The sequence below is a fragment of the Ranitomeya imitator genome, chromosome 2, assembly GCF_032444005.1.
Source record: "Ranitomeya imitator isolate aRanImi1 chromosome 2, aRanImi1.pri, whole genome shotgun sequence".
Taxonomy (NCBI): Eukaryota; Metazoa; Chordata; class Amphibia; order Anura; family Dendrobatidae; genus Ranitomeya; species Ranitomeya imitator.
Genome location: NC_091283.1, coordinates 255,898,885 through 255,970,973, shown reverse-complemented (window position 1 = coordinate 255,970,973; position 72,089 = coordinate 255,898,885). Strand labels below are relative to the sequence as shown.

The following is a 72,089-nucleotide window of genomic DNA, read 5'->3' as shown; positions in this document are numbered from 1 at the left end:
GGCATCCATGAAGGAGGATCTGACAGAGGCAATACTTTTTCTGAGGACAAATTTATAGATTTCTTCTTATTAACTGCATAACAGTGTTTATTGCATATTTACTTACAAGAGTTTAGAAAAGTTATTTGTTATATTCTAATTGTATTCTAATAAATATAGTTTTTGCTCTAAGTGGTCTGATTACTTATACAGGTCCTTCTCAAAAAATTAGCATATAGTGTTAAATTTCATTATTTACCATAATGTAATGATTACAATTAAACTTTCATATATTATAGATTCATTATCCACCAACTGAAATTTGTCACGTCTTTTATTGTTTTAATACTGATGATTTTGGCATACAACTCCTGATAACCCAAAAAACCTGTCTCAATAAATTAGCATATCAAGAAAAGGTTCTCTAAACGACCTATTACCCTAATCTTCTGAATCAACTAATTAACTCTAAACACATGCAAAAGATACCTGAGGCTTTTATAAACTCCCTGCCTGGTTCATTACTCAAAACCCCCATCATGGGTAAGACTAGCGACCTGACAGATGTCAAGAAGGCCATTATTGACACCCTCAAGCAAGAGGGTAAGACCCAGAAAGAAATTTCTCAACAAATAGGCTGTTCCCAGAGTGCTGTATCAAGGCACCTCAATGGTAAGTCTGTTGGAAGGAAACAATGTGGCAGAAAACGCTGTACAACGAGAAGAGGAGACCGGACCCTGAGGAAGATTGTGGAGAAGGACCGATTCCAGACCTTGGGGAACCTGAGGAAGCAGTGGACTGAGTCTGGTGTGGAAACATCCAGAGCCACCGTGCACAGGCGTGTGCAGGAAATGGGCTACAGGTGCCGAAATGGGCTACAGAGAAGCAGCACTTGACTGTTGCTAAGTGGTCCCAAGTACTTTTTTCTGATGAAAGCAAATTTTGCATGTCATTCGGAAATCAAGGTGCCAGAGTCTGGAGGAAGACTGGGGAGAAGGAAATGCCAAAATGCCTGAAGTCCAGTGTCAAGTACCCACAGTCAGTGATGGTGTGGGGTGCCATGTCAGCTGCTGGTGTTGGTCCACTGTGTTTCATCAAGGGCAGGGTCAATGCAGCTAGCTATCAGGAGATTTTGGAGCACTTCATGCTTCCATCGGCTGAAATGCTTTATGGAGATGAAGATTTCATTTTTCAGCACGACCTGGCACCTGCTCACAGTGCCAAAACCACTGGTAAATGGTTTACTGACCATGGTATTACTGTGCTCAATTGGCCTGCCAACTCTCCTGACCTGAACCCCATAGAGAATCTGTGGGATATTGTGAAGAGAAAGTTGAGAGACGCAAGACCCAACACTCTGGATGAGCTTAAGGCCGCTATTGAAGCATCCTGGGCCTCCATAACATCTCAGCAGTGTCACAGGCTGATTGCCTCCATGCCACGCCGCATTGAAGCAGTCATTTCTGCCAAAGGATTCCCGACCAAGTATTGAGTGCATAACTGAACATTATTATTTGATGTTTTTTTTGTTTGTTATTAAAAAACACTTTTATTTGATTGGATGGGTGAAATATGCTAATTTATTGAGACAGGTTTTTTGGGTTATCAGGAGTTGTATGCCAAAATCATTAGTATTAAAACAATAAAAGACGTGACAAATTTCAGTTGGTGGATAATGAATCTATAATATATGAAAGTTTAATTGTAATCATTACATTATGGTAAATAATGAAATTTAACACTATATGCTAATTTTTTGAGAAGGACCTGTATGATGGTGAGAAACTGAATAAGCACGATGTTAATATTTGACAACAGTAAATTTATTGTTACGAATTGGCCATTTATGAAGGAGCCAGAGTCGAGTCGGAAGCTGATAAAATCCAGGAGTCAGAGTCACAACTGTGGCTTACCGACTCCACAGCCCTGGATTTGAGATAACAATGGTTTTTTACACCAATCGAGATATTGTGAAAGTGGTTCTGTAATTGAGTTTAACCCTGACACAATAGGTCGTCCCGGGGGTTGAGAAATTGACTTATGAATTTTCGGTATAGTATACCAATGTGGAATACACGGGAACTTGGGAAACAATTTTTCTCCTTCTTAACAAAAATCAATAATGACAATATATGCTTCCAACAGCAATTAGATGACTTAAAAACACGTTTTGAGACAAGAGGTTATCCCCCCAAGTTTGCTCAATGAGTCTGGACATCGGGTTAAAAAGAAAATGCAATTAGATCTTTTAAAGAAAAAATCACGTCCTTTTTGTACACGCCTTGGTTCCCTCGAGCAGAAAAAATTCTCTAACTTTTGTTTTGAACACACGTCTTTAGATCAGGCTATTCATGCGTCAATTCGGAAGCTCTGGCATGTTTTGGCCACAGATCAAGCGTTAAATAAAGGCGGTGAAATTATTCCCAGGTTCTCTTATAGAAGGACAAATAATTTAACAGATATGTTGGTAAAACATCGGGTCTCAGAATACCAAATTCAATTAGCTAGAGGGTATAAACTAATCATAAACCTACCCTATAAAAACCAATTTTTATTATTATTCAACAATAAAACCAATAGATAGGTTATACAAAAACCAAAAAACACCGTGAAATAACAAACAATCCCAACCAAGGGATATTAGGGGAATCCCTAGTGCCGTACCTAAGCTGTCACCTTCCTATCAGCGGGGGTTGGCACCCTATGGGAAGCGTTTTGGCGCCCCCGCTCAACGACGGCTACCCCTAGAGGCCCTACAAATACCATGAGCCGTAACCCTCCCCAGATAGGGAATAAAGGGCACCTCTAGGACTAAACAGAGATCACTCCTAACAGAACTAGGGAAAACCCTAATCCCCCAATGTAAATACCCATTAAAAACAGAATGATGAACACAATCGGCGTATGGTGGTATTATTATGCATCTGGATGTCACTTAATGATCCCAATAAGGTAACCAGAGAAGAAAACAAAATCACACCAATGGTTAACCCTTTAGGTTGACAAGTACCACAAAATCATAAATAGTATTAGTGACACAGGTTTGCTGCAGTCCAAACCCTGCCCTAATGGCCCTTCAACAAAAAGAGCACAGATTCAAAAATGAATATAAGTTGGTACTCATCCATGTGTAACCACCCGCCACTTCCGCCTCAACGCGTTTCGCCCCTCTGGCTCATCAGGAGGCTCGATAAACAGAAAGTGTTCCGATTTTGATATGATCGGGTCTCCTATTCTAATACAAATTGGTTGACTAATAATAACCCAAAAGGGAATTTTAAATGTGGGTCTTGTAAATTTTGTCAATTCATTACAGGTTGGCCCCATACATCATAGAATAAGAGACCTTATTACATGTAAACCTGTTATGATTTGGTGATTCAGAACCACAATGGGCCTAGTGGTTAAGAGCACACAAAGTGACCTGACAGTTACCAATAACAATGAACGAGCTCTGAGACGTGGGAACTCTGCTGACCGCAATCCCTAATCCTATCAAACCACACTAGAGGTAGCCGTGGAGCGCTCCTGACCAGTCCTAGGCGCCTCGGGCACAGCCTGAGAAACTAGCTAGCCCTAAGACAGAAAAACAAGCCTACCTTGCCTCAGAGAAATTCCCCAAAGGAAAAGGCAGCCCCCCACATATAATGACTGTGAGTTGAGATGAAAATACAAACACAGAGATGAAATAGATTTTAGCAAAGTGAGGCCGAACTTACTGAACAGACCGAAGATAGGAAAGATAGCTTTGTGGTCAACACAAAACCCTACAAACAACCACGCAGAGGGCGCAAAAAGACCCTCCGTACCGACTAATGGTACGGAGGCGCTCCCTCTGCGTCCCAGAGCTTTCAGCAAGCGAGAAAAACCAATATAGCAAACTGGACAGAAAATATAGCAAACAAAATAACACAAGCAAAACTTAGCTTATGCAGGAAAGACAGGCCACAGGAACGATCCAGGAGAGAGCAAGACCAATACTAGAACATTGACTGGAGGCCAGGATCAAAGCACTAGGTGGAGTTAAATAGAGCAGCACCTAACGACTTAACCTCGTCACCTGAGGAAGGAAACTCAGAAGCCGCAGTACCACTCACATCCACCAAAGGAAGCTCATAGACAGAACCAGCCGAAGTACCACTCATGACCACAGGAGGGAGCTTGACCACAGAATTCACAACATAAACCCAAGTATGTTTTCTATATCATTTTCTGTCCGTGCTCCTTTTTCTATATAGGTAAGAGTATAAAATCAGTTTATGTAAGATTCCGCGAACATTTTAACTCAGTCTCAACTGGCAAAGGTTCTCCCAGATTTATTAAACATATCCAAGACAAACATGATTCCAATCCACGTTGCCTGCACTTTGCAGGCTTGGAAGTGGTTAAATTACCACCATGCGGGGGAGATCACAATAAAATCCTTTTAAGACATGAGGCTAAATGGATTATCAGAGCAAATGCGCAAGGCCCGTTGGGATTAAACGAAAGGTTGGATTATTCATGCTTTTTATAAATCTCTTCAATTAGCGCTAAACAAGTTTTTCAGTCAGCGAATTTTTGTATTATGTTTTAATATTATGTCACTATGCATATGTAGTTCTAATCAGAACTATTTTTAATTTCAAGCACGTATTAACTCTTCATGTTATGCAAACTTTGTCACTAGTGATTCTTAATGATATGCAAATGTCGTCACATGATTGCTCAAAGGAAATTACATACTATTCATTGTATCTAGACCCGTGGAAGCGTGAACAACGCGAAACGGCCGTCGTCATGTCTCTTGCCTGCATAACCTGCACTTGTCCTGCCCGCACCACTTTGTCCATGTAACTCGTTGAGAAATAAAGGACTAAGGATTTTTATCACAAACATCTGAAGTTTTGCTGCTATTTTTCTTCTCCATGGGACTTTTTTTATGTGGTTTCTTCAGTAAGCACCTTCAACAGTGTGTCCACCCTGCGATACCTGTGAGTAAAGTGCGCTTCTCAGAGCCATTCGTATTTTCTTGTTTTTGGGCTAACATAGAAATGACAGAAAAATGACTGGCACATCCAAACTAGTGAATAGGTGCATACCAGGAGCAGCTACCTCCATATACAATATACAAAAAAAGGTTGCATTCTATCGTGCCAAAGCATGTCTAATATAAAATACATGAAATATGAATAGCATATTCATAGTGTAAGATTGCTCTCACTAAGTGTATTGGGGGACACTCGCTTGGCATGGGATTAACGTAGTCAGGCACGATTTTTGACTTAAACACAGTCTATATGGTTTATTAACCCCTTCATGACTGGGGGATTTTTCGTTTTTCCGTGTTCGTTTTTCGCTCCCCTCCTTCCCAGAGCCATAACTTTTTTATTTTTCTGTCAATTTGGCCATGTGAGGGCTTATTTTTTGCGGGAGGAGTTGTACTTTTGAACGACATCATTGGTTTTAGCATGTCGTGTACTAGAAAACGGGAAAAAAATTCCAAGTGCGGTGAAATTGCAAAAAAAGTGCAATCCCACATTGGTTTTTTGTTTGGCTTTTTTGCTAGGTTCACTAAATGCTAAAACTGACCTGCCATTATGATTCTCCAGGTCATTACGAGTTCATAGACACCAAACATGACTAGGTTATTTTTTATCTAAGTGGTGAAAAAAAATTCCAAACTTTGCTAAAAAAAAAAAAAATTGCGCCATTTTCCGATACTCGTAGCGTCTCCATTTTTCATCATCTGGGGTCGGTTGAGGGCTTATTTTTTGCGTGCCGAGATGACGTTTTTAATGATAGCATTTCGGTGCAGATACGTTCTTTTGATCGCCCGTTATTGCATTTTAATGCAATGTCGCGGCGACCAAAAAAACGTAATTCTGGCGTTTCGAATTTTTTTCCCGCTACGCTGTTTAGCGATCAGGTTAATACTTTTTTTTAATTGATAGATCGGGCGATTCTGAGCGCGGCGATACCAAATATGCGTAGATTTGATATTTTTTTTATTGATTTATTTTGATTGGGGCGAAAGGGGGGTGATTTAAACTTTTATGTTTTTTTTATTTTTTTCACTTTTTTTAAACTTTTTTTTTTAACTTTTGCCATGCTTCAATAGCCTCCATGAGAGGCTAGAAGCAGGCATAGCACGATCGGCTCTGCTACATAGCAGCGATCTGCTGATCGCTGCTATGTAGCAGAATTGCACGTGTGCTGTGAGCGCCGACCACAGGGTGGCGCTCACAGCGACGGGCAATCAGTAACCATAGAGGTCTCAAGGACCTCTATGGTTACCATTCACAAGCATCGCCGACCCCCGATCATGTGACGGGGGTCGGCGATGACGTCATTTCCGGCCTTCCGGCCGCCCGGCCGGAAGCGGTAGTTAAATGCCGCTGTCTGCGTTTGACAGCGGCATTTAACTAGTTAATAGGTGCGGGCAGATCGCGATTCTGCCCGCGCCTATTACGGGCACATGTCAGCTGTTCAAAACAGCTGACATGTCCCGGCTTTGGTGCGGGCTCACCGCGGAGCCCTGCATCAAAGCAGGGGAGCCGGCATCGGACGGTATAGTACGTCCGATGCCGGTAAGGGGTTAAAGTGTCATAAACCGGGTTGTGCACAGTTCACATTATACATTTCATCAAATACAATAGGTACCAACTGGTGATATTAACTTGCAGCTTTATCTTAACACTTCATTTATGGCTTTGTCTCCCAGACACTAAACATGCTAGACCTCTCACTTCGCCCAGTTACCATGGGTGTCCGTACGCCGTACACTTCACCAATGTCCCAAGTCACATACAGCGCATATGACAATGGGTCGCGGTCTCTAAACATGCCGAACCTCACTCCGTTCAGTCAAGGTGGGAGACCACACAGGTCATAGAACATTACAAGCACCAACAGTCTGTATAGGTACCTGACGTGAGCTCCTGCTCCACCTGCTGACTCGTCAGTCCACTCCTCCAGGAAAGCTGCCTCACAGGGATCACCAACTTGCCTGGGCGGCATATCTTAGTCAGTCCAGATCCACCGAAGGACGGTAGCTTCCCCCACATAGACCATCCAGAATCAGTCTTTCTGTGCGCTATTCAGGGATACAGTCCTACTCCCAGGACCTCCCAACACACCAGCATGAGCTCTTCAGGATTCCTACTCCCAGGTCTTCCAACATAGGTTGCCCAGTGTGCTATTCAGGATTCCTACTCCCAGGAAATCCAACACACTGGCATCTCCTCCTCACATGAACCGCACATGTGACCTCTCCAGGTGCTATTCAGGACCTCGTCCAACACCCCAGGCATATGACCTGTCCAGGTACTATTCAGGACCTCGTCCAACACCCCAGGCATATAACCTGTCCAGGTGCTATTCAGGACGTCAGACCCATACCCCAGGCCACTAGCAAGTCCAAAGCCCCACCATGTGCTCTTCAGGACTCCTACTCCCAGGAAATCCAACACAGGTTGTTCAGTGTGGTATTCAGGACTCCTACTCCCAGGAAATCCAACCCACTGGCATGTGCTATTCAGACTCCTACTCCCAGGAAATCCAACACATTAGCATGTGCTCTTCAGGATTGCTACTCCCAGTGAAATCCAACAAATACTTCCAGGACCTTCACCACTCAGGTCTAAACACTGGAACCACACAGGAACATGTGACCCACACCCTGGTCACATTATATACCCTTAACCACTCCCCTTGGTGGGAGTGTGGAAGTGTGGCTAGTTTGTCCCGCCCATCTCACACAACTAGCCTAGTAAGTCTCCCTTACAACTACACCATACATAAAATACACTCTTGAGGGACTACAGGTTCCAGAACTACAACATTGTATCAGACTTACCACGCAGACTCCCTCTGCGACACATATCGGCCACTCACAACACAGCCAGTCACTGTTTCACCATGATTATCACAATAGATATGCCACCATGCACATCCCAAGGAGCACTCACAGCGCCCCCTAACTGTCACAGGTGTCACTGCATTACAATAGCCATTTTGCTATTCATATTTCATGTATTTCATATTAGACAATGCTTTGGGACGAAGCATTGCATGCTCAGTCCCACATAACAGATCCCTGCACACGGAAGCATACAGATCTGTGTTGTCCTGGATCCGTGCTCCATGGTAATTGCAGACGTGTAGCCATGGATCCATGCGTGTTCCTGTGCCTGCGTGTTTTTCAGACAACACAAAACTGCAACAAACGGTGACAACTGGATGCACACGCAAGTCCCATCTGTCACCACTGAAAATCAATGGAGACAAAAACAGATCCGTGTGCAGCCATTGTCACACACATTGTGAAATATGCAAGTGTGAAACCAGCGTAACTCTATATGATTGGAGCTGTACTAGATCTCTCCACAGGTTTTACCTAAAATCACTTTATAGTACCCTACCCTCAGCAGCAACAACTGACGCCGTCCATCCTCCTCCCTGTATGCTCCTGTCCTGGATCCTCCTCAGTCCTAGTACTATGTTACCAACCTGCTGAGTCCTCCTCCTTTACACACTATATATGTATAGGCCATGGATGAGGCCAGTGTATATTTATTTGGGACTAAGGTAACTCACATCCTGACTCCAGCACTGAAGGATGGTGTTACACTAATGCTTGCAGTCTGGGGGCACTTAAGGGTTAAAAATAGGAAGCCCTTGTTTCTCTTTTCCCATCCACCCAGTCCTGTGCTTGTCTGCACCATTTCTCCAGTACTCACCTGCATTTACTAACAGTCCACAGCTACCTCTCTCCTCACAGCTCCTCCCATTCTCACTTCACTATGCTGAATCTGATAAGCACCAGACCCCAGAGGCCACTCACACCTCAGATTGGCTCCTTTCATTCACAGCAGGGAGCCGGCTCCTTATATGGGATTGTTCAAGAACGACACATCACTAGTGGAGCTGGAGCCGCTGACCGCACAGTGCGGTCAGGACACGGCAGAGATCTGTGTTATCACGGCTGAGCCTGGACTGTATGGCCACTGCCTGCCCTGACCGCAGCCAGCCTGTGTAATGGCTAGTTTCACATTTGCGTTAGAATCAGCAGCGTTTAATCCGCAACCTCAAATGCATGGAAAACTGCATGAAACCGCGTACAAACGCAGCGGTTTTTAGACGCATAAGGTAACGTATGCGGTTAAAAAACACAGCATTTTCACGGTTCTTCATGTTTTCTGTGTGCATGGTGGAAAATTTAACAGGAGAAAAATCTAGATAAACAGACACCGCCATTGGGACTACAGTGGGCATGTATTATGGGATATCTTTATATAGACCCGTGGACTGCTGAAATCTTAACAGTTTACTACTGTATCCTGCGTCATGATGGATCTTCACATGGAGAGCTTTTATTTCAACCTGGTTTTAAGTATCAAGCTGTTTCTTGCCTGTGCATTTGCTTGGGAGCAACAAAGAAATAGAGAACGACACGGCGTAGGCGTATTTGGAGACACCCCATTATTGAACTCCGGGAGAGCCGTGGGGCCTACCACACGCTATATGGCGAGCTTAATGCCAACCCGGAGAAAATACCAGGGTGTCACAAGACTCTTTCCGGGAATTGCTTGGTCGTGTCCAAGGAGCCATCCGGAGACAGGACATCCAGCTCCGTAGAGCGATTCCTGCAGAGGAACGTCTCCTGGTTACATTAAGGTACGTAATAATTCTAAACAAATGCCAGTCATAATTATTATTGGTCTGACATGTATTATTTGTATTTTCCTTCATGTCTTTAGCTAAACACCAGCATAAATAAAATTGATTGTAATTTTATTTTTTTCTTTTATTTCAGATTTCTGGCAACTGGAGAGAGCTCATCATCCCTCCACTTTCAGTACCAGCTTGGAATTTCCACCTTGTCTGGAATAGTTGCGTACACCTGCTGGGCTTTGTGGATTGTTCTCCGGGATAAATTTATATCCCTACCCACCGCAGACATGTGGATAGAAAAATTCTGGAGTGTGTGTGATTTCCCCAACTGTTTGGGAGCGGTGGATGGAAAGCACATACGCATTATCAAACCCGCCAGAACTGGATCAGAGTACTTCAACTACAAGAAATCGCCGTAGACATTGAAGCTTTTGGCCGTGGCAATGACTTCTAGACTTTCAAGAACTCTGACATGAGCCGACGTGTGTATGGCAAAAATTTTAATTTTCCCCTGCCACGACCTCTCCCCAACACTCAAGGCCCACCGATGCCATTTGTTATGGTTGGGAATGAGGCTTTTCAGATGTGTGAAAACCTACTGAAGCCATACTCCAGTCGGGACTTGAACCACACTAAAAGGATTTATAACTACAGACTGACCTGGGCCCAAAGAACAGTAGAGTGTGGGATTCTTGTCTCAAAATGGAGCATTCTTGGAACAGCCATTAATTTAAAAATGGAGACAGTCGATGAGGTGGTCAAAGCCTGTGTGGTTCTCCACAATCACATAATGGCTAAGGAGCGACCTAACATTGAACTGGATGAACTCATTGCCAGATTACCAGCATCACCTGCTGCGGTCAACTGTTGAAGCTGGCCACACGTGGGACCAATTTGCTGCCTATTTTGATTCTGATATTGGATGTGTGGCATGGCAAGATAGTATTGTGTAAAATGTGCTGTTGGGTTTAGGTCTGTACCAGTTATGTTTTAAATGTTGCTAATATTTTTGGTTAATAAATAACCCGTTTTGATCTCTTTACCGAGTCTTCTATGTATTTCCTCTAAAAACCACTTAGATTGCTAGTGGTAAGGTAGTTGACGTCATAACATCCTGATTCTGTTCTGCAGTATCTATTGGACGCAGGCTGAAGAGACGAATGAGGTATAATACAAAGCAGATCTATACTTACCAGATCAGGTGTCAGAAATAATGAATTCATGATGTGCAAAACCCAGCCTCATGAATTCACTATTTATGACACCTGTCCAGGTGAATATAGATATGCCTTGTATGACCTCCATCGTCTCTTCAGTTTGTGTGAAATATATTAGGTAGAATGAAGAGAAAATGGAGGTTATACAAGGCAGTTCTCTACTCACCTGGTCAGATGTCATAAATAATGAGTTTTTGACACATGACCTGTTGAGTATAGTTCTGCTTTGTATTATCACCATTGTCTCTTCAGTCTGTGACACAGATTAAGCAGCCTGAAGAGATTATGGAGAAAATACAGGTAATATTATTTTTTGCCAACTCATAGCTCTATACCAAACACACAAAGCTGCAGTGTTGTACTTACTAACTACTGGAGCTATGAGGTGGCAAAAAAATAAAGTGTACGGCGCAGTTTGTTTATTCAGCGCACGGTGTGTGTTGCCGGCGGCGAAATACACAAATAACCAAACAGTATTGGGGGCAAGAAACATTTACATTTATTAAAATAAAAAATTAATTGCGCCGGCTTGGGATAGAGGGATGGAACTGGGGGGTGTTTAGCTGTGAGGTCTGGCTTACTGAAGACGACGCAAGGGTTGCAGGAGAAGGGGCAATTAAAGTAGTGGGGTCAGGGAGTTCAGGGATGGGGCTAGAGGAATGGGAAGGCAGAGACACACTGGCAGGGAGAGAAACCTGATATCATAGACACAGGCTGCCGTCACACTAGCAGTATTTGGTCAGTATTTTACATCAGTATTTGGAAGCCAAAACCAGGAGTGGGTGACAAATGCGGAAGTGGTGCATATGTTTCTATTATACTCTTCCTCTAATTGTTTCACTCCTGGTTTTGGCTTACAAATACTGATGTAAAATACTGACCAAATAATGCTAGAGTGACGGCAGCCACATTGAGAGGTGAGGGGGGAGGGATGGCGATAGTCCTGTTTCTTTTTTTTCCTTTTCCCTTTTTGGGATTGGTGCTGTGGTTGGGGGAGCCTCTGTGGGCTAATTTTTTGCAGCCCGGTCATGGTGGCCGACCTGTCAGGGTCCGTGTTCTGCATGGTGGTGGTGGTGAAGGCCATGCCAAGCTGCTGCATGGTGGTGAAAGCCATGCCAGGCTGCTGCTGCTGCGTGGTGGTGAAGGCCAGGCTGCTGCTGCATGGTTGTGGTGGTTAAGGCCATGCCAGGGTCCGACTGCTGCATGGTGGTGGTGCGGGAAGGCATTCCAGGGTCCGGGTGCTGCTATTGCTGCTGCTGCATGGTGGTGGCAGTGGAGGATGTCCAAGCAGGGGCAGCAGTTGGCATGGTGGTGGCGGTGGGCTGTCCAACAGCACTCTGCATGGTGGTGGTGCTGTAGTGGTGTCCGGCAGTGCTTGGAATGGTGGTGGCCGTGCAGTGGTATGCAGCAGAGCTCAGTATTGAGGTCAAACGTGCCGGTGTTGGCACAGGTGGAAATGCAACCACTGGATGCTGAATATACTGACTCTGCTGCATAACCTGCACGTAAGCAGCATTGCAGGCCTGCATAACACTAAGCTGAGATCAGGAGTAAGGTGTTCTGACATGCCCTTCTCTATTTGATTGAAAAAAATGATGTGCTGACCTCTGGAGGTCGGCTTTCACTTGGTCAAGGCTTCTGGTGACATCCTGGATAAGTGTATTTATATGGTTTATGGCACTATCCAGTCTGTCGCCTTGAGTCCATCATGAAAGACCGAGCTCCAGTGTAAAAACTCGGGCATGAGTGACCTGTCCGAGGCCCTCTGCTGCTGCCGGGAAATGCCCCCAAAAAAAGAGGCAGAGGCAGAAGACTGGGACAGGGGAACACCTGATGGACTAGCTTCCTGGTCTCCAGTCTGTGTGGAAGGCCCACTTGCTGCAGCGCTGCTGGATGCCTGGGACGGATCCGTGGCTGTTTGATGAAGGACCGCTCCAGAACCCGGGTCAAGAGTGCTGCTCCCATGTGCTGTGAAAATAAAAACCCAAAACTGTACCAAACATTTACAAAAGTAAAGCGCCAACTCCTGTGGAGTAGAAAAATACAGGTTAGGCAATACAACACAACCCAATACAGCGCAAAAAATACTTACTTTCTCTGGGCAAGGACCGATCTCAAAAATGCAAGGATGCAGTGGTATTTATATTTGCGGATCCTTGCCCAAGAACCACTAGGAACTCGGCTCTCTTAATGAAGGTCCTTGTTGAAGCGATCCTTCATCGAACGCGAACGTGTTTTCACTTTGAGCACTGTTGAAAAATATAAATAATGATTAGACAATGCACTTTTGACCATGATCACACAACTGTGTGTGATCCCGTCCAAGGTCACTGCTGCAGCACGCCGCATTGCAATACTTACAAAATGCCTTGCAGACCCGGGGCATTGTCCCAGCCATCCCACAGCGCTTTGGCCACCTCATTCCATAGCCGCCGGATCGTCACGTTGTCCGAGTGCTGTGGAACCCGGGTGTCCCAGAAAGGGACTCGCTCATGGACCAGGGAGATTAGGATGTCATTGTCTATGAGGTCCTCATCCTGTTCTGGAACCTAAAAAAATAAATAAATACATTAATGTTGGAGACATTATCATAAGGAAAAGAAAATATACAGATAAAAAACTGGCAAGAATATTCAAAGAAAAAAAAAGGAGTCAAGAAGAAAAAGGGAAAGAAAGAGGAAAGTAAAGAAATGAACAGTCAAAAATAGTAAAGTTAGGATACAATAAACAGAGTACAGTCAGCCAGGTATACTTACACTTTGCCGCCTTGCCACGTAACCGTGTCCACGCTGCTCCTGCTCAGCCTCTGCCGCAGTGTAAGAACTGCTCTAAAAAAATAAAAATGTTGTCACGTGTCACTTTCAGTTCCACCTTGTGCAGGCCCAAGCCGTTGCTACTCAGAAGAAGATGACATTCTGATGCATGCAGCAAGAAAAATAAGATAGAAATTAGGACATATAGAGACAGAAAAAAGAAAATACAGACATTGGCTTTGATACCCACATTGTTCAGAGTGTGCTTTCCTGCATCTGCTCTTGTTCCCAGTCTGGTGAGTTGTGCACTGCAAATGTCCACTCCCTCCTTTTATCAACTTTGTATGTGGGGGGTGGTGTTGTGAATTCTGTGGCTGAATTCACTCCTGTGGTCACAAGTGGTACTGCAGCTTCTGAGCTTCCTCCCTCAGGTGTTCTGGTGAGCTCGTTAACTGCTTCATTACTTAACTCCGCCTGATGCTGCTATCCTTGCTCCTTGTCAATGTTTCAGTGTTGGATCTGAGCTTCTCCTGATTGTTCCTGTGACCTGCTGCTCTGTATAGCTAAGTGCTTTTTGCTTTTTTGTTGCTTTTTTTCTGTCCAGCTTGTCTTTTGTTTTGCTGGAAGCTCTGAGACGCAAAGGGTGTACCGCCGTGCCGTTAGTTCGGCACGGTGGGTTTTTTTTGCCCCCTTTGCGTGGTTTTGCTTTAGGGTTTTTTGTAAACTGCAAAGTTCGCTTTACTGTCCTCGCTCTGTCCTAGAATATCGGGCCCCACTTTGCTGAATCTATTTCATCCCTACGTTTTGTCTTTTCATCTTACTCACAGTCATTATATGTGGGGGGCTGCCTTTTCCTTTGGGGAATTTCTCTGGGGCAAGTCAGGCCTATTTTTCTATCTTCAGGCTAGCTAGTTTCTTAGGCTGTGGCGAGTTGCCTAGGTAGTTGTTAGGCGCAATCCACAGCCGCTTTTAGTTGTGTTTAGGATAGGATCAGGTGTGCAGTCTACAGAGTTTCCACGTCTCAGAGCTCGTTCTTGTATTTTTGGGTATTTGTCAGATCACTGTGTGCGCTCTGATCGCTAAGCACACTGTGTTTCTGGATTGCCTTCATAACACCTGTCATTAGCAAACATAACAGTACAAGGAGCCAAACTAATGATTCTCAATAGAGGGAAAGAAAAAGTTCTGACATCACTTTTTTTTTTTTTTTTTTTTTTTCTGCTCTGTGTTCACTTTTTTTTTTCCCCCTAGACATTTGGGTGATTCTGGACACAGGTGTGGACATGGATATTCAGGGTCTGTGCTCTTCAATGGATAATCTCGTTATAAATGTACAAAAAATTCAAGATACTATTGATCAGAAATCTATGTTAGAACCAAGAATTCCTATTCCTGATTTGTTTTTTGGAGATAGAACTAAGTTTCTAAGTTTCAAAAATAATTGTAAGCTATTTCTGGCCTTGAAACCTCATTCTTCTGGTAATCCTATTCAACAGGTTTTGATTATTATTTCTTTTTTGCGCGGCGACCCTCAAGACTGGGCATTTTCTCTTGCGCCAGGAGACCCTGCATTGAGTAGTGTCGATGCGTTTTTCCTGGCGCTCGGATTGCTGTACGATGAGCCTAATTCAGTGGATCAGGCTGAGAAAAATTTGCTGGCTTTGTGCCAGGGTCAGGATGATATAGAAGTATATTGTCAGAAATTTAGGAAATGGTCAGTACTCACTCAGTGGAATGAATCTGCGCTGGCAGCTTTGTTCAGAAAGGGTCTCTCTGAGGCTCTTAAGGATGTCATGGTGGGATTTCCTATGCCTGCTGGTTTGAATGAGTCTTTGTCTTTGGCCATTCAGATCGGTCGACGCTTGCGCGAGCGTAAATCTGTGCACCATTTGGCGGTACTGCCTGAGGTTAAACCTGAGCCTATGCAGTGCGATAGGACTATGACTAGAGTTGAACGGCAGGAATACAGACGTCTGAATGGTCTGTGTTTCTACTGTGGTGATTCCACTCATGCTATTTCTGATTGTCCTAAGCGCACTAAGCGGTCCGCTAGGTCTGCCGTCATTGGTACTGTACAGTCCAAATTCCTTCTGTCCATTACCTTGATATGCTCTTTGTCGTCATTTTCTGTCATGGCGTTTGTGGATTCGGGCGCTGCCCTGAATCTGATGGATTTGGATTATGCTAAACGTTGTGGGTTTTTCTTGGAGCCTTTGCGGTGTCCTATTCCATTGAGAGGAATTGATGCTACACCTTTGGCCAAGAATAAACCTCAATACTGGGCCCAGCTGACCATGTGCATGGCTCCTGCACATCAGGAAGTTATTCGCTTTCTGGTGTTGCATAATCTGCATGATGTGGTCGTGTTGGGGTTGCCATGGCTACAAACCCATAATCCAGTATTGGATTGGAATTCCATGTCGGTATCCAGCTGGGGTTGTCAGGGGGTACATGGTGATGTTCCATTTTTGTCGATTTCGTCATCCACCCCTTCTGAGGTCCCAGAGTTCTTGTCTGATTATCAGGATGTATTTGAAGAGCCCAAGTCCGATGCTCTACCTCCGCATAGGGATTGTGATTGTGCTATCAATTTGATTCCTGGTAGTAAATTCCCTAAAGGTCGATTATTTAATTTATCCGTGCCCGAACACGCCGCTATGCGCAGTTATGTGAAGGAATCCCTGGAGAAGGGACATATTCGCCCATCGTCATCACCACTGGGAGCAGGGTTCTTCTTTGTAGCCAAGAAGGATGGTTCGCTGAGACCGTGTATTGATTACCGCCTTCTTAATAAGATCACTGTTAAATTTCAGTATCCCTTGCCATTGTTATCTGACTTGTTTGCTCGGATTAAGGGGGCTAGTTGGTTCACTAAGATAGATCTTCGTGGTGCGTATAATCTGGTGAGAATCAGGCAAGGAGATGAATGGAAAACTGCATTCAATACGCCCGAGGGTCATTTTGAGTATCTAGTGATGCCGTTCGGACTTGCCAATGCTCCATCTGTGTTTCAGTCTTTTATGCATGACATCTTCCGTGAGTATCTGGATAAATTCCTGATTGTTTACTTGGATGACATTTTGATCTTCTCAGATGATTGGGAGTCTCATGTGAAGCAGGTCAGAATGGTTTTTCAGGTCCTGCGTGCTAACTCTTTGTTTGTGAAGGGATCAAAGTGTCTCTTCGGTGTGCAGAAAGTTTCATTCTTGGGGTTCATCTTTACCCCTTCTACTATCGAGATGGATCCAGTTAAGGTCCAAGCCATCCAGGATTGGATTCAGCCGACATCTCTGAAAAGTCTGCAAAAGTTCCTGGGCTTTGCTAATTTTTATCGTCGCTTCATCTGTAATTTTTCTAGCATTGCCAAACCATTGACCGATTTGACCAAGAAGGGTGCTGATTTGGTTAATTGGTCTTCTGCTGCTGTGGAAGCTTTTCAGGAGTTGAAGCGTCGTTTTTGTTCTGCCCCTGTGTTGTGTCAGCCAGATGTTTCTCTTCCATTCCAGGTCGAGGTTGATGCTTCTGAGATTGGAGCAGGGGCGGTTTTGTCACAGAGAGGTTCTGATTGCTCAGTGATGAAACCATGTGCTTTCTTTTCCAGGAAGTTTTCGCCCGCTGAGCGTAATTATGATGTGGGCAATCGAGAGTTGCTGGCCATGAAGTGGGCATTCGAGGAGTGGCGTCATTGGCTTGAAGGAGCTAAGCATCGCGTGGTGGTATTGACTGATCATAAGAACTTGACTTATCTCGAGTCTGCCAAGCGCTTGAATCCTAGACAGGCCCGTTGGTCGTTATTTTTTGCCCGCTTCGACTTTGTGATTTCGTACCTTCCGGGCTCTAAAAATGTGAAGGCGGATGCTCTGTCTAGGAGTTTTGTGCCCGACTCTCCGGGTTTATCTGAACCAGCGGGTATCCTCAAGGAAGGAGTCATTGTGTCTTCCATCTCCGCTGATTTGCGGCGGGTGCTGCAAAAATTTCAGGCGAATAAACCTGATCGTTGTCCAGCAGAGAAACTGTTCGTCCCTGATAGGTGGACTAATAAACTTATCTCTGAACTTCATTGTTCGGTATTGGCTGGTCATCCTGGAATCTTTGGTACCAGAGAGTTAGTGGCTAGATCCTTCTGGTGGCCATCTCTGTCACGGGATGTACGTACTTTTGTGCAGTCCTGTGGGATTTGTGCTAGGGCTAAGCCCTGCTGTTCTCGTGCCAGTGGGTTGCTTTTGCCCTTGCCGGTCCCAAAGAGGCCTTGGACACATATTTCGATGGATTTCATTTCTGACCTTCCCGTTTCTCAAAAGATGTCAGTCATTTGGGTGGTCTGTGATCGCTTTTCTAAAATGGTCCATCTGGTGCCCTTGGCTAAATTGCCTTCCTCCTCTGATTTGGTACCTTTGTTCTTTCAGCATGTGGTTCGGTTGCATGGCATTCCTGAGAATATTGTTTCTGACAGAGGTTCCCAGTTTGTTTCAAGGTTTTGGCGAGCCTTTTGTGGTAGGATGGGCATTGACCTATCTTTTTCCTCGGCTTTCCATCCTCAGACTAATGGCCAGACCGAACGAACCAATCAGACCTTGGAAACATATCTGAGATGTTTTGTTTCTGCAGACCAGGATGATTGGGTGTCCTTTTTGCCGTTGGCTGAGTTCGCCCTTAATAATCGGGCCAGCTTGGCTACCTTGGTTTCTCCATTTTTTTGCAATTCTGGGTTCCATCCTCGTTTCTCTTCAGGACAGGTTGAGTCTTCGGACTGTCCTGGTGTGGATTCTGTGGTGGATAGGTTGCAGCAGATCTGGACTCAGGTAGTGGACAATTTGATCTTGTCCCAGGAGAAAGCTCAACTTTTCGCTAATCGCAGACGCCGTGTGGGTCCCCGACTTCGTGTTGGGGATCTGGTTTGGTTATCTTCTCGTCATATTCCTATGAAGGTTTCCTCTCCTAAATTTAAACCTCGTTTTATTGGTCCGTATTGGATTTCTGAGGTTCTCAATCCTGTGTCTTTTCGTTTGACCCTCCCAGACTCCTTTTCCATACATAATGTATTCCATAGGTCGTTGTTGCGGAGATACGTGGCACCTATGGTTCCATCTGTTGAGCCTCCTGCCCCGGTTTTGGTGGAGGGGGAATTGGAGTATATTGTGGAGAAGATTTTGGATTCTCGTGTTTCTAGACGGAAACTCCAGTATCTGGTTAAATGGAAGGGTTATGCTCAGGAAGATAATTCCTGGGTTTTTGCCTCTGATGTTCATGCTTCCGATCTTGTTCGTGCCTTTCATGCGGCTCATCCTGGTCGGCCTGGGGGCTCTGGTGAGGGTTCGGTGACCCCTCCTCAAGGGGGGGGTACTGTTGTGAATTCTGTGGCTGAATTCACTCCTGTGGTCACAAGTGGTACTGCAGCTTCTGAGCTTCCTCCCTCAGGTGTTCTGGTGAGCTCGTTAACTGCTTCATTACTTAACTCCGCCTGATGCTGCTATCCTTGCTCCTTGTCAATGTTTCAGTGTTGGATCTGAGCTTCTCCTGATTGTTCCTGTGACCTGCTGCTCTGTATAGCTAAGTGCTTTTTGCTTTTTTGTTGCTTTTTTTCTGTCCAGCTTGTCTTTTGTTTTGCTGGAAGCTCTGAGACGCAAAGGGTGTACCGCCGTGCCGTTAGTTCGGCACGGTGGGTTTTTTTTGCCCCCTTTGCGTGGTTTTGCTTTAGGGTTTTTTGTAAACTGCAAAGTTCGCTTTACTGTCCTCGCTCTGTCCTAGAATATCGGGCCCCACTTTGCTGAATCTATTTCATCCCTACGTTTTGTCTTTTCATCTTACTCACAGTCATTATATGTGGGGGGCTGCCTTTTCCTTTGGGGAATTTCTCTGGGGCAAGTCAGGCCTATTTTTCTATCTTCAGGCTAGCTAGTTTCTTAGGCTGTGGCGAGTTGCCTAGGTAGTTGTTAGGCGCAATCCACAGCCGCTTTTAGTTGTGTTTAGGATAGGATCAGGTGTGCAGTCTACAGAGTTTCCACGTCTCAGAGCTCGTTCTTGTATTTTTGGGTATTTGTCAGATCACTGTGTGCGCTCTGATCGCTAAGCACACTGTGTTTCTGGATTGCCTTCATAACACCTGTCATTAGCAAACATAACAGGGTGGCTAATCAGTGTCTAGACATGTTTTCCTGTGGTGGAACGCATGCGTTCACAAACTCAAACAAACGCATGTGCTTGAGAAAGCATGCGTTCTCATAGACTGTAATGTGTTTTTTTGCCGCATTCCTTCCGCTAACAATCGCATATGGTTCGAGGCGGCAAATTGACACCTCTGAAATTACTACATGTAGCGTTTACCGCGCCAAGCCGCAGACAACGAAATGACGCATGCGTCGTCAAACACGGCAAAACGCAACCAATCGCAGGCACCTGTTAAAGATAGGAATACACAACGCATGCGGAAAATTGCGGCACAAAGGCTGCGGACCACCGCAAATGTGAAACCAGCCATAGCTGCTTTTTTCTTGCCATAATACAAATTCTAACAGTCTATTCAGTAGGACTATCAGCTGTGTATCCACCAGACTTCTGCACAGCACAACTGATGGTCCCAACCCCATTTAAGGCAAGTGTAATGTGCTGCTTCAGTGCAGTATAGTGCAACCTCCACCAGGGGGTGCTGGTTAAGGAAAAGAGGTTGTACACACAGCGCAGTAAAACTGAACAACAACACAGGTGTCACAGGTAATGAAAGAGAAGTCAGGCAAGCCAAGGTCATACACAGAGAGATCAGCGCAGTACACAGGGGGAGTCAGAAGAATAGTCGGGGACAAACTAGTCTAACACCTGAACAGACATCAAAGCGTGTAGTCATCCCAGGACACCTCAGTGGACCATCGGCGGAACTCGGAGGTGTACCACTCGGCAGTGCGCTCCCCCTGAACCAGACCCATTATAGTGTCCTCTGCCAACCTGACATGGTCCGGTTCCTCATAGATAAGTGCTAGGGCCTCAAAGTACCTATCTACAGACATCCGTTCAGGAGCAGTGAGGGGCAGTGAGAAAGCCCAAGATTGGGGACCCTGCCTAAGTAAGAAGATAATAATCCCTACCCGCTGAGTCTCATTCCCAGACGATCGAGGTCTAAGGGAAAATAATAACTTACAGCTTTCCCTGAACATGCAAAATTTATCTTTTTCACCAGAAAAGGTGTCAGGAAGCTGAACCAAGGGATCGGCAGAAAGCAAAACAACATCTACAGACTCACCAGGTTGACTAACAGCAAGTGGGGTGGTTCCCTGCATCGTCTGAACAGTCTCCGTCAGTTCTTTTCGTAAGAGAGTATAAGACGTGACAAGGGCCCGATGTTCCACTGAAAAATCCCATACCATCTGTGTCAAACTGGACACTTGATCCGCCAGGTTGCAAAGCGGATCCATGACCAGAGAAAAAAATGACAAAATCCCCTTTAAATGTGTGGTCAGCTATAATGTAATGTGCTGCTGCAGTGCAGTATGGTGCAACCTCCACCAGGGGGTGCTGCTTAAGGAAAAGAGGTTGTACACACAGCATAGCAACACTGAACAACAACACAGGTGTCACAGGTAATGAAAGAGATGTCAGACAAGCCAAGGTCATACACAGAGAGATCAGCGCAGTACACAGGGGGAGTCAGAAGAATAGTCGGGGTCAAGCAAAAAGTCAGAGCCTACCGGGAACGTGGTAACGAATTTATGAGACGTAAGAAGAAGTCGGGGTACAAGCCAGAGGTCAGAACAAGTCATAAACGGGTACAGGCAGTCAGAGGCAAAAGGAACACTAGTACAAGTATACAGGTCAGGTGCTCAAACCGTGCAGCATGAACTATAGCTGACACTGGCCCACAGGCTGCAGAGGACTTAAATAGCTCAGCCAGCTTCAAAGTGAGGCAGAGGGGATTAACTCCCATATGACCAGTCCAGAGACAAGACAGCTGAACACAAACTCAGAACTGGATCATGACAGCAAGAAACACTTATTAAAACTGACAGGGCACACCTGTGGAGTGAAAACCATTCCCGGTGACTACCTCTTGAAGCTCATCAAGAGAATGCCAAGAATGTGCAAAGCAGTCATCAAAGCAAAAGGTGGCTACTTTGAATAACCTAGAATATAAGACATAATTTCAGTTGTTTCACACTTTTTTGCTAAGTATATAATTCCACATGTGTTAATTCATAATTTTGATGCCTTCAGTGTGAGTGTACAATTTTCATAGTCATGAAAATACAGGGAAATCTTTGCCTGAGAAGGTGTGTCCAAACTTTTGGTCTGTGGCTATTTGGTCATGGCCGGCCGGGCATGACCAATGACCGAAGCGGTGTTTAAATCCCGTGCCAATATCGCTGATTGGTCGCTGCCGGCCAGTAACGACCAATCAGCGAATCGTGGTTTAAATCCCATGTCAATTCGCAGCTGGACTGCATCTGACGTTGATTGGTCGCAGGATGTTGGTGGTTCAGGGCGCTGGATGTCGGGGGTTCGGGGTGCAGGATATAGTACAGCCACGTAGTATATAACACAGCCACATAGTATATAGCACAGCCAAGTAGTATATAGCAAAGCCACATTGTATACAGCACAGCCACGTAGTACATAGCACAGCCACGTAGTATATAGCACAGCCATGTAGTATATAGCAGCCACGTAGTATATAGCACAGCCACGTACTATATAACAGCCCACGTACTATATAACACAGACAGCCACATAGTATATAGCAGAGTGACGTAGTATATAGCACAGCCTTGTAGTATATAGCACAGCCACGTTGTATATAGCAGCCACATAGTATGTAGCAGCCACATAGTATGTAGCAGCCACATAGTATGTAGCACAGCCACGTGGTATATAGCAGCCACGTAGTATATAACACAGCCCATGCAGTAAATAAAACAGCCCACACAGTATATAACACAGCCCACATAGTATACAGCAGTGTGGGCACCATATCTCTGTTAAAAAAAGAATGAAAATAAAAAATAGTTATATACTCACCCTCCTGCGTCCACCGAAGTTGTCCCGATGCGTGCGAGGCTGCCGCAAGCTTCCGTTCCCAGTGATGCATTGCAAAATTACCCAGATGACTTAGCTGGGGAGTGCTAGAGTCCCTATAAACCGCCTCAGGTCACCAGCCATAGGGGTTATGTCCTATCCTGGGGACAGAGAGAGAGAGATAACATCTGTGAGGACCTTATGTGAAGCCATAGGCAGGAAGGGACTACACCACCATGGCACAGAGGAAGGCTTTTATTTCCACCTGGACAAGGTGACTCTAAACTTGCCTCCAAACCGACTGGACCCTGCCTGTCCTGTGATCTGGTGCTCTGGACTGTGGCTGCTGAATTCAACTGTAAACAAGGTAAAGAGACTGCAAATCTGTGTCCTCATTCTTTACTGCATCATTTACCATCTACACACTAGGAAGCTCTGGGGACATACTTCACCTGTGGGAAGGTATACCATCTAGCTGCCACAATATCACCCCAGAGGACCCCTTAAAGCAGCGTCGGTCACCCTGACCGAATACCACAGGTGGCGTCATGAACAAAAGACTTTATTCCCTTTAAAGACCTTTCCCCTTTTACATGAGCAACCCCCAGGGTCACGGATCGGGTAGCCACCGTGACATCCTCCTGTGAACACCGGACCGGGTACCTAGTACTCCACAGCCATGGCGGGGCGACTCAGAATCGTGATCCATAGCAAGTAATTCCATAGCATAATAGCAAATAATTCTACTGAATAGAGGCGATCTGATCATCGCCTCTATGTAGCAGAGCTTATCAGGCTAAGGCAGCTTGTAATCTCCCATGGAGACGATTGAAGCATGCAAAAAGTAAAAAAAAGTAATGTTTTTAACCCCTTTCTGCCAGCTGACGAAATAGTACGTCAGCTGGCAGATCCCCTGCTTTGAGGTGGGCTCCGGCGGTGAGCCCACCTCAAAGCCGCGACATGTCAGCTGTTTTGTACAGCTGACATGTGCGCGCAATGAGCGCGAGCGGAATCGCGATCCGCCCGCGCCCATTAACTAGTTAAATGCCGCCGTCAAGCGCTGACAGCGGCATTTAACTAGCGCTCCCGGCCGCGCGGCCGGAAGTGCTCGCACTGCGGACCCCCGTCACATGATCGGGGGTCAGCAATGCATCGCCATAACAACCAGAGGTCTCCTTGAGACCTCTATGGTTGTTGATGGCCGATTGCTTTGAGCGCCACTCTGTGGTCGGCGTTCAAAGCAACCCTGCATTTCTGCTACATAGAGGTGATCTGTACTTCACCTCTATGTAGCAGAGCCGATCGAGTTATGCATGCTTCTAGCCTCCTATGGAGGCTATTGAAGCATGCCAAAATTAAAAAAAAAAAAGTGATTAAAAATATAAAAAAAATAAAAAATATATAAAAGTTTAAATCACCCCCCTTTCGCCCCAATCAAAATAAAACAATTAAAAAAAAATCAAACATACACATATTTGGTATCGCCGCGTTCAGAATCGCCCGATCTATCAATAAAAACAAAGGATTAACCTGACCGCTAAATGACGTAGCGAGAAAAAAAATCAAAACGCCACAATTACGTTTTTTTGGTCACCGCGACATTGCATTAAAATGCAATAACGGGCGATCAAAAGAACGTATCTACACCAAAATGGTATAATTAAAAACGCCAGCTCGGCACGCAAAAAATAAGCCCTCACCTGACCCCAGATCACGAAAATTGGAGACGCTACGGGTATCGGAAAATCGCGCTTTTTTTTTTTTTTTTTTTTTTAGCAAAATTTTGAATTTTTTTTCACCACTTAGATAAAAAATAACCTAGACATGTTTGGTGTCTTTGAACTCGTAATGACCTGGAGAATCATAATGGCAGGTTAGTTTTAGCATTTAGTGAACCTAGCAAAAAAGCCAAACAAAAAAATCACACTTTGAATTTTTTTCCCGTTTTCTGTTACATGGCATGGTAAAATCAATGGTATCGTTCAAAAGTACATCTCGTCCCGCAAAAAATAAGCCCTCACATGGCCATATTGACGGAAAAACAAAAAAGTTATGGCTCTGGGAAGGAGGGGAGCAAAAAACGAAAATGAAAAAGCGGAAAAAGCTCCGGGGGTGAAGGGGTTAAAAATATATAAAAAAAAAATACCCCCCCTCGCCTCATTTAAAATAAAATACAACAAAAAATTAAACATACACATATTTGGTATCGCCGAGTTCAGAATCGCCCGATCAATAAAAAAAGGATTAACCTGATCGCTAAACAACGTAGCGATAAAGTCAAAACGCCAGAATTACGTTTTTTGGTCGCCGCGACATTGCATTAAAATGCAATAACGAGCGATCAAAACATCATATCTGCACCAAAATGGTATAACTAAAAACATCAGCTCGGCACACAAAAAATAAGCCCTCACCCAACCCAAGATCATGAAAAATGGAGACGCCAGAGGTCTTGGAAAATGGCACAATTGTTATTTTTATTAGCAAACTTTGGATTTTTTTTCACTACTTAACTAAAAAAGAACCTAGACATGTTTGGTGTCTATGAACTATGAATGAGTTTTAGCATTTGGTGAACATTGTAAAAAAAAAACAAAAAAACTTTGTGAGATTGCACTTTTTTTTGCAATTTCACCGCAGTTGGAATTTTTTCACCGTTTTCTAGTACACAACATGGTAAATCCAATGATGTTCAAAAGTACAACTTGTCCCGCAAAAAACAAGCCCTCACACGGCCATATTGACGGAAAAAAATAAAAGTTATGGCTCTGGGAAGAAGGAGCAAAACCTGAAACGCAAAAGCGAAAAAGGGCAGGGTCTTGAAGGGGTTAAAAAGAGAAAACAATAGTTTGACGATAAATGGCTTCACCCAACCACAATCCATGAGTGGAGAAAAATGTTTGGTGTTATCAATCATATTCTCTCAAAAAAAGCCAAGAAAGCAAAAATTCTGCCTGGGTATGTAAACTTTTGAGCAAAACTGTATGGTGCACTCAATCTCATGTCAACCTTGATAGTGACACTCTCTTAGGATACATTTTACTGTATGATTGCAGTCTTACACATAGCAACTAGGAGTTACAACATTTTACATTTTCCCGAATTTTTATATCTACACATGGCTTACACAAATTAAATTTTCTTGTCTTAACTATATACTATTTAATATTATAAGCTGTGTGTTTTTTTGCAATTATTTGTATGTATACATGATTACCACTTCGGTCTCTGCTAAAACCATCCCTTGTAATGCCTTTCCGACATAGTACGTACACCGATGTCTGACTCCCTCACTTTGATGTGGGCTCCGGCGCTGAGCCCACATCTTTTCTGTCACATGAAGCGATGGCGGGGGACCACCACGGTGCAGGAAGACTATACACAAGATGAGGTGCAAACAACAAAGGGTAGATTTATTGGAAGGCAAGGAATGAAGTGGATGAGGAAGATGCAAACAGGGGTATGCAATGGCAAAAGATAGTTTACAAGAGTTATATTCTTCAGCTTGTCCGTAAAATAGCTCAATATATGTTACACAAGTAAATGCAAACAAGAAACAAAGAATAATGCTACTCTACGTATAACCTCCCTGGCCTTTACTAAACAGGCCACACGGCTGCCGTGATCTCACTATTGAAGCATAAACTAGGCCTTGACATGTGCACAAAACAGGAACAAACTCACGGTGATGTTGGGGACTCAGATCCAGTCCCAGGGGGGGGGAAGGGGGGCAGCAGTCTAGTGCGGTGGTGCACACGGCTCTCTGCCAGCTCCGTGAAACGTGGTCTTCTCCTTGCTTCTGGGTCCTGGAGGTGCTCCTGGAAATTGTAAATCCCTTTCTCGGTATCTTTGTAGCTCCTTGAACTAACAGGACAGCCACTCTTGCTGCACCCGGAAAAGTCTGTCAAATCTCACAAGTCCACTCTGTTACAGGCTGTGGGTCCTCTCTTACAGCTATATCAGGACACAGTTCTCTCTTGCAGCTATCAGCACAAAGTTCTCTCTGCAGCAGCCTCAGCTCAGCTCACTCACATAGTCCAGGCTCCACCCCTGCCATCTGAACAGTCCAGTCCATTCATACAGTCTATTGCAGGGGAGCAGCAGAACATTCCATTACGCCAGACAAGGGGGTGCAGCCTCTTAAAGTAGCAGCATGTTCCTTACGGTTCATAAGAGCACCACCCTCATACATGCCTCCCTTCTTAATGATGGTTATCCTTGGCTATCACAGCATCAAGGTCAAAGTGTAATGAAGGAATGTGCAATGCGGAAACAGCACCTATAGAGGAGGCAACAAAGTTGTAAAAACAGACAGAGCACAGTGTTCTACATTTCGGACTGGTGGAACCCCTGCATTAGACCTCTGGGATCTCCGAAGCTCTTAGCTGTCAGGCAAGGCTTGACTATCTTCCAGAGTAACACTTGCTGCAGGAGTCATCATGGGATCTTGTCTGATCTCGTCCTTGCGTGGCAGTACTGGTACATCCATGGGATTACCATCTCTGTGCGGCTGAGGACCCCCTACGGTGTCAGGGACGGTCCACCATTCATCATCGATTTCACCATTAGGCATGACAGATTCAGGAAGTGGAGTAGCGCCTTCAGGCGGCAATGGTGTAGAACAGACCTCAGACCAGCAGGGCCGCAGCATATTTCTGTGAAGTACTCTAGGGGAGGACGCCCCACTCTCAATCTGCACCTTGTAGACAGGGCCGTTAGCATACACGTGCTCAATTACTCTGTAAGGCAGTCCTTCCCATCTCTCACTTAGTTTTTCCTTGGGACGTTTCTCTCTGACTAACACTCGGTCTCCGGGTTGGAGCGGTAACTCTTGAGTTTGCAGCCCGTATGTTTTTTCTTGCAGCTGCTGACCCGCCAACTGCCGTATTGTTTGTAATCGTTGTCAATGATCTTTCACCCATGAGGTGACAGTTCGCTCCATCAGCTCCTCTGGCTGTTCCAAATTCAGCTCAATGATCTCTCATCCAGCTCTTCCAAACAGCAGTAGATAGATGGTATAACCCGTGGTGGAGTGGACCCGATTGTTGTAGGTCCAGGCCAACTCTGGCAGGTAGTCTGGCCAACACGCCTTCTTAAACTCCTCCAACGTTTTGAACATTTGAAATAAGGTTCGGTTGAAGCATTCACATGCTGTTACCTTGAGGGTGGTAAGGGGTGGTCCGGGACAGCTCAATGCCATACATACGATACAGTTCTTCCATCACCTTGCCTTGGAAACATGCGCCTTGGTCGGAGTGGATGCGCTTTGGGCACCCTTACACCCGGATGAAGTCTTGACAGATGGCTTGCACTGCCGATTCCGCAGTCTGATCTCTAGTCGGGGTGACTATTGCGAACTTAGAGAAATGATCGGTCATCACCAAACAGTACTGTAGCCCCCGGGTCGAGTGTCCTACGAGGAGATAGTCGATCATCAAGACTTCTAGCGGTTCCTTAGTTTTTATGGTCTGGATGGGTGCCCTCTGTTCAGTACTCTTAATGAGGTCACATACTCGACATTCCTGGCAAACCTCTTCCACCACAGACTCCAACCGGGGGCAATACACATACCGCTGTAACCATTGGTAGGTCTTTGTGGGGCCAAAGTGAGCTCCAAATTCGTGGGCTTCTTTAGCTACTTCTTGAGCCATTCTTCCTGGGATGACCACCTGCCACCTTACTCCCATATCTTTTGGCTCTTGTCTCTTACGATATAGCACTGACTCTCGCACTTCCAGTATATCCCACTGGTGTAACACACTCTTCATTTCAGAGTCCAGATCATCTCTCTTGTTTGCCATGCTTCTGCTTCTGAGTTACCCACCATTTCATCTGTCTCAGCCCTTCGTCTTCATCCTGAACATGTCCCCATTCCTTATTGGTTTTCCCCAGGGACCGGGGTAATGCGCAGGCCTCCCTTCCTGACTGGGCCACAACCACTGGGGGCTTAAACTAATGAAAGTCTGGGGTTTCCTCCTCTTCGAGTTGCTCATCGAGATCCCCGCTGGAGTCTTCACAGTCACTCTTGACAGCCCATCAGCATTTGCGTTTTCGGTAGCAGAACGATAACAGATGGTAAAGTCAAATTGGCTAGGCGAGCCACCCACCGTTGTTCTAAGGCACCCAATTTAGCATTCTCAAGGTGGGCCAGGGGATTACTGTCTGTTCAAACTTGAATCTTGGTACCTGTCAGGAAGCCCTTCAAACTTCTCTGTCAGGGCCATGAGCTCAAACCGGAAGAAGCTGTAATTGTGAGGGTTTCTTTTGCTATCTCGCAGTGACCTGCTGGCATACGCGATGACTCTCTCATGTCCATCCCGTATCTGATAAAGTACTGCACCGAGTCCATGAAGGCTACCATCTGTGTACAACAGGAATGGTTGATCGAAATCTGCGTAGGCCAAAATCGGAGCTGAGGTAAGGTAATTCTTTATAGCCTGGAAGGCCTCGTCTTGTCTCTGGGCCCAAGGGATGTACTGGGTCTTCGGCACTCCAGCGGTCCCCCTCAGCAGCTCATTGAGAGGACCCGCCACCTTTGCGAAGCCTTTAACAAACTGGCGGTAGTACCCGGCGAGCCCCAGAAAGGACTGGAGTTCTCTCACTGTTCGAGGGACTGGCCAATTCTGGATAGCAGCCACTTTTTCTGGCGAGGGTAGAACTCCATCTTGTGACCCAGGTACTCGATCTCTCTCTTGAAGAGGTGGCACTTCTTTGGTTTCACCTTCAGGTTATGAGCCCACAGTCTTCTGAGTACCTGTCCAAGCCGGGCACGGTGTTCTTCGAATGAGGCTGAAAACACAATGATGTCATCCAGCTAGATCAGGGTAGCTTCAAAATTTACCGTAAGTCTCCAAAACACTTTTCCATCAGCCGTTGAAATGTGCCCGGAGCATTGGAGTCCGAAGGGCATCCGGTTAAACTCGAACATCCCCTTAGGGAGGTTTTCTCTTTGTCTTTCTCTGCCATGGCTACTTGCCAGTATCCGCTTGTTAGATCCAGGGTGGAGAAGTACTTCGCTTTCCCCAACACTGTCAAAGATTCCTCGATGCGGGGCAATGGATACGAGTCTCGAATAATGCAGGCATTGAGTTTCCTGTAATCTACACAGAACCGGATGGTCCCATCCTTTTTCTTGATGAGCACCTCCGGAGCTGCCCAAGGGCTCTGACTACTCTGCACCACTCCTGAATCCAGCATCTGTCTCAGTAATGTTTTCACCTCCTGATTCATCTTAGGCGGGATCTGCCGGTATCGTTCTCAAATCGTACGAGCTTCCCCGGTCGGTATCTCATGCGTGATGGCTTCAGTACAGCCGAAATCCTCAGAGTGACGGGCGAATGCGGCCTGATTTTCCCACAGCATAGTTTCTATTGCTTGCACACACTCAGGGCCCAAAGCCTTCACATCCACTTCCATTTGATCAAGGATGACCCATCCACTCCGGGGATGGCGTCTCTTCGGCCCCCGCAACAACTGCTAGGGTCCACCCCGCACCTTGTTTGGCGATAAAGACATCTCCTTTTGACTCACCACTTCACCCTTATGTACACCAGGGCCAGATCTGTCCCTCGTGGCAAGGTGACCTCCGCGGGGCCCACATTCAAAGCTCTTATGGGGACGTGTCATTGCTGGACCACAGCTATCGTATGAGCTATCATGACTTCTTAGTCCACTCCTCCGCCTACCACAGGCTGAACAATCACTTCCAACCCATCAAGGTTGCGATGAGTCCCCACTGAAAGGTTTACTATAGTTTCTCGCTCAGGAGGCAGAATTACAGGTTCTTTACCAGGAGCCCTAATAACCCCACCGTCTGATAAGATGGCACACTCTTCTGCGTCCCACAGACGCTGATCAGTCATTGAAGGGCTTCTTGAGTAGGCTTATGTGTAGTAGCCTTCTTCCAATATACAGGTCCACGTTTGGTAAACATAATCTGATTGAGTTCACATAGGATATTCATTCCCAGTACTACAGGCACATCTTCTTTGATAGGCTCAGGCACTAGCAGGTCCCCTTTTCTCCCAACTTCTTGCCCACAAATTTGAATATTCATCCACATGACCCCTGTGACCGGGATCGGTTGTTGGTTGGCAGCAAACAACCGGATCAATGTCTCTTTTTCTGGCTTGGCCAGGGCCTGGAAATGCTGCCTGAAATACGCTTCTGGCATCGTTGTCACTTGTGACCCGGTATCTATCAGGCAATCCACTAGAACTCCCTCGAATTCAGCACGTAGGATGGGACACACAGCAATCAAGTGTTCGTTATGATATGGCGTGGCCTCTCTCATCACCTTCCCCGCAGAGTCCCGCACTACTGCGGGGGTTGGTAGTTTAACGTCGGCTTCCACTGGCCTTGAGTATAGTACCAACACATTCCCAGCATTGGATGCCTCCTCCTCGCTGGGGGGCACCTCAAGCCTGTCCTCGTGCCTCCAATGCCTGATGGGAGGGGGCTTGCTTCCACTGATCCCGTATCGGTCAGGTGGAAGAATGATTGCATGAGTACGGTGGGTCAGACTGTTGTAGTTCCCCCACTCTTCGCTCCATCTGGGTCAGTTTCAAGGGACCGCTGCAAGTCTTGCACCACCTGGACCAGCACCTCCTGATGGTTTGGGTCCCCTTTGGTATTGGCGCCCTGGACACGCATCACCCCAGACGCGTAGCTCTCTTCTTTACTTCGGGCCACTGTTTCCACCAGGATTTGACGAAACGTAAGAGTCGGATCTGCCCGGACCCGTTCTGACCGTGCTCGCCTCAAGGATGTGCTGTGCAGTCCCAGAATGAATTGCTCCCGGAGTATCCGGTCTTTAGAGCTCATGCCGCCAAATCCATCAGCCTCCTTTCTATGCACCTCTGCTAACACTTCCTGCAGTGCTGTTGCATACTGAGAAATTCATTCTTCTTACCGCTTTAGCCTAGAGAAAAATTTGGCGCAAAGGTGTCCGGCGCTAGCAATCTCGCCATAGATCTCTTCCAGGAACTTCACTATCTCTTTCAGGGTACTGCGGGTGAGTTCTGGTTGTAGGCAGACATTTCTATGGGCTTCTCGATCTAGGGCAGTTAAAGCAATGTCCGCTTCAAGGTCTGGACTGATGTCATAAATCTTCAGGGTGTTTTGCAGCTGGGACACCCAGTCGGAAAGTGGCATATTATTGCCCTCAAACATTGGTAGCACACTAAATATGGTGCCCAAAGGGAGCTCGTCCTTGCAGGGGTTCCACCAATGCCCACAGCATCTCCATTAAAATTAGCTTTCCCGCCGTTGCTGTCTGCTGCCTCCATCTTGGTGACAGTACCCTGCTCGCAGCGCCACTTGAAGCGATGGCCGGGGGGCTACCACAGTGCAGGAAGACTACCGTACACAAGATGAGGTGCAAATAACAAAGGGTAGATTTATTGGAAGGCAAGGAATGAAGTGGATGAGGAAGATGCAAACAGGGGTATGCAATGGCAAAAGATAGTTTACAAGAGTTATATTCTTTAGCTTGTCCGTAAAATAGCACGGTGCTCCAACTGTTACAGACTCAATATACAGTTAGGGCCAGAAATATTTGGACAGTGACACAATTTTCGCGAGTTGGGCTCTGCATGCCACCACATTGGATTTGAAATGAAACCTCTACAACAGAATTCAAGTGCAGATTGTAACGTTTAATTTGAAGGGTTGAACAAAAATATCTGATAGAAAATGTAGGAATTGTACACATTTCTTTACAAACACTCCACATTTTAGGAGGTCAAAAGTAATTGGACAAATAAACATAACCCAAACAAAATATTTTTATTTTCAATATTTTGTTGCAAATCCTTTGGAGGCAATCACTGCCTTAAGTCTGGAACCCATGGACATCACCAAACGCTGGGTTTCCTCCTTCTTAATGCTTTGCCAGGCCTTTACAGCCGCAGCCTTCAGGTCTTGCTTGTTTGTGGGTCTTTCCGTCTTAAGTCTGGATTTGAGCAAGTGAAATGCATGCTCAATTGGGTTTAGATCTGGAGATTGACTTGGCCATTGCAGAATGTTCCACTTTTTGGCACTCATGAACTCCTGGGTAGCTTTGGATGTATGCTTGGGGTCATTGTCCATCTGTACTATGAAGCACCGTCCAATCAACTTTGCAGCAGTTGGCTCGATCTGGGCTGAAAGTATGTCCCGGTACACTTCAGAATTCATCCGGCTACTCTTGTCTGCTCTTTTGTCATCAATAAACACAAGTGACCCAGTGCCATTGAAAGCCATGCATGCCCATGCCATCACGTTGCCTCCACCATGTTTTACAGAGGATGTGGTGTGCCTTGGATCATGTGCCGTTCCCTTTCTTCTCCAAACTTTTTTCTTCCCATCATTCTGGTACAGGTTGATCTTTGTCTCATCTGTCCATAGAATACTTTTCCAGAACTGAGCTGGCTTCTTGAGGTGTTTTTCTGCAAATTTAACTCTGGCCTGTCTATTTTTGGTATTGATGAATGGTTTGCATCTAGATGTGAACCCTTTGTATTTACTGTCATGGAGTCTTCTCTTTACTGTTAACTTAGAGACAGATACACCTACTTCACTGAGAGTGTTCTGGACTTCAGTTGATGTTGTGAACGGGTTCTTCTTCACCAAATTAAGTATGCGGCGATCATCCACCACTGTTGTCATCCGTGGACGCCCAGGCCTTTTTGAGTTCCCAAGCTCACCAGTCAATTCCTTTTTTCTCAGAATGTACCCAACTGTTGATTTTGCTACTCCAAGCATGTCTGCTATCTCTCTGATGGATTTTTTCTTTTTTTTCAGCCTCAGGATGTTCTGCTTCACCTCAATTGAGAGTTCCTTTGACCGCATGTTGTCTGCTCACAGCAACAGCTTCCAAATGCAAAACCACACACCTGGAATCCACCCCTGACCTTTTAACTACTTCATTGATTACAGGTTAACGAGGGAGACGCCTTCAGAGTTAATTGCAGCCCTTAGAGTCCATTGTCCAATTACTTTTGGTCCCTTGAAAAAGAGGACGCTATGCATTACAGAGCTATGATTCCTAAACCCTTTCTCCGATTTGGATGTGGAAACTATCATATTGCAGCTAGGAGTGTGCACTTTCAGCCCATATTATATATATAATTGTATTTCTGAACATGTTTTTGTAAACAGCTAAAATAACAAAATTTGTGTCACTGTCTAAATATTTCTGGCCCTAACTGTATGTTACATAAGTAAATGCAAAAAAGAAACAAAGAATAATGCTAATCTATGTATAACCCCCCTGGCCTTTACTAAACAGGCCACACGGCTCCCGTGTACTGACTATTGAAATCTACACTAGGCCCTGACATGTGCATAAAGCAGGAACAAACTCACACTGATGTTCTGGACTCAGATCCAGTCCCGGGGGGGCCCCTAGCAGTCTAGTACAGTGGTGCGCACAGCTCTCTGCCAGCTCCGTGAAACGTGGTCTTCTCTTTGCTTCTGGGTCCTGGAGGTGCTCCTGGAAACTGTAAATCTCTTTCTCTGTATCTTCGTGGCTCCTTGAACTAACGCAGGACAGCCACTCTTGCTGCACCCGGAAAAGTCTGTCAAATCTCACAAGTCCACTCTGTTACAGGCTGTGGGTCCTCTCTTGCAGCTGTATCAGGACACAGTTATCCTCTCTTGCAGCTATGAGCACAAAGTTCTCTCTACAGCAGCCTCAGCTCACACACAGTTCAGGCTCCACCCCTGCCATCTGCAGAGTCCAGTGATTTCATACAGTCTATTGCAGGGGAGCAGCAGAACATTCCATCACGCCTGACAAGGGGGTGCAGTCTCTTAAAGTAACAGCGTGTTCCATACTGTTCATAACAGCACCACCCTCCTACACTCATATGCCCCTAACAGCAGCATTTGATGCTCGCTTCCAGCAATGGCGCTGGAAAGCATGCCCATTGGTGACCCCGTCACGTGATCGCGGGTCACCGATGGGTTGGCATGACAAACAGAGGTCTCCAGCAGCCCGGTGGTCGGTGCTCATAGCAAGTGATCAAGTCTGCTACATACAGGCGATTAGATCATCGCCTATCAGGTGCCAGAGCCAACTGGGTTATGACAGCTTCTAGTCTCCCATGGCATCTATTGAAGCATCCCTGTGGAGACATGGGGAGGGGGTGTTGGCAGGTGCCCCGATCCGCTAGCCTAGCCGAAACTGCATGGACCAGGGATCGCCCGCGACATGCCCGCTATCCTTTTAATATGGGCAAAATGCTACTCAGACAACACAGGGTGAAGGTAAAACAGTGCAGCAATGATTTATTGAACTACAAAACAGGCAGATAACACATGGTACTGTCCCAGCACAGTAACCAAGATGGGACACATTACAGAGTTTCACCCTTCTGCTGACTCGCTGGGATAATAGCAGCTGTGACCAGATTTTCCAGAGTCGCTACCCTACGTGTGGCACGCATACAGAGGAGGCAACGACTAGCGTAGGAAGATGACAGTCCATACAAGGCATGCTGATCCGTGGATCGCAACCTGGCTTCATCTTCCAGGGTCAGTTACTCCACCTGTGGCACGCACACAGAGAAAAGGTAACAACAAGTGTAGGAAGATGACAGTCTATTGAGTCCATACAAGGTACAATTCTAGTTGATCTGAGGATCAGAACCTGGCTTCTCCAAACGTATCCATGGTTCAGTGACGGTCAATGGAGCAGATCTGGATTCTTCCAACAGAGGCTGAAAACCTCTAGGTTGTTTTCTATAGAATGATAAATCTATGTCTCTCGTAATGGAGCCATGATGTAAAATGGCTGCTGTCCTGTCTCTGGTCCTTTTGAGATGTATGGATGTCTTGGCAGAATCTCTCTGGCTGTTTCTCTCTGTCTCTTTATACAGAGGCATGTAACCTATTTTTAGACTTAAGAAGTGTCCCTCATTCAGTATTTACATAAAGGGTAAGAATGGAGATGAGATCCAGCAGCATTACTTGATTTAAACTATTTGCATAATTTTTCCCTCTCTGCTTTAGAAGTAAAAAAACTGGCTCAATAACACAATGCATCATTAACATATCAGCAAACATCACTAGTGATCAAGGATAAGCCACAATAAAAGTCATTATTACAGGCCTACACAAACAAAAGTCTGTTTTCTTGACCAACCAGAAATCAACACTTAAATTTGAGAGCCAACATATAGATAACATTCTATTATTCTTCGTTTGCTAAAAATAGTCATCTGGTTAATTAAGATACAATGATGTTTGTCTTCACAATGTCAAAAGTAAAAAAAAAACGTTTTAAAATATGAAAAAAATAAAAAAAATATAACTTCAAATTACCCCCTTTCGCCCCATTCAAAATAAACCAATAAAAAAATCAAATATACACATATTTGGTATCGCCGTGTTCAGAATCGCTTGAACTATCAATATAAAAAAAAGAATTAACACGATTGCTAAATGGTATAACGAGAAAAAGTCAAAACATTCGAAAATGGCGCAATTCTTTTATACTTTACCTAAGGCCGGCGTCACACTCAGCGTATGAAAATACAGTCCGTATATTACGGCCGTAATACGCTGAGAAGTCCCCAAAATAGTGGTCCGTAGCTCCTCCGTAGGCAGGGTGTGTCAGCGTATTTTGCGCATGGCATCCTCCGTATGTAATCCGTATGGCATCCGTACTGCGTGTTTTTCTCGCAGGCTTGCAAAACCGATATACAAGGGATGCATGTGTTAAAAAAAAATATATATATATATATATATATATATATATATATATATATATATATATATATATATATACATATATATATATATATATATATATATATATATATATATATATATATATATACATATATATATATATATATATATATATATATATATATATATATATATATATATACAGTGGGGCAAAAAAGTATTTAGTCAGTCAGCAATAGTGCAAGTTCCACCACTTAAAAAGATGAGAGGCGTCTGTAATTTACATCATAGGTAGACCTCAACTATGGGAGACAAACTGAGAAAAAAAAATCCAGAAAATCACATTGTCTGTTTTTTTAACATTTTATTTGCATATTATGGTGGAAAATAAGTATTTGGTCAGAAACAAACAATCAAGATTTCTGGCTCTCACAGACCTGTAACTTCTTCTTTAAGAGTCTCCTCTTTCCTCCACTCATTACCTGTAGTAATGGCACCTGTTTAAACTTGTTATCAGTATAAAAAGACACCTGTGCACACCCTCAAACAGTCTGACTCCAAACTCCACTATGGTGAAGACCAAAGAGCTGTCAAATGACACCAGAAACAAAACTGTAGCCCTGCACCAGGCTGGGAAGACTGAATCTGCAATAGCCAACCAGCTTGGAGTGAAGAAATCGACAGTGGGAGCAATAATTAGAAAATGGAAGACATACAAGACCACTGATAATCTCCCTCGATCTGGGGCTCCACGCAAAATCCTACCCCGTGGGGTCAGAATGATCACAAGAACGGTGAGCAAAAATCCCAGAACCACGCGGGGGGACCTAGTGAATGAACTGCAGAGAGCTGGGACGAATGTAACAAGGCCTACCATAAGTAACACACTACACCACCATGGACTCAGATCCTGCAGTGCCAGACGTGTCCCACTGCTTAAGCCAGTACATGTCCGGGCCCGTCTGAAGTTTGCTAGAGAGCATTTGGATGATCCAGAGGAGTTTTGGGAGAATGTCCTATGGTCTGATGAAACCAAACTGGAACTGTTTGGTAGAAACACAACTTGTCGTGTTTGGAGGAAAAAGAATACTGAGTTGCATCCATCAAACACCATACCTACTGTAAAGCATGGTGGTGGAAACACCATGCTTTGGGGCTGTTTCTCTGCAAAGGGGCCAGGACGACTGATCCGGGTACATGAAAGAATGAATGGGGCCATGTATCGTGAGATTTTGAGTGCAAACCTCCTTCCATCAGCAAGGGCATTGAAGATGAAACGTGGCTGGGTCTTTCAACATGACAATGATTCAAAGTACACCGCCAGGGCAACGAAGGAGTGGCTTCGTAAGAAGCATTTCAAGGTCCTGGAGTGGCCTAGCCAGTCTCCAGATCTCAACCATATAGAAAACCTTTGGAGGGAGTTGAAAGTCCGTGTTGCCAAGCGAAAAGCCAAAAACATCACTGCTCTAGAGGAGATCTGCATGGAGGAATGGGCCAACATACCAACAACAGTGTGTGGCAACCTTGTGAAGACTTACAGAAAACGTTTGACCTCTGTCATTGCCAACAAAGGATATATTACAAAGTATTGAGATTAAATTTTGTTTCTGACCAAATACTTATTTTCCACCGTAATATGCAAATAAATTGTTAAAAAAACAGACAATGTGATTTTCTGGATTTTTTTTTCTCAGTTTGTCTCCCATAGTTGAGGTCTACCTATGATGTAAATTACAGACGCCTCTCATCTTTTTAAGTGGTGGAACTTGCACTATTGCTGACTGACTAAATACTTTTTTGCCCCACTGTATATATATACACTGTATGTATATATATATATATATATATATATATATATATATATATATATACAATATATATATATGCCAGTAGACACATATATGTATATATATTAATATTTCATACTTCATACAGCGCGAGATAGCAAAAGCCGCCAATTGAATTACCGGCTTTAAAGCTATCTCCTTCCTAAAACCCGACATGATATGAGACGTGGTTTACATACAGTAAACCATCTCATATCACCATTTTTTTTGCATATTCCACACTACTAATGTTAGTAGGGTGTATATGCAAAATTTGGCCGTTCTAGCTATTAAATTAAAGGGTTAAATGGCGGAAAAAATTGGCGTGGGCTCCCGCGCAATTTTCTCCGCCAGAGTAGTAAAGCCAGTGACTGAGGGCAGATATTAATAGCCTGGAGAGGGTCCATGGTTATTGCCCCCCCCCCCTGGCTAAAAACATCTGCCCCCAGCCACCCCAGAAAAGGCACATCTGGAAGATGCGCCTATTCTGGCACTTGGCCACTCTCTTCCCATTCCCGTGTAGCGGTGGGATATGGGGTAATGAAGGGTTAATGCCACCTTGCTATTGCCACCTTCCCAAAATGCACTGGGAAGTATCCGGAAAACACCACGGCAAAAACGCGTCAAAACCACGGCAAAAACGCGTCAAAACCGCTGCAAAATTGCGGCAAAAACGCATGCGGTTTTCTTGCGGATTTCTTGCAGAAAATGTCCGGAATTCTCAGGAATTTTCTGCGAGAAATCCTGAACGTGTGCACATAGCCTTACACTCACCTGATAGAGCGGCACCTCAGCAACATGTTCAATGCATAAATCAGCTGCTGCCGGACACGGGGCCAAAGACCGAGCAGAATAGCTGATCCGGGTATAATGTGTCTGTACCTGCACTGCTGATGAAGACTATCAGATATGGAGATTTCTTTAGAAACGTTTATTCAAATAGGTTTTCAAAGTCAACGCGTTTCACAATCACACAGGACAAAAAACCTGATAGCGGATGAACATGTCAAGCTTGGAACGTTTTATATGCAGTGTTTTTTAAATAAAAAAAAAATCCAAACAAAGTACGATATGTCAAAGTTCAGGAGGAAGTCTGACAAACAAAAATAAATGATGGTTTATGAAAAAAAAATACATTTACATACATTAATTATATTAAAAAGTGCTTATGAATGAAGTGAGGTCACCTAAAAGAATGAATAAACCTGTATGTGATGTGAATGAGAAAGTTCTCGCCAGTAAATAAATCATTTATAAATGGTGTTATTGAGTTGTGTCAGTAGTTTCCTATATGAGATGTGACCTGGTGTTCTGGAAGGTTCTGAAGTCACAGGTATAGTGGTGTAAAGCTGGGCACCACTAGTGAACTTGATGGATCAGCATTGGACTGAAGAAATAGGATTATTGGAAAAGAATCCACCGAAGCAGAAGACAAATCCGTAACCCAATGGTTAATGTATTTCCGGGTTTGCTCGGCGGGAGTTCGGGTCCCCGCGCTCCATGTTTGGCGCTCTTTAGAGAGCCAATAAACATGCAGGGATTGTCTGCCACGCACTGTAATGCCGTAGCCATGTTGGTTGTGGCATTACAGTGATTGGCTGGCCGCACAGCATCATCAGGTCTATAAGAGACCTGGCCCCGTCCTGCTCGTCACATTCAGCTCCGGAATCAGACAGTGTAGGGAGAGCTTCTGCCGAGATAGGGTCTGATGTGGGGGGTTTTCAGTTAGTGAGGGTCTACCATCATAGAATCTACAAATCCAACAGTCCTTCTAAGGACTAATTCCGGAGTATATAGATTGCAGTGCTAGGTAGGCAGGGAGTATATGTGGCTCTATACATATCAGTACAAGGCCTGCAGGCGCTGTATGTGGGTATATAGATATCACTGCATACATCAAGAGGGTCCATTCCATTACTGTCTGCTGCTGCCTATTACATATATACATAGCCCCAGGTGTCAGTGGCCAGGAATAATTTTTTTTGCATCTTAATCCTGATTATTTTATTCTAGATCCCCTTTTTTCTCCATTTGCTTGTTGACACTGCAGACTACAGCCGGATCCTTTTCATAGTTCAGCGTAAAAATTCAGCTATTTTACATGGATTTGCCCGCCCCAGCGATCACATCTGAGTGCACAGAAAATTCTGTCATTTTTTGTGGCACTGTAAAAAAATTTGAGTGTTTTATCCAATTTCTTGACACCATTTTGCTGCCCAAAAAATATTTAGCAACAGAGCAGAAATTGTTAACTGAGTTTTGTACGGCACATGGATCACATATCACTGCGCTCATGATTGTGCCATTTTAGGGCTCCATAGAATTGTCTTTGTTGTGCCATTTCCTACTTTTTGACACAGTTTTGCTGGCCGAAAAAAAAATAAAAATAAAACACAGGCCTGGTATTTTGCAGTGTGGTATCTCTGTCTCACGCCTCATCTATCTGTGGCTACAAATTGTGGCATTTGAGGCCTCCATTGAACTGTTTTCGCTGTGTGTTACTCTAGTTATTGACACCAGTTTGCTAAAAAAAATTTGTTACCTACAGGGCAGATATTTTATACTGTGGTTTTCCCGCACACAGATCACATATAAGTTCGCTCCAAATTCAGCCATTTGTAGTGAACATGGAAAATATTGTAGCCCATGTAAAATTGGCAAGGCGTGTTGCAAGGGATGGGGAAGTGATGCTGCATGCAGAGGTCGAGGCCGTGGGAAGCTGAAAGTGGCCACAACAAACACCCACATTAGCTGGCTCGACCTTCCTGTCCCAATTACTGGGGGACCGCAGCAGGACAGCAGGATTGAAGCCAGAGCAGTGTGAAAAGGTTGTTGGTTGGATGGTGGATAATAGAAAATAGCAAAAAATGGGAACCTAAAACATCACATTTAATAAGACTATTAAAATGACTGACACAACAACAATCAAACCTATATTTAGCAAAAGCTAACCAGATAGGAAGCTGATTATAAGTCCAGAGATCACTAGTTAATATACAAAAAAAGGTTGTACTCTATCGTGCCAAAGCATGTCGAATATGAAATACATGAAATATGAATAGCAAACTGGCTTTTTGAACATTAGGAAAAATATTTGTGAGACGCTTTGCACAGAATTTGGCCAAATAGTGTGAGCCCATCAACCATCGTCAAGGTGGTCTCATTAATCTGATGGGTCCCTGACCTCCCTGTCCATGTGCCAGTCATTTTTCTGTCATTTCTACAGTTCTGCAGCAGCTGATTTATGCATTGAACATGTTGCTGAGGTGCCGCTCTATCAGGTGAGTGTAATACTCCTCTATTATCATATCTTGTTATCAGATAAGACCCTATTTTTCGCTTGTTTGTTCCTCAGTATCTCGACTACAAGAAATCTCTGTAACGCTCTCAGGTTACTTGGTTAGAAGCAATCAAGGACTGCTTGGACCTTAACGGGGTCCATCTGAAACCCCAATGCAGAAGCCAAATGTCCTGAGAACTGGACCTGCTGTACCACAAATTGCCATTTCTCCATGTTAGCAAATAAATAGTTGTCACGTAGAACCTGGAGAACCTGTCTGACATGCTCACCATGCTCCTCCAGAGTACGTGAGGAACTCAATATATCATCCAGGAAAATTACCACAAATCCACCAATCAGTGAGAAAAATATAATTAATGACATTTTCAAAGACTGGAAGCATTGGTTACCCCGAATGGCAGCATCAAATGTTCAATCTGCCCCTCAGGTGTATTGTGTGCGGTCTTCCATCCGTCACCATGGCGATGCGTATAAGGTTATATGCTCCTCTCACGGTAAGTCTGTAAAACCATTTATCTCCAGGTAATTGGCTAAACAGATCAGGTGTAAGGGGTAAAGGATCGGGAAGGTGAGCTGTGATTTTATTACTCTCTCTGAAGTCCAAGCATGGACGCCGCCCTCCATCCTATTAACAAAACCCCACAGCGACTGGAGAGGGGCATGGCCGTATATGACCCTTAGCCGGACACTGGAAGGGGGTAAATAAGCGAGATTTCGGCATTTTAGCTCCTGGTGTGGAGGCGATAGCACAATCATATGCCGCCATATACTAGACGTCCGGTAACCGGTAATAATTCCCTCATGTGTGGGGTCTATTTGTCTCCAGAGAAATCACACGTTACATTCCACACATAACATTGTGTAGAAAAGGCGGCGCAAGGTAATTGTGCCAGTAGTGAGGGCGAATAATGGCGGAAATGTCACTGACTGAGAAGTCTCCATGTAGCGTCTTCACTGCGGATCACGTGACCCCTGACTCCTCCCCCTGTGACCTCATCACAGGTCCTGTGCGCACAGAGCAGCCATATATGTGGAGTGCGGCTCTGCAGGTGGAGGTATGTGGAGATTCCCCATTACTGAGCGCGGGGACATTAACCCCTTCTGCACTGAGACTCTTTATAAGAATCATAACGTTGTTGTTCTGTTTCATGTAATAGATACATACGAGCCAACTATGGAGGACAGGAAGTGAGGGAGCGGATTGTTCTCCTAGTACAGGGCCCCTTTCTTGGCCCCACACAGTGTAATGCCCCCATTATGCCCTGTAAGCAGGTTCTGCCCCACACCCAGCTGCCTCGGGCACTTTACCATGAGCTGGTACCTCAGATTCTTCCCCGCACCCCTTTCCTTTGCTTGGCGCCAAATCTGTTCTGCCTTTGGGGCTCCGGCCTTTATAATATCAGTAACTGCGTCATCAAGGTCTCCTGACCAGGTGCACCCTCTAGACTCTTCCCTCCGGAAACCCTCCCTCTTCCCATTGATGTCACATGGTCCCGTCTGGACGGCAGATAGCAGTCTGTACAAATGCAGCACAGCCCTGAGGAGTCTTTTTTATGACTCTCCTTTTTACACCCGTTATGTAATATATATGATGGCGCTCACACAGTATAATGTTTCCACAGTACTGGCATCTCTCGTAAAAAGGTATTTTCACACTACCGCCATACCCCCACACACAGTACAATGTTCTCATAGTACCGCCATACCCCCACACAGTATAATGTTCTCACAGTACTGGCATCTCTCATAAAAAGGTATTTTCACACTACCGCCATACCCCACACACAGTATAATGTTCTCATACTACCCCCATACCCCCCCACAGTATAATGTTCTCATAGTACCGCCATACCCCCACACAAAGTATAATGTTCCTACAGTACCGCCATCCCACACACAGTATAATGTTCTCATAGTACCGCCATCCCACACACAGTATAATGTTCTCATAGTACCGCCATACCCCCACACACAGTATAATGTTCCTACAGTACCGCCATACCCCCACACACAGTATAATGTTCTCATATTACCTCCATACCCCCACACAATATAATGTTCTCATAGTACCGCTATACCCCCACACACAGTATAATGTTCTCATAGTACCGCCATACCACCACACAGTATAATGTTCTCATAGTACCGCCATACCCCCACACACAGTATAATGTTCCTACAGTACCGCCATACCCCCACACACAGTATAATGTTCCTACAGTACCGCCATACCCCCCACACACAGTATAATGTTCCTACAGTACCGCCATACCCCCACACACAGTATAACCTTCTCACAGTACTGCCATCCCACCACACACAGTATAATGTTCCTACAGTACCGCCATACCCCCACACACAGTATAATGTTCTCATATTACCGCCATACCCCCACACACAGTATAATGTTCTCATAGTACCACCATACCCCCCCACACAGTATTATGTTCCTACAGTACCGCCATACCCCCACACACAGTGTAATATTCTCACAGTACCTCCATCCCACCACACACAGTATAATGTTCCTACCGTACCTCCATACCACCACACACAGCGTAATCTTCTCATAGTACCGCCATACCCCCACACACAGTATAATATTTCTACAGTACCACCATACCCCCACACACAGTATAATGTTCCTACAGTACCTCCATCCCACCGCACACAGTATATTCTTCTCATAGTACCGCCATACCCCCACACACAGTATAATGTTCTCATAGTACCGCCATACCCCCACACACAGTATAATATTCTCACAGTACCACCATACCCCCATACATAGTATAATGTTCCTACAGTACCTCCATCCCACCACACACAGTATAATCTTCTCATATTACCGCCATACCCCCACACACAGTATAATCTTCTCACATTACCACCATACCCCCACACATAGTATAATGTTCCTTCAGTACCTCCATCCCACCACACACAGTATAATATTCTCATAGTACCGCCATACTTCCACACACAGTATAATGTTCCTACAGTACCGCCATACCGCCACACACAGTATAATCTTCTCATAGCACCGCAATACCCCCACACAGTATAATGTTCCTACAGTACTGCCATACCCCCACACAGTATAATGTTCCTACAGTACCTCCATACCGCCACACACAGTATAATCTTCTCATAGTACCGCCATTCCCCCCCACACAGTATAATGTTCCTACAGTACCGCCATACCGCCACACACAGTATAATGTTCCTACAGTACTGCCATACCCCCACACAGTATAATGTTCCTACAGTACCTCCATACCGCCACACACAGTATAATCTTCTCATAGTACCGCCATTCCCCCCCACACAGTATAATGTTCCTACAGTACCGCCATACCCCCACACACAGTATAATGTTCCTACAGTACCGCCATACCCCCACACACGGTATAATGTTCCTTCAGTACCTCCATCCCACCACACACAATATAATGTTCTCATAGTACGGCCATACCCCCACACACAGTATAATGTTCCTACAGTACCTCATCCCACCACACACAGTATAATCTTCTCATAGTACCGCCATACCCCCACACACAGTATAATGTTCCTACAGTACCTCCATCCCACCACACAGTATAATGTTCCTACAGTACTGCTATACCCCCACACACAGTATAATGTTCTCATAGTACCACCATACCCCCACACACAGTATATTCTTCTCATAGTACCGCCATACCCCCACACAAAATATAATATTCTCACAGTACCACCATACCCCCACACATAGTATAATGTTCCTTCAGTACCTCCATCCCACCACACACAGTATAATCTTCTCATATTACCGCCATACCCCCTCACACAGTATAATGTTCCTACAGTACCTCCATCCCACCACACAGTATAATGTTCCTACAGTACCTCCATACCCCCCACACAGTATAATGTTCTCATAGTACCACCATACCCCCACACACAGTATAATATTCTCACATTACCACCATACCCCCACACATACTATAATGTTCCTTCAGTACCTCCATCCCACCACACACAGTATAATCTTCTCATAGTACCGCCATACCCCCTCACACAGTATAATGTTCCTACAGTACCTCCATCCCACCACACAGTATAATGTTCCTACAGTACTGCTATACCCCCACACACAGTATAATGTTCTCATAGTACCACCATACCTCCACACACAGTATAATCTTCTCATAGTACCACCATACCACCACACACATAGTATAATCTTCTCATAGCACCGCCATACCCCCACACACAGTATAATGTTCCTACAGAACCGCTATACCCCCACACACAGTATAATCTTCTCATAGTCGATTGCCCCCAGTGGGCCGTGGGTTACTCGGTACCGGGTCCGGTCGGCTCAAAGGGGGATGTCACGGTGGCGACCCGATCCGTGGCCCAGAGGTGTCCAATGAAAAGGGGAAAGGTTTTTAAAGGGGAAAAGAGTTTGTGATGCCACCTGTGGTATTCGGTCAGTGGGGACTGACGCTGTTTTAAGGGGTCTGCTGGGGTGATGTTATGGCAGCTAGATGGTATACCTTTCCACAGGTGAAGTATATCCCCAGGGCTTCCCGGTGAATGGATGATGGAATGGTGACAGGTGCAGTGAAGAACGAGGACACAGGTTTGCAGTCTCTTTACCTTGTTTACTGTTGGTTTCAGCAGCCACAGTCCAGAGCACCAGATCTCAGGGCAGGCAGAGTCCGGCCGGTTTGGAGGCAAGTTAGGAGTCCACTTGTCCAGGTGGAATTATAAGCCTTCAGCCGGCTTCACACTCGGCGTATAAAAATATGGTCCGTAATTTACGGCCGTAATACGCAGAAAAGTCCCCAGTGAGACACACATATTTATATAATAATATTTCATCCAGCAGAGATAGCTTAAAAGCCGGTAATTCAATTACCGGCTTTTGCTATCTCCTTCCTAAACCCGACATGATATGAGACATGGTTACATACAGTAAACTATCTCATATCCCCATTTTTTTTTGCATATTCCACACTACTACTACTACTGTTAGTAGTGTAACAGAAAAAGACCAAATTAAGAGATTTTTTATGAAAATTCTCTACCATGCTCGCAGCCCTGGTGGGGGAGCCTCTCAGAGAGAAACACAACTATAAATCGGACACTCGAAAGAGCTGAATTTACAAAGAAAGATTGGAGTTCATGTCCATAAATAATAACAAATTTTTATTGAATTTACAGCAATTATACCCTAAGTACAAAAACATATCACATACACAATCACATAAATATAAGAAACATCAGAAACAAAGAAGAGTGGTGGTAGCAAAAAGATGGAACACAACACACTGCGTGGAGAAACCTACTGCTCACAAATTTTTTTTCCTTTAAAGTGCATAGTGCAACTCATACCTGGTCCTAGGATCGAAGCACTGTAATGCTTCCATAAAGGGTCAACTCACGTACTACATAAGGTACGCCGGGCCCTGCGCACAGGCACCGGAGACCGACAGTCAAAGTACGTCGCTAAAAAAGTACGCCCATAATCCTTACCCAGATGACAGCAGTGAGGATGCTCCACGCAGTGGCCCCTACGCGCGTTTCGCGTCAGCTTCTTCAGGGGGCTGCTGCTACGTGTCTCATCAAGCTCACGTATACGTACAATCATAATGAAATTTCATTTTTAGACATCACATTAAGAGTCCAAGGGAATGGCGAAATATACACTGATATGTATCGAAAAGAGACCTCTGTAAATTCGCTCCTTCATTCCACCTCCTCCCATCCACCCTCCACGATAAGAGCCATCCCCATAGGACAGTTCCTTCGGGCTCGAAGGATCTGTACCTCTGATTCTGTGTTTGAGAGGCAGGCTGTGGACCTTGGGGAACTTTTCCATCAACGTGGGTACAGTAAACGGACCATCAAGAGGGGATATGTGAGAGCAAGACAATCATGTAGAAATGATCTGTTGGGTGACAGCAGTAAGGCTAAACGCAAAACTGGGGATAATCAACCCAGATTTATATCTACCTTCAACCATAGGTGGAATGAGATGAGATCTATTTTGAATAAACACTGGTCCGTCCTCAAAACTGACCCCCTGCTCAGGAATTGTCTATCCGAACAACCTTTAATGACATCACGCCGTAGTAACAACATCAAAGACATACTTGTACATAGTCACTACGTGGCAAGGACACATGACCCATTTAAAGCAGGAAAACCAAAAAATGGGTTCTTTCCATGTGGTGATTGTCTGGCTTGCAGGAATATGGTAAGATCTTCCACCTTTAACTCATCTGATGGCAAGCGTGAATTTAAGATAATGGACCATATCACATGTAGTACGACTTTTGTCGTCTATTTTGCTATCTGTACATGCAAGCTCATTTACATTGGTCTAACATCTAGGGAGCTGCGAATTCGTGTACGTGAACACGTACGAGATATCAAAGCAGCGAGTGAGGTGGAAGATGTGGAAAATTTAAAACCTATTCCTAAACATTTCCGGAAATGCCATAATTGTAACCCCAAAGATTTAAAAGTATGGGGAATCGAGAAGATTCATATGGGGATAAGGGGTGGTGACGCCAAACGAAAATTGGCTCAAAGGGAATGCCGCTGGATCACAGTGTTAAACACACTTGCTCCGGCGGGCCTCAATGAGCAATTGAGCTTTAGTTCCTTTTTGTAGAACATGTCTCCGGTTTTTAATTCGTCTATTGTTTTTGGTGTTGTTATGTGTTGTTTGTTTTTCTAATTTTTTTCTCTATTCATTATAGTGTGGCTCTAATTATACTTACCACTGAATTGGTTCTTCTGTTCTGGTGGGATGACGTTGTCCCGGTGGGGTGTGTCCTCTGTGATCCAGCGTTCTTGATGGCGTGAAGTGTGGCTCCGCTGATGTCTTTTATCTCGCGACAGCTATGGAAAAATGGAAATAGACAGATTTATCCCTGCTTTTCACACATGCATTTTATCTTTTGTTTTTTTCTTATTATATGTATTGATATATGTATATTTATGGATGTGATCACGTTGGGTGGTTTTTACACATACTGACTTTTTAGCCAGAATAAGGAAGTTGTAATTACAACACAATACGAGTATATGTTTGAGTAGATGTACTGATTTGATATTTAATATAGTTTTGATTGAATTATGTTGTGTATTTTTCAGTCTGTTGCACCTCCCTTGTTCCTTTCCCCCTCTCCCCTCCCCCCTCTCTCCCTTTATATTTATCCAGCATTTAGTGTCAGCATGAATTATGTGTTGCACATATATTTAGCTATTTTAAATGCGGTAGCCACTTAAGCCACAAGGCACATTATATATCTTATTATTTGGCACTTAATAGTATGTTAGTATATTTAGTGGATTCATCTCCCCTTCCCTTTTAAGTAGCTGTCGTTTCATTCTTGTTGAGCTGTAATGACACCGCCCCCTTCTCCGTTGTGTGACATGACTTGTGGTTTAGACGCTTACAGCCCATGGTGCGCATGTCTGCTGACGTCTGGATTACGGGACATTGTGGGCGGCGCCGGTTGATGACGCGTGCGGTTCAGTGATGCCATTTTCGGCGGAACTGACCGCAGCGCCATTTTGGAGGCTGCCCGGGATGTAATTCCCGCCCGGACGAGCGGCGACATGCGCCGAATCATGTGGGTGTGATTTTAATAATTAGAGCAGTCCTTTAAATACACACTTGAGACACGTAGCAGCAGCCCCCTGAAGAAGCTGACGCGAAACGCGCGTAGGGGCCACTGCGTGGAGCATCCTCACTGCTGTCATCTGGGTAAGGATTATGGGCGTACTTTTTTAGCGGCGTACTTTGACTGTCGGTCTCCGGTGCCTGTGCGCAGGGCCCGGCGTACCTTATGTAGTACGTGAGTTGACCCTTTATGGAAGCATTACAGTGCTTCGATCCTAGGACCAGGTATGAGTTGCACTATGCACTTTAAAGGAAAAAAAAATTTGGGAGCAGTAGGTTTCTCCACGCAGTGTGTTGTGTTCCATCTTTTTGCTACCACCACTCTTCTTTGTTTCTGATGTTTCTTATATTTATGTGATTGTGTATGTGATATGTTTTTGTACTTGGGGTATAATTGCTGTAAATTCAATAAAAATTTGTTATTATTTATGGACATGAACTCCAATCTTTCTTTGTAAATACTGTTAGTAGTGTGTATGTGCAAAATTTGGGCTGTCTAGCTATTAAATTAAAGGGTTAAATGGTGGAAAAAATTGGCGTGGGCTCCCATGCAATGTTCTCCGCCAGAGTATTAATGCCAGTGACTGAGGGCAGATATTAATAGCCTGGAGGGGGTCCATGGTTATTGACCCTCCCCCCCCCACCCCCCCGCCCGGCTAAAAACATCTCCCCCTGCCACCCCAGAAAAGGCACATCTGGAAGATGCGCCTATTCTGGCACTTGGCCACTCTCTTCCCATTCCCGTGTAGCAGTGGGATATTGGGTAATGAAGGGTTAATGTCACCTTGCTATTGTGAGGTGACATTAAGCCAGATTAATAATGGAGAGGCATCAATTATGACACCTATCCATTATTAATCCAATAGCATGAAATGGTTAAAAAACACACACAATATTGCAAAGTATTTTAATGAAATAAACACACAGGTTGTTGTAATATTTTATTCCACTCTCAATCCACCTGAAGACCCTAGACCTGTAACAAATTAAAAGTAATAAACCAACAATATTTCATACCTTCCGTCGATATGTCCCACGCTGTAAATCCATCTGAAGGGGTTAAATTATTTTACAGGCAGGAGCTCTGCTAATATATATATATACCTACTCTATGTGTACACATTTATTCTACCTATTCTATTGTAAGCTGTCAGTGTGATTTTACTGTACACCGGACTGAATTGCCGGCCTTTCTAACACCGCTGCGTATTTCTCGCAAGTCACACTGCTGGTCCGTGTGTATTCCGTGTATTCCGTATATTTCTGGCCCCTATAGACTTTTATTGGCGTATTTTTTGCGCAGTACGGTGACAAACGCAGCATGCTGCGATTTTCTACGGCCGTAGAAGACCGTATAATACGGATCAGTAAAATACAGCTGATAGGAGCTGGGGCATAGAGAAGCATTGTACCGTATGCAATCCGTATTTTCAGCACCTCTCTTACGTCCGTAAAACACGGTAGTGTGACGCCGGCCTTCCTTCGCGCTGTGGTGGTGTAGTCCCTTACTGCTTAAGCTCGAATAAGGTCCTCACAGATGTTATCTTTTTCTCTCTGTCTTCCGGATGGATAGGACAAACCCATATGACTGGTGGCTTGAGGCGTTTTACAGGGATTCTAGCATGCCCCAGCCCCTGAGGGGTGCCACCGTGCTTCCTGGGTATAAGGTCGGACAGGTAACTGGCAATTAGCTGTCTTGCCGATCTCTGTTGTAAGTCGTAGAGGTCCTTACAACCTCGGTGTTCCAGCTACCGGTCAGAAGGAGGCAGCTTGCTCCTGACTTGTCTCCCTCTGATATCCTCTCCTGTGCTTAGCTTTCCTGCACGCTCGCTACAATATATTCGGCTTTCTGAATGTCTCTTTCTGGGAGCTGCAGCTCTCAGGGCATGCACAGCTCCGTGTACCTTTACCACCGTCCACTGACAGGAACCCACACCTGCCAGGGATGGTTTCTTTAAGGGTCTGACCTTCTTTCCCTCCAAAACCACTATATATATATATATATATATATATATATATATATATATATATATAGGGTAGTCACCTAGTAATAGGCTTAGAGCTCCCCCTCGTGGCCCGGAGTGAGAAAATGTTGCATGTTTGTGGTACCTGGATGCAGTTATCCCTCCTTGCCTCCAAATGTAACATCACTCTCCCCGTGGGGGGAAGCGTCATTACTGTGACGACCAGGGCCCTGGGGCGCCACACTCCCAACCCCCCCCTCCCGTTAAATCTAGTACTCCCGGACTGGGAAAAGAAGAACAACAATATTTAATTAGCAAAAAGACATACAATTTTGAAAATGCTATAAGACGTATAAAACAAGTTAATATGAACTATCACTTCCCTTTATGGGAGGTAAGGACATTTAAACGTTGCATAAACTATGTACACTGTAGGCCTACTTTCAGAAACAGAAAACAGTACAATAACTAACCAACTATAAATGGCTATTATGAAGGTGATTACCCTCCAAGGGTATAATATCTCTTAAGTGCAAAACAATCATTTTCTTCATTCTCTTTTAAGTACCAAGTTTTATTCCAACCCCCACGGGTTCACTGTATTTTCATCATGTTATTCATAAGTGCATTGTTAGATATCTTCCTATCTATCTGCACACAACACTATCTGGATTCAAATTTTATTCTATTTCACTATATTAGTGGAGCGCCCCCAGGCGCAGGGCCGCGGGTTACTCGGTACCGGTCCTCTGCTGGCTCAGTTCTGGGGATGTCACGGTGGCTGGACCCGGTCCGTGACCCTGCTAAGGGGCGCCCAATGAAAGGTGATACGAGTCTGTCAAGGTTTTGTGACGCCACCTGTGGTATTCGGTCAGGGTGACCGACGCTGCTTAGGGTCCACTGGGGTGATGTGATGGCAGCTAGATGGTTTACCTTCCCACAGGTGAAGGGAGTCCCCAGGGCTTCCCAGTAGTGTAGGTGGTGATGATGTGAGGTGCAGACAATAACGAGGACACAGGGTTGCAGTTTCTTTACCTCTTTACTGATGACTTCAGGATCCTCAATCCAGAGCACTGTCAACAGGGCTGTCTGAGACCGGCCGGTCCGAAGGCACATCCAGAGTTCCCTTTACAGGTGGAAATCGTTGCCTACTACTAGCGCCTGTGTGTTGTAGTGCTTCCATGCTGAACATTCGGGATAGTCCTCACAACTTCTATTCTTGTTCATTCCAGTTCTTTCTAGTTCTTTCTATTCTCCGTCCCCCAGGTATGTTATGGCTAGGACGCACCCGTTTGACGGGTAGGCTCGGAGCTCTTCCGGGACCCTAGAGACGCCCCTCTCCACGCGTTGCCCCAGCCAACCTATAATTAACTGTCCTGCGGTATTTGAAGTAAGGCATAAAGTCAGTTACTCCCTCGGTGTTCGGGGCACCGGCTACGCGTCTCAGTAGGATGTTGCCGTTCTCCGGGCACGACTCCTACTTGCTCTCCTTTGTGCTTGATCTCGTTTCTCACTGTCCACAATATCCTTCGCTTCGTGTCCTTTCTGAGGATACCGCCGCAAGATAGTGCAGGCGCGGTTCCTTTTGTTCTGTTCTTGTCGCTAGGTATCTGCCAGGTTCCCACGCCTGGCAGGGACCCCCCTGAATCTTCCCCCTGCAACACCCCCTGCCATGGGATGTTGCCTGAACAAAACCCAGTCAGCTTCTGACTAACTTCCTATCCAACCCCTAGTTGTACCAGTGTGAGGAGTGGCCTAATAAATAAAACCTTTTGCTCCCCCTAGTGGCCGGAGTGTGAAGTGTAATGTGTGCTGGTGATACCTGGTCAGATGAACTCCTTTAGTGCCATCAGACGTACCATCACTTCCCTTAGTGGCAGAGCGACGTTACGGCAACGACCAGGTCTCTGGGGCGCTGCACTAGCTTACTAATACAGTGGGGCAAAAAAGTATTTAGTCAGTCAGCAATAGTGCAAGTTCCACCACTTAAAAAGATGAGAGGCGTCTGTAATTTACATCATAGGTAGACCTCAACTATGGGAGACAAACTGAGAAAAAAAAATCCAGAAAATCACATTGTCTGTTTTTTTAACATTTTATTTGCATATTATGGTGGAAAATAAGTATTTGGTCAGAAACAAACAATCAAGATTTCTGGCTCTCACAGACCTGTAACTTCTTCTTTAAGAGTCTCCTCTTTCCTCCACTCATTACCTGTAGTAATGGCACCTGTTTAAACTTGTTATCAGTATAAAAAGACACCTGTGCACAACCTCAAACAGTCTGACTCCAAACTCCACTATGGTGAAGACCAAAGAGCTGTCAAAGGACACCAGAAACAAAATTGTAGCCCTGCACCAGGCTTGGAGTGAAGAAATCAACAGTGGGAGCAATAATTAGAAAATGGAAGACATACAAGACCACTGATAATCTCCCTCGATCTGGGGCTCCACGCAAAATCCCACCCCGTGGGGTCAGAATGATCACAAGAACGGTGAGCAAAAATCCCAGAACCACGCGGGGGAACCTAGTGAATGAACTGCAGAGAGCTGGGACCAATGTAACAAGGCCTACCATAAGTAACACACTATGCCACCATGGACTCAGATCCTGCAGTGCCAGACGTGTCCCACTGCTTAAGCCAGTACATGTCCGGGCCCGTCTGAAGTTTGCTAGAGAGCATTTGGATGATCCAGAGGAGTTTTGGGAGAATGTCCTATGGTCTGATGAAACCAAACTGGAACTGTTTGGTAGAAACACAACTGGTCATGTTTGGAGGAAAAAGAATACTGAGTTGCATCCATCAAACACCATACCTACTGTAAAGCATGGTGGTGGAAACATCATGCTTTGGGGCTGTTTCTCTGCAAAGGGGCCAGGACGACTGATCCCGGTACATGAAAGAATGAATGGGGCCATGTATCGTGAGATTTTGAGTGCAAACCTCCTTCCATCAGCAAGGGCATTGAAGATGAAACGTGGCTGGGTCTTTCAACATGACAATGATCCAAAGCACACCGCCAGGGCAACGAAGGAGTGGCTTCGTAAGAAGCATTTCAAGGTCCTGGAGTGGCCTAGCCAGTCTCCAGATCTCAACCCTATAGAAAACCTTTGGAGGGAGTTGAAAGTCCGTGTTGCCAGGCGAAAAGCCAAAAACATCACTGCTCTAGAGGAGATCTGCATGGAGGAATGGGCCAACATACCAACAACAGTGTGTGGCAACCTTGTGAAGACTTACAGAAAACGTTTGACCTCTGTCATTGCCAACAAAGGATATATTACAAAGTATTGAGATGAAATTTTGTTTCTGACCAAATACTTATTTTCCACCATAATATGCAAATAAAATGATAAAAAACAGACAATGTGATTTTCTGGATTTTTTTTTCTCAGTTTGTCTCCCATAGTTGAGGTCTACCTATGATGTAAATTACAGACGCCTCTCATCTTTTTAAGTAGTGGAACTTGCACTATTGCTGACTGACTAAATACTTTTTTGCCCCACTGTATATATACTAACTGTTATATAACATTCGATTCTATCTAATTTCTTTAATACTGTTGGCTATATAAAATACAAACCTATCTAATTCTTCAAACATTATCACTCCGAGAAAGTGTAACAAGTCAACATTCTCTTTAAGGGTGTAAACAACATTCAAGTATTTCCTATTGAGGTAGTGCAAATATAGCAATAAACATTCAAGTCAGTTAATAACGTTGTAACAGCAGCTATGAAGCGAGGGACACGTTATGAACCCCCAACATTGGTCTTGTGCAGGCTACTTGGCGTGTATCCAGACCCAGAGTTCTGCCACACCAACGGGTTTTTCTTCAGGTCTCTGTAGACAATTATAAACTATAAGACGACACGGGAATAGTCCCTTTAAAAGCTTTGATGTAAAACCAGTAGGAAGCACCGTTAAGAAGGTGCAAACTATTTACAGTAAACGTTTTTGATCATGCACAGTTCATGATTCACAGTTCTTTAGTAGAAGGCAACATGTGCAAAACATAGGATCCCTTTAAACAGGGGACCCCTTTAAGAAATAACCCTGGTCGGGTTCAACAGACTTTAAGGTGCAACAAAGAGTTAATTTAACTATGTACAGCTATTTTCAATTTACTTTCTTTTCTTCATTAAAGCAGTAGCCAGGGTATCAGTCTTCGTCGATCACTTCCTGGCCCAGAGAGGCTTGTATCTGAATCTTCATCCGATGCTATATCAACATCATGGGTTTGTTCCTCATGTATAGTCAAATCATGAGCAGCTATCAAAGTCTGCGTGGCTTGAGTGCGCATAATAGCTGGTGTAGTTGCCACAGTGGTGGTGATTATGCACACAGTGGTAGTAGTGCTGGGCTGATGGGTTACTGGCAGCGCAGCTAAGGTAATAGAGGGGATAATTTCTCTGGCACTAGGTGGCACTGTTGCGGATACACATTTCTTAACGTTCATGGCATAACAGCCTTTTCCATTCCAGTGACGGGTGTAAGTCACATGATCCCCTCGGCATAGATCTCGATCTGGATGTCGGGTGACAGAGACCTTCGTCGGTAGCCCCGGCTCCTGAATGAAACCCCGACCCCTTTTCGGGTGGAAGGCCACTACCACACCCTGTTTCGATGGGCTCTTGTTTCATCGTTTGGGTTTATAGACAAGTGCTTTACGTTGGGCCTCACTCCCGCTCTCCTATTTCCATTTTAGCACCAGATGATGCTTATACTCTTCCCAGGTGAGGGCTTTGGTAGTCTCCTCCCATGATGGCACGCCCTTCTTCTCCGTCACTTCTCGTGGCACTGTAGTGGTGGCGGTTTTGGCGGCAATTTTTGGCGGCAAATCACAGCTCATTAGTCACACAGTCTTTCAGCACAAATCACGGTTAGGCACAGTCTTTTAGGCGCACATGACCTGATTTACAGGGTTTAGTCGATCTTGTTTGTGACACCAAGTTTGGAGCTCCCCGTACAGGGCAGTGGGGTACTCAGCACCGGGTCCGGTCAGCTCAAAGGGGATGTCACGGCGGCGACCTGGTCCGTGGCCCTGGGGTGTCCATGTAAAAGGGAAAGGTCTTTAAAGGGATAAACTTTATGTTCGTGACACCACCTGTGGTATTCAGTCAGTGGGCACCAACGCTGCTTTAAGGGGTCCTCTGGGGTGATGTTATGGCAGCTAGATGGTATACCTTCTCACAGGTGAAGTATATCCCCAGGGCTTCTTGGTGAATGGATGATGGAATGGTGAAAGGTGCAGTGAAGAACGAGGACACAGGTTTGCAGTCTCTTTACATTGTTTACTGTTGGTTTCAGCAGCCACAGTGCAGAGCACCAGATCACAGGGCAGGCAGAGTCCGGCCGGTTTGGAGGCAAGTTAGGAGTCCACTTGTCCAGGGGTAAATATAAGCCTTCCTTCGTGCTGTGGTGGTGTAGTCCCTTACTGCTTAAGCTCGAATAAGGTCCTCACAGATGTTATCTTTCTTGCTCTGTCCCATGATGGATAGGACAAACCCGTATGACTGGTGGCTTGTGGCGTTTTACAGGGACTCTAGCATGCCCCAGCCCCTGAAGGGTGCCATCGTGCCTCCTGGGTATAAGGTCAGACAGGTAACTTGCAATTAGCTGTCCTGGCTGTCTCTGATGTAAGTCATAGGGGTCCTTACAACCTCGTTGTTCTGGCTACCGGTCTTCTGTGCCTCAGACGGAGGCAGCTTGCTCCTGACTGGTATCCCTCTGATATCCTCTCCTGTGCTTAGCTTTCCTGCATGCTCGCTGCAATATATTCGGCTTTCTGAATGTCTTTTTCTAGGAGCTGCAGCTCTCAGGGCATGCACAGCTCCGTGTACCTTTTCCTCCGTCCACTGACAGGAACCCACACCTGCGAGGGATGGTTTCCCTAAGGGTCTGACCTCCTTTCCCTCCAAAACCACAATATATATATAGGGGAGTCACCTAGTAATAGGCTTAGAGCTCCCTCTTGTGGCCCGGAGTGTGAATATGTTGCTTGTTTATGGTACCTGGATGCAGTTATCCCTTGTTGCCTTCAAACGTAACAGCACTCTCCCCGTGGGGGGAAGCAACATATCTGTGACGACCAGGACCCTGGGGCGCCACATATATACACCGGGTCGGACTGGGGTGTCAGGGGCCCACAGTGGGAATGGACCCTAGGGGCCCAACCTACAGCTATATGCAAATATCTGTCAGTCATTATCCTGATTATAGTGGCCCATCGACTGTAAAACACAGGCGGCTCCTGCACATCGACTGTGCGCCCCCATAACTGTGATGTATAATTGCTGTAGTTTACATTAATGGGGTTCTTTGGTTAAAGGGAACCTGTCACCCCCCTCAGGGGTTTGTAACTAAAAGAGTCACCTCGTGCAGCAGTAATGCTGCATTCTGACAAGGTGGCTCTTTTAGTTATGCTCCCTGCACACACTGAAATAAACGCGTATAAAATGTGCCCCTCATACCGTGAAATTATCCGGGGGTGGGTCTTTCCCCTCTAATCCAGACGCAGCACAGCCATCACTCCGGGCCTGTGTGCGCCGCCTCCTCTTGCTTCATTAGCCTCCCCGGCGACTGCGCTGTAAGTTCGAAGGGCAGCGCAACTGCGCATGCCCGAAAAAAATACTTACAGCGCAGGCGCCGGGAACGCTAATGAAGCAAGAGGAGGCGGCGCCCGGAGTGACGGCTGGGAGACGTCTGGATTGGGGGGGAAAGACCCGCCCCCCCGGACGATTTCACGGTATGAGGGGCGTTTATTTCAATGTGCAGGGAGCATAACTAAAAGAGCCACCTTGTTAGAATGCAGCATTAGTGCTGCACAAGGTGGCTCCTTTAGTTACAAACGCATGAGGGGGGTGACAGGTTCCCTTTAAAACAAGTTATCACTGATCCATGGGCTCCACACGATAGGTGATCACTTACGTCCAACCATTAGAAACTGCACCGATCAGAAGAATGAGGAAGTTTTATCTTTGATAGGACTCTTATCCTCATTTTAAAATGGAGTGGGAGGTCTGATGTCATGATTCAGGTTGGGTTTTTTTTTCTTGCTATTCTCTCCCTGACCTGGTCGTGAGGGGGTTAACTTTCTCTGCCTTGTTTTGGGATCTGTTTGGCTAGTTCAGTTCCCCTGCTGCCTGCAGGCAGCGTCAGTTAGGGTATGTTTCCACGTTCAGGAAACTCTGCGTGTTTGACGCTACGTTGAGCCGCAGCGTCAAACACGCAGCGTCCAGATGTTACAGCATAGTGGAGGGGATTTCATCAAATCCCATCTCCACTATGCATTAAAAGATGTATGCGGCATACCCGCGGAAACGGACATGTGGCGCATCATTTAAGAATGCAGCATGTCCCTACATTGCTGAAACAATGCAAGGACAATGCAGGTGACCTGCCAGTGACCTCAGGTGCAGATTTGGTCAGGATTTTACCTGCATAAAATCCTGACCAAATCCTGATGCAGTCCTGAACGTGGACACATACCCTTATAGTTCCTGCCCCTGGTTTGAGCGGTTGACCCCATTACACCCTGATTTGTCCTCTGTCCGTTTCCTGAGTTCCCATGCCTTCCCCACTCCTGCTACCCCTCTCGTCTTACTGTTGCTCCCCGTGCTGTGACCTCTTGGTATTTGACCCGGCTTGTCCTCTGACCTGTTGTACTGTCTCACGCCTCTGGCATCTCTGCTCCTGACTGGCTCCACTTCTTTGGCTTGTATCTGACAACGTGTATTGCTGTTTCCTCTGGTACTGCATTCCCTGTCCATTACTGACCCGGCTCTTTTGACCACTCACTTGCCACTTAGTGTTGCCTGTCTTTGGCTTGTATCTGACAACGTGTATTGCTGTTTCCTCTGGTACTGCATTCCCTGTCCGTTACTGACCCGGCTCTTCTGACCACTCACTTGCCACCTAGTGGCACCTGCGCTGCTGCACTGTGGTGCTACACTGTGAATGCAACCTTTCTTCCCTCATCAGCACCCCCTGATGGAGGTTGCGCGCTACTTTACTGCACAAGCATCCTACTATATAATTGTCTAAGAGGTACTTCCGTCTGTCTGTCCTGGATATTCATTGGTCGCGGCCTCTGTCTGTCATGGAATCCAAGTCGCTGATTGGTTTCGCCAGCTGCCTGTCATGGCTGCTGCGACCAATCAGCGACGGCCAGAGTCCGATTAGTCCCTCCCTACTCCCCTGCAGTCAGTGCCCGGCGCCCGCTCCATACTCCCCGCAGTCACTGCTCACACAGGGTTAATGCCAGCGGTAACGGCCGCGTTATGCCGCTGGTAACTCACTCCGTTACCGCGGCTATTAACCCTGTGTGACCAAGTTTTTACTATTGATGCTGCCTCCAGCTCCTGACCTCTGGTGACCCTGGCTATATACCTGCTCCTGTGAACCTGTGAGTTATCCTGCTACTCTGCTCTGAGTTCCTGCTGCATACACCAGTTTTTAGTAATCCTCCTTCATTTGCTGCTCGTGTTTACTTCCATCTGCATTTGCTGGACATGTAAGCTGTTGCTGCTCTGCAAGAACCTGAGACTATTACCCAGGCCTCCCTGGTTGTGCTAAGATATTATTTGAACTGCCTTATAAGCATATCTATCTAAAAGGAAACTGCTGGAACAATGACTGCAGAGAGCAGACTAGAGCAGGTGTTCTCCATAATTAGATCACTGCAGAAAGATGTAGAAGGTCTGCAAAAGAAGTTTGGAAGCATTGAACACAATCAACAAGTGTTTGGACAAACTTTGCAGGACTTAAGCACCCGCATGGCAGCCCAGAAAAACAAACTTGCTGGCATACAGTCCCAGTATGGACGGGCTTTTCAGGACATAAGCACACAAATAGCTGAACAAGCGACTTTACCCTCTGGGCAACCGCCACCAGCTAGCCCACCTAAGTTGCCCCCATTCAGATTTAATGGTGATCGTGACAAATTTCGTGGCTTTGTGAATCAATGTAAGCTATATTTTGATGTGCATGCTGACCGTTTTCCTACTGATAGATCCAAAGTATTGTGTATAATAATGCTGCTGACCTCACGAGCGCTCGCCTGGGCGAATCCGATGATTGAGTCGCGTGACCCACGGTTAAATGACTTGGATGATTTTTTGGCCGCTATGGCATTAATGTTTGATGATCCTAATCGCTGTGCAACCGCTGAATCTGCTTTGTTGTCTTAACGCCAGGCTAAACGTCCTGTTATTGAGTATGCCACTGAATTCAGGAGATTGGCGGTAGATACCAATTGGGACAGTTATGCACAATTGCCTATCTTTAAAAGGGGTCTGTCTAGTATTATAAAAGATGACCTAGCTCACTCTGAGTCACCACAAGAACTAGACATTTATACAGCATTGTGTGCGCATAGACATTCGCTTTACTGAGCGTAGGCAGGAGAAGTTTGCTGCATATAACCGTATTTGTAACTTTTCCCTTCCTTCCAAAGAGCCTGCAGGTAAAACATCTCAGGAGGTGGAGGAAATTGTTGATTCCAGGATTTGCAGCAATCGGCTCCAATATCTGATAAGATGGCAGGGATATTCCCCTGAGGAAGACTCTTGGGAACCTGTGGAAAACATCAATGCCCAAAAGAAGATTTCTCATTTTCATCAGAGATTCCTTGAGAAACCAGGTCCAGGATCGTCCTGAGGCCGCTTCTACGGAGGGAGTAATGTCAGGACTCTGAACATTTTTTATTACCTTTTTGTGCATTACTGCCCTTTTCCAAGATGGCGTCTTTGGTCTCATGTGCACTTGTCTCCCTGCTATAAGACTCCACCCCAGCCTTCAGTCTGTGCTAGAGTATTCTGCCTTGCATCCAGCTCCTGACCTCTGGTGACCCTGGCTATATACCTGCTCCTGTGAACCTGTGTGGAGATCCTGCTACTCTGCTCTGAGTTCCTGCTGCATACACCAGTTTTCAGTAATCCTCCTTCATCTGCTGCTTGTGTTTTCTTCCATCTGCATTTGTTGGACATGTAAGCTGTTGCTGCTCTGCAAGAACCTGAAACTATTACCCAGGCCTCCCTGGTTGAGCTAAGATATTATTTGAACTGCCTTATAAGCATATCTGTGTTTTGGACTAAGCAAGGACTTATTCGTGTCAAGTATCCTCAAGAATAATTGTGCTTCATAGACTTTGTGTGATTGCATTTTCCTCTGAAGTTCCCTATAGACTGCTAAGCTGCATTTAATATTTACAACAAGTGTTGTGGACTTGAGTTTCTCTCTGCACCTGTTTGATTCACCATGTGATAATATAGACTTTACCACTTATAAAACTGTGTCCTGTAGTTGTCTTGTTCCACGCAAAGAGTCTCCTGAGTTATCCCCTATAATTATTACAGTAAGTTAGGGACAGTCAGGTTGGGAACTCCCATTAATATCGTGGCCATTGATAAAACACCTCTTGCTAATAATGTTATTAAGTTTGTCTCCGAGGAGTTAATCCTCAAGGTGGGGTCCTGTCATCAAGAACGTATTACATGTTTTGTTCTGGACAATCTTCCTTCTGGATTGGTGTTGGAGTTTTCCTGGTTACAAGTACATAACTCGATCATTCTGGCATGTACTAACAGAAGCATAGAGTCTAGATCACGTGAAGTCATTATTGCTCTCTACTCCTGTTTGGTCAGACCTCATCTGGAATACTGTGTCCAGTTTGGGGCATCACATTTTAAAAAAGTCATTAACAAACTGGAGCAAGTTCAGAAAAGAGCGACCAGGATGGTGACCGGTCTGCAGACCATGTCCTATGAGGAACGGTTACAGGATTTGGGAATGTTTAGCATGCAAAAAAGAAGACTGAGAGGAGACTTAATAGCTGTCTACAAATATCTGAAAGGCTGTCACATTGTAAAAAGATCATCATTATTCTCATTTGCACAAGGAAAGACTAGAAGCAATGGGATGAAACTGAATGGGAGGAGACACAGATTAGATATTAGTAAAAAAACTTTTTGACAGCGTGATCAATGAGTGGAACAGGCTGTCACGAGAGGTGGTGAGTTCTCCTTCAATGGAAGTCTTCAAACAGACGTTGGCCAGACATCTGTCTGGGATGATTTAGTGAATCCTTTAAGCCGGGGGTTGGACCAGATGACCCAGGAGGTCCCTTCCAACTCTACCATTCTAGGATTCTATGATTCAGGGAGTTACGGGACATTGTTAATTGGGATCCTAATTGTTCGAAGAGATGCACTGTCAATGTATCTTTGTCATCCGTCAGTCTGGAGGGTATTCAGGAGTACCTGAAGGATTTTGAGGATGTGTTTTCTGAAAAGGAGGCTAAGGTCTTACCACCACACCGCCCATTTGATTGTGCTGCTAATCTCGTTAATGGTGCCAAATTGCCCAAGGCCTGTTTGTACAATCTCTCTGTCCCTGAATGGGTTGCTTTGAAGGAGTATATCTTCGAGAGCCTTCGTAAAGTGCACATTCGTCCTTCTGTTTCTCCTGTGGTGGCAGGGTTCTTTTTTGTTAAGAAAAAAGATGGTAGTTTACGCCCATGCCTCGATTTTCGCTTATTAAATAAAATCAACTTGAGGAATTCTTACCCCCTCCTTCTTATTCCTGATGTGTACAATTGTCTGGGGCCAGGTGGTTCTCTAAGTTGGACCTCTGGGGAGCGTATAATCTCGTCCGTGTGTGGGAGGGCGATGAGTGGAAAATGGCATTTCTCACCTCCGAGGGATTGTTTGAGAATTTGGTTATGCCCTTTGGCTTGACTGACACGCCAGCGGTATTTCAGAATTTTATTAATCATGTTTTTTCTGATTTTATTGGGCACTTCATGGTAGTTTATCTGGATGATATCCTTTTATATTCTGCTGATAAACAGAACCACATGGGTCACCTTCGTGAAGTCCTCCAGAGGCTTAGGAAGAACTCCCTCTTTGCTAAACTGGAGAAGTGTTCATTTTTTGTTCAAGAACTATCCTTTCTGCGGTTCATTTTATCTGCTGATGGGTTTCGTATGGACTCTAGAAAGGTACAGGTTATTGTGGATTGGGTGCAACCCAGAGATCTTAAAGGTCTTCAGCGTTTTCTTGGTTTTGCCAATTATTATAGAAAATTCATCAAGGTGTTTTCTCAGGTGGTTAAACCCCTCACGGATTTAACTCGCAAGGGGGCTGATCTAAAAAACTGGTCAGCTCAACCTTTAGCAGCATTTTCTTCTTTAAAAGAATGTTTTATGTCTGCCCCTGTACTAATTCAAGGTGACCTATCTGTACCATTTATCGTGGAGGTGGACACTTAGGAGGTGGGAGTAGGGGAGGTGTTTTCCTGGGGACCACCACGTTAACCAATGTAAGACCCTGTGACTTTTTTCGAAAAAAATAAAATAAAATTCTTCTGCTGAAAGGAATTATGATGTGGGTAACTGGGAGTTTTAGCCATTAAACTGGCTTTTGAAGAATGGACTCATTTTTTGGAGGGGGCTGTCCATCGAATCACAGTCATTACAGACCACAAGAACCTGTCGTACATTGAGTCCCCCAAAAGTTTAACCCCAAGACAGGCAAGGAGGTCACTTTTTTTTTCTCAATTTCAGTTTTCTATCACTTTTAGGCCTGGGTCCAAGAATGTGAAGGCTGAGGCTTTATCTCGCAGCTTGGATCCAATGTCACCTCCTGAACCTCCTTCCTCCATTCTTCAGCGCGGAGTAGTTGTGGCTGGGGTTTCCTCGGCCATTGGAGCAGGAGATTCAGGAGGCCCAGACTCTTGCTCCTCTGTCTGTGCCAGATAACAAGTTATTTGTGCCGGTCCAATATCGGTTAAGGGTCCTCCGGGAGTTCTACAAATCGGCTCTTAGTGGGCATCCTGGAATCTCGGCCATGCATAATACCATCGCTAGGCTGTTTTGGTGGTCCTCGTTGGCTTCCAATGTCGCTATATTTGTGTCCTCCTGTGAAACAAGTGCCCGCGCTAACACCTCCCATAACCAGCTGGCTGGGGAGTTGGTGCCATTGCCAATACCAGATAGACCTTGAACTCATCTGTCCATGGATTTTATCACAAACCTTCCAATAGCAAAACTGTGGTCTGGGTAGTAGTGGATAGGTTTAGTAAACAGGCGCAATTTGTACCATTGGTGGGACTGCCTAATGCTGAGACTTTATCGAAACTATTCATTGAGCATGTTGTGCGATTACATGGTGTACCTATGGGTGTAGTGTCTGATAGAGGAGTGCAGTTTGTGTCTAAGTTCTGGAGGGCTTTTTGTAAAAGACTCGGTATCAATTTGACCTTTTCATCAGCCTATCATCTTGAGACCAACGGTGAGACTGAAAGGACCAATCAGTCTTTGGAGCAGATTTTACTGTGTCTTGCCACATCTCGACAGGATGATTGGTGCTCTTCGTTACCCATGGAAGAATTTGCATTTAATAATCGTGTCAATCATCACCGATCCTCCACCAAATTTCACAGTGGGTGCAAGACACTGTGGCTTGTACGCCTTTCCAGGTCTCCGTCTAACCATTAGATGACCAGGTGTTGATCTGTGGATGCTTCAGCAAGGCTGGAATTGGGCAATTTAATCTTTGCGAAGGACATATGAATCTAGCCGCATACAAGATTATCCTGGAAAAACAGTTGATTCCTTCTGCTCAGGCAATGTTCCCCAACTCTGAGGACTGTTTTTTCCAGCAGGACAATGCGTCATGCCGCACAGCTAGGTCAATCAAGGACCACATCAAATCCCTGTCATGGCCAGCCCAATCTCCAGACCTGAACCCAATTGAAAACCTCTGGAATGTAATCAAGCCATCAAACAAAGAAGAACTGCTTACATTATTGTACCAGGAGTGGCATAAGGTCACCCAAAAGCAGTGTGAAAGACTGGCGGAAAGCATGCCAAGACGCATTAAAAAATCATGGTTATTCCACAAAATATTGATTTCTGAACTCTTCCTAAGTTAAAACATTAGTATTGTTGTTTCTAAATGATTATGAACTTTTTTAAACACCTCTGATTAGAGCGATCATACAACATACAAGCGTCTGATGGCTCCGGTGATGCCCTGTACTACTGTAGTGCCGTGTATCATCACTGCTGTCAGTGTAATACTAACGGCCCCATACACATGAGATAAGATTTGGCAGATGGCCATCTCTCCCGACTCCCCCATACACACAAATATTCCAGCTTTCCTGGGGTCTGTATGAGAGAGTCGCCTCCAGACTCCTCTAGTGGAGGATTATCTACAGGAAGAACAAATGGATTATCCTCTGAAATTCAGGATGCCAGATCCTTCTCTGCCCTGACATCTGTCGGGAAGACCCCAAATACATTACATAGTCGAACAAACCCCCCATAATCAGTTCTTTCATGGAACGTTAGTCTACTGTGTATGGGGGGTGTAAGATGGGCGCCGGATGAGTCCTTGAGGGGAGATATGTGTCATCGCGGCTATTAGCTGCGGTGATGTGAGCTCAGACTAATGCTCCAGCACATATAGTGCTGAGAGTGTTATTAGGCCATTTCAGTGATAGGTGGGAATGACTGCTTACATGTCCCATTCCCAGGGGCGTGGTTTGGCAGATAAAATGGAGGCTGTCTCTCTCATTCAGTGTCTGGAACTGGAGATGTGTGGATCTCTTGTGTGTTGGTCTGTGCTAAGGCCTAAATAACCGGACACTATCCTTTGCGGGTTGACCTGCTGTATGCTGTATGGACTTTATACATTATGTTTTCACTTTGTGCCAAAAAAGGCTGTTCTTTTGTTTTGCTATCCTGAGCAGTTTATGAAGTTTAAATAAACTTGCCTGGACATTGCAGCAATACCACTTCCTGTGCCGACCTCAACCGCAGCCGAGTGAGTACAAACCTCTACAGTTACTGCTAGAAGCACGGGCACAAATCCCAAGCAGTGTGACTGCCGCACAGATACCGCATGTCCTGAGTGAAAGCAACTGCAGGAGCAAAAGCCGACAACATGGAGGAGTTAATAAAGCAACTGGTGCAGGCTAATCTCCAGCAGCAACAGATGTGACAGCATCAGCACCAACAACAGCAGCAGCAACAGCAGATGCAGAAGTAGCACAGGCAGCAGATGGATCGCCTAGCTGAGGCGATCCATGGCAGGGCAACCACCCCAACCCCAAATCCAGGTGATGACCGTCACGTGAATAGTTAGAAGAGCATTGCAAAAGATGACCCGGGTGATGACGTAGAGGAGTTCCTGACTGTGTTTGAAAGGGTTACGGAGTGGGAGAAATTGCCTCCAGAGCAGTGGGCGGAGGTACTGATGCCATATCTAACAGGGAAACCACAGAAGGCTTATTATGAGTTGGCGTTGCAGGATGCAAACGTGTACGCCAAGTTAAAAGCTGAGATCTTGGCACGCTTAGGAGCGACTCTCACTGTCAGGACACAAGGGGTGCATCAGTGAGCCTATCGCAGTGAGAAACCTCTCTGGTCCCACATGTTTGACCTCCTACACCTGATCCAAAAATGGTTGCAACCTGAATCCTTCGCCAGCACAGATGGTGAAGAAGGTTGTCATGGATAGGTTAATACACTCCCTACCAAGGCCGGTGCAATCCTGGGTTGCCCAGGGAGATCTCTGTAATGAGGATGACCTAGTGACCCTGTTGGAGAGGAACCAGGTGGTCGAGAGTTCTTTGGGGAAGCAAGGGGTTGGAGCATCCCCATACTGGGTGTCACAATAATATAAATATGCCATATTCTGAGATTACTTCTTGAAGGTTCCATGGCTTTACAGACACACTCTGTGGGCTTTCTGACACCCTCTCTTCACACTGCATAGGAAACTCTTCTTCTCACTACACACGCTGTGCAACTTCATACCAGCGTGCAGCAGCCCCCAATGAGTAGTTTATGGCCTTAAGCTGGCTAAAGGCAGCTGTGGTAACGTGCTCTTTTGTTCATATAAAAACTTAGTAGGGCATAACTTGAGCCCAATTATTGATAGAGATATAAAAGTTACATATTCCGAATATCCACCGAGAGATCTATACCCCACTAAGAGCTCTAGGATTAAAACCCAACAAAATGCAAGGAATGGATTTCTCTGTAAGCAGGTCATGTATCCACTTCATGTTTATACTTAAATGAACCCCCATGTCACACTGAGCATAACGACACTGGTGTCATCTTTCTATGAGGTTCATACGCCGAGATATGTGTAGAGATGGTTTTTCATATCTTCAAGAAAGAGGAGTATTCAGCCACCCAGTGAGGTCACCACAGGGGGAGTGCATTGGTTTTGGGCACATGTACAGTACAGACCAAAAGTTTGGACACACCTTCTCATTTAAAGATTTAAATACCTCTTGAAGCTCATCAAGAGAATGCCAAGAGTGTGCAAAGCAGTCTTCAAAACAAAAGGTGGCTACTTTGAAGAACCTAGAATATAAGACATATTTTCAGTTGTTTCACACTTTTTTGTTAAGTATATAATTCCACTTGTGTTAATTTACAATTTTCATAGTCATAAAAATACAGAAAAATCTTTAAATGAGGTATGTCCAAACCTTTGGTCTGTACTGTATAAGATAGTGAGACCTCATTTTGCACTAGTCTTTTGTCCAGGGAACTGGCTGAGAGACACTCTGTGATGCATTGGGATATATGCCCCCCTCCCCTCAGCCGCATAGTCAGCCATCATATGAGAGAACTGTAAGTTTGTTTTCTTCCTTTAATCCCTTTTTAATTTGTAATTGTCTGTATATACATAATTGTCTCATTTTATAATATCTCTTTATAGTTTTATAAACACTGCCTACCTTTTGGAGTAAAATATATAAAATTACTAGCTTCGTTTCTCCTTGCTCTTTAACATACTTTCACATCCTCTGAAGTAAATTATGCTACTAATTGGGTTGGCACCTTGCTCAATATTAATTAAGAAATAGGAGCTGGTGGCGAGCTAAATGTCCTGCTCTGGTGGGTAACGTTGGCAGTGACGGAACAGGGTTTTTATAGTGTATTGCTTGGTTGCGGCTGGAAATAATTTTATCATCCTCACTGCAGTGTATGCCCAATAGCCAGTACATAGCAGGCAGCCTTCCTGGCAAGTAATTATCCTAGGTTCAGTTCCCTGACTGACCTGAGGGTAAGGGGGTGCCAGAGAGCTGCGAGTTCCAAACCGGAAGTGGGATAAATAAATCTCCTTCAGAAAAGAACCGGCAGAGCGGTGCGATAATGAAAAATATCCCCCCTGTGATTCATGACACTGGTGTTCCCAAAGGGGGTCTGACACGCAAAATAGGGGAACTAGAGCCTTATCTGGGGGACGTCCAAGAGCCCAGGAGGCATCTGTGTTATTGTCAAAGGCCCCATTCCAATAACGCTGGAGGTGTCATACCCCAGGTCACATAGCCACCTGTTGCCCCATCACCACCGAGCCAATGGACTGCAGCATAGGATGACGCTGCTCATATTTTGCTTATCCCGCCTGTAGTGCTGTCCCTCAAACAGGCGAGGGATCGCAGGCATGCCCCGTGATCGTAAACGAGATACAAATAACTGGTCTGTTGGACTCGGGAAGTTTGGTAATCCTAGTGAGGGCCACAATTCCCCATCAGCTGATTCCTGAAAAGAGGGTGGGCGTCTGCTATATCCATGGTGACGCTAAGTACTACCCTGTGGCCCAAGTGTTCATGAACACAAACTGTGGCACCGAGTCCCATGAGGGGGACGTAGTCAAGGACCTATTGCACCCTATCATAATAGGGTGGGACTTTGCATTATTTTGGGACCTGTGGGGGAAAGGGAGGACATCTGGTTGTCCGTACAACAGCCAGGTTGCTCCTAAAGAAACCTCATTGCAGTCCGCAGCTGACAGGCTTCTGCTTTGTGTGCTTAATGGCAATGAGGATGAGGCATTTTTAACAAGCACACAACATTCCTGAGCTGGAGATGTCCAGGAGAAACTTTGGAACCACCCAACTCAGGAATTTAACTCTAAAAGGGGCATTTGATAATGTGACAGTACTTAAACCCTTCATGACCCCAGCTTTTTTTCGGTTTTTCGCTCCCCTCCTTCCAAGAGCCATAACTTTTTTATTTTTCCATCAATTTGGCCATGTGAGGGCTTATTTTTTGTGGGACGAGTTGTACTTTTGAATGACATCATTGGTTTTGCATGTCATGTACTAGAAAACAGGAACAAAATTCCAAGGGCAGTGAAATCTACGCCTTTTAGCGATCAGGTTAATCCTTTTTTTTATTGATAGATCGGGCAATTCTGAACCCGGTGATACCAAATATGTGTATATTTAATTTTTTTTTGTTTTATTTTGAATGGGGCGAAAGGGGGTGTTTTAAACATTTATTTATTTTCATATTTTTTAAAACATTTTTTTTACTTTTGCCATGCTTCAATAGCCTCCATGGGAGGCTAGAAGCTGGCATAGCCTGATCGGCTCTGCTACATAGGAGCGATGCTCAGATCGCTCCTATGTAGTAGAATTGCTGCATTGCTATGAGCGCCGACCACAGGGTGGCGCTCACAGCAAGCCGGCATCAACAACCATAGAGGTCTTCAATAGACCTCTGGTTGTCATGCCGACGCATCGCTGACCCCCGATCATGTGACGGGGGTCAGCGATGCGCTCATTTCCGGCCCGATGGCCGGAAGCGCTAGTTAAATGCCGCTGTCAGCGCTTGACAGCAGCATTTAACTACTTAATAGCAGCGGATGGATCACAATTCCACCCGCCGCTATTGCGGGCACATGTCAGCTGTATAAAACAAAAGTGGGGTCGAATAATATTGCACGCCCCACTTTTCAGTTTTTGAATTTCCACAAAAATTTAAAATATCCTATAAATTTCATTCAACTTCACAATTGTGTTCCACTTGTTGTTGATTCTTCATCAAAAATTAGCATTTGGTATCTTTATGTTTGAAGCATGATGTGTGGGAAAAGGTTGAAAAGTTCCAGGGGGCCAAATACTTTCGCAAGGCACTGTACATTACTGCCCTTGGCCTCACAAAAGGGCATTTGTAAATCCCCATGTTCCAAGATGACAAAATGACAAAGAGAAGACTGTCTTTTCAATGCCAGATGGATGCTACCAATAAACTAGGATGCTGTTTGGGTTACAAGGCACTCCAGCCACATTCCAGAGAGCCATGGACCGAATCCTAGCTCCCCAAAAGAGGTACGCAGTGACCTATCTGGACAACATTGTGATCTTCAGCCAGGATTGGGGAAGCCATTTGAGCAAGGTCCAGGTGATATTTGATGCTGCACGGAAGGCGAGGTTTTCCATAATCCCGCAGAAATGTGCCTTGGGAATAGAGGAAGTGAAATACTTGGGCTATGTTGTAGGTAGGGGCAAAAAAAGCCCCAGATAAAGTTGAAGCGATCCAGGGTTGACCATAACCCCTAACAAAGAATCAGGTCAGGAAATTCCTGCATACTGTGGGCTATTACCGCCGGTTTATCCCAAACTTTGCCATGTTGGCTGCTTCTCTGACAGACCTCCATAAAGGGACAAAGTCAGCTATGGCTAAGTGGTCTCCAGAAGCTGAGATGGCCTTCCAGGAACTGAAGCTGTCCCTGTGTAAACAGCCGGTGCTAGTAGCACCCAATTTCTCCAACTAGTTTGTGGTCCAAACGGATGCATCGCATGTCGGTTTGGGCGCTGTCTTATCTCAAGAGGTGAACGGGGAAGAACACCCCATAATGTATCTTAGCCGGAAGTTGTCATCCTGAGAGAGAAATTATTCCATAGTGGAGTAGGAATGTTTAGCCATCAAGTGGGCGTTGGAGACTCTAAGGTACTACCTCTTAGGCAGGATGCTCAGACTAGTGTCAGACCATGCCCACTGAAGTGGATAAGGGAGAAGAAAGGGAATAATGCCCGAGTGACCAGGTGGTTCCGAGCACTTCAGGATTGTAACTTCCATGTGGAGCATAGGCCAGGGAAACAGCATGGCAATTCTGACGCTATGTTGAGAGTCTACTATTTGTTGGCAGAAGATGCAATACCCCCTGTCTTTAGGCGTGGGGTATGTAAGATGGCCGCAGCACAAGTCCTTGAGGGGAGATATGTGTCATCGTGGCTATTAGCTGTGGTGACGTCAACTCTGAAGCAAGCTCCAGCATAGATAGCTCAGAGAGAATTATTAGGCCATTACAGTCATGGGTGGGAATGACTGCTTACTACTGATGAGCGAATATACTCATTACTCGTAACTGTGATTTCCGTTATGCTGTAATGTCTATTGTCTGTACAAGTCCCCTCTATAATTTTTTAAAGCACTGCGGAATATGTTGGCGCTATATAAATGAAATTATTATTATTATTATTTGTTACTTGAGATTTCTCGAGCACGCTCGGGTGTCCTCCGAGTATTTTTTAGTGCTCGGAGATTTAGTTTTTCTTGCCGCAGCTGAATGATTTATATCTGTTAGCCAGCATAAGTACATGTGGAGATTCCCTAGCAACCAGGCAACCCCCACATGTACTTATGCTGGCTAACAGATGTAAATAATTCAGCTGCGGCAATAAAAACTAAATCTCCGAGCACTAAAAAATACTCGGAGGTCACTCGATCGTGCTTGGGAAATCTCAAGTAACGAGTATTATCACTCATCACTACTGCTTTCATGTCCCATTCCCAGGGTCGTGGTTTGGCAGATAAAATGGAGGCCGAGTCTCTCATTCAGTGCCTGGAGCTGGAGATGTGTGGATCTCCTGTGTGTTGGTCTGTGCTAAGGCCTAAAGAACCGGACACGATCCTGAGCGGGCAGACCCGCTGTATGTTGTATGGACTTTTTACATTATGTTTTCACTTTGTGCCAGAAAAGGCTGTTCTTTTCTTTTCTATTCTGAGCGGTTTATGAAGCTTAAATAAATTTGCCTGGACATTGCAGCAATACCGCTTCCTGTGTCTACCGCAACCGCAGCTGAGTGAGTACGAACCTCTACAGGGGTTAAAGGGAACCTGTCACCTCATTTTGCCGCTATAAACTGCGGCCCCCGCAATTAGGAGCTATCTACAGCATTCTGTAATGCTGTAGATAAGCCCCCGATGTTACCTT

General features: G+C 45.2%; 1 long non-coding RNA gene across 1 annotated transcript; it reads left to right on the top strand.

Annotated features, from left to right (window-relative positions):
* Positions 1 to 42,402: 42,402 nt before the first annotated feature.
* Positions 42,403 to 49,523, top strand: LOC138662972 (uncharacterized). Its single transcript, XR_011318101.1, has 3 exons — positions 42,403 to 42,459; positions 45,959 to 46,034; positions 48,163 to 49,523. It is a non-coding gene; the product is annotated as an uncharacterized lncRNA (long non-coding RNA).
* Positions 49,524 to 72,089: the final 22,566 nt, after the last annotated feature.